This window comes from Osmerus eperlanus, chromosome 14 (genome assembly GCF_963692335.1).
Source record: "Osmerus eperlanus chromosome 14, fOsmEpe2.1, whole genome shotgun sequence".
Taxonomy (NCBI): domain Eukaryota; kingdom Metazoa; phylum Chordata; class Actinopteri; order Osmeriformes; family Osmeridae; genus Osmerus; species Osmerus eperlanus.
The window spans coordinates 4,393,560-4,462,731 of NC_085031.1; the positions used below are offsets into that span (position 1 = coordinate 4,393,560).

Here is a 69,172-nt window from a genome sequence, read left to right on the forward strand (position 1 = left end):
AATTACTGGAAAGGTTTTCATGTCATATTTGTGCTGTGCTCCAATCTGCCTGTCTCCACTCTCTGATGTCTCTGTCTCTGTGGCCCTCTTTCCTCAATGTCTGCAAAGTTCTTTCCTGGTGCCAGTTGCTATATATTGTGTACAAGCTGAAAATCAATGTTATTCTGTTAATGGTTTGGCTTTCATCACCAGTATTATGCAGCGTGTGGAAAAGGGCAAAGCTACCAATGAACCTTGTGCAAACTAATATAGATCTGAAGAGAAACATCGAGATCTTCCAACAATAAAAGTCCTTTTATATTCAGCAGCCGCTGCCTTAGACAGCAATACAGGAACATCACTGGAAGCCGCCCAGCTTAAAAAAACACAGTCTTGTTAATTATGAATGGGGATGTGCAGCTCAGTGACTACACACACAAGCAGAGGTACGACACAGGACAATACTGGTAGCACTGACACCAGCATGGGGAAATGCGGTTGTGTTCTATTATGTAGTAGGGTCAATCACAAGGCATGAGGCCAAGACCCCAAGCTGAGCCAGGCAGGCCAGCCCAGGGACAACAGAGCAGAAAGACCCGAAGGGGGGAGGAAGATTCATCTTCAAACAAACAGAGAGGACAGTTGAGAGCTGGAAATCCCCTATCTTTCTCTTGGGCTCTTTATGTCTCATTCTCTCTCTCTCTCTCTCTCTCTCTCTCTCTCTCTCTCTCTCTCCCTCTCTCTTCTCTCTCTCTCTCTCTCTCTCTCTCTCTCTCTCTCTCCTCTTCCTTCCTCTCTCTGTCTCTCTCTCTCTCTCTCTCTCTCTCTCTCATCTCTCCCTCTCTCCTTATCCTCCCTTCCTCTCTCTCTCTCCCTCTCCTCCTTCTCTCTCTCTCTCTTCTCTCTCTCTCTCTCTCTCTCTCTCTCTCTCTCTCTCTCTCTCTCTCTCTCTCTCTCTCTCTCTCTCTCTCTCCTTCTCTCCCCCTTCCTCTCTCTCTCTCTCTCCCTCTCTCCTTCTCTCCCCCTTCCTCTCTCTCTCTCTCTGCCTCTTTCTCTGTCTCTGACTCCTCTGCTCCTCTATCTCCGCTCCGGGAGCAGGAAGGATAGCGACATCACTCATCTACTTCCTGTCTCCGCAGCTTCATAGGAAAACACGCTGGTTGCTTTCTCCCAGTCTGCCCCTCGATGACCTTTTCTGGTCTCTGGTTCTCCTGGCACAAATGAAGTCGCCTTCTGGTTAGTCTTCCAGTCCACAACCTCCACAACACGTCGTCAAGGAGGGGGGGAGGTGACGGACAGTAAAAGCGACCACATTCGCCCTCTCAGCTTTATTAGCGAACTCTTGCTGCTGCGACGCTGATATCTCTTGCAGCTCTGTGTTGCAGTCAACTCGATTATTTGGAGAGAAGGAAACGGACTAAGAAGTTGAAAATAAAGTCTGGCCACCTTAGCAAGGTGGTTTTATAATTGAGCAATACGCTCTTAAATGGCGGAGTGAGGAGAGAGATAGAGAGAGGGAGAGGTGTAGAAGAAAAGAGAGAGAGAGAAAGAGAGAGAAAGAGAGTCTCATGTCAGCTTGGCGGCTAGGCCCTAGTGGATGGATGGCTGAGTGTATCTATATTTACTCAGCTATGACCTCAGCCCTCAGGGGCCTGCAGAAGAGGACGCGCCAATGGAAAGGGCCTCTCGCTAACTTCCTGTTGGCCAGGCCGGCTGTTCTCCATTCAGAGCCAAGTTGAACTGTCTAAACGACCACACCAACTGCCAAATCAAGCCCTGGCCTGAGAGAGAGACTGACCAGGAAGACAGATGAAAAAGAGATGGGTAGAACATAGAGAAACATATGCATGGGTAAGAATGCTGTATACTGTTTACATGGGTGAAGGATAAAGGCAAAAATATACTCCTCCGTTTTCACGGAGACGGACACAGGAACGCCCTCATCCGATGTGGAACGCCCTCTCCGAGCCCCTCGGAGAGCTCTACGTGCACCTCCTGATTTTGTTGACTATCCGTCCGCTAGTCTGTCATTTTACCGATACCCCTTGGCTGTGATTGGTTCCACCACACAAAGACGTCATGTGGCAGGCTTCAAAAACGTTGCCTCCGCCTACTTTTCTGGCGGTGAATTGTTTTCAGCACCCACAGCCTTCGGAGGACTATAAATTCAACGAATCCGTCCGACTCCGTCCGACCGTCTGTCCGTAACGGAGTCGGAGTAGTATAATTCGGCCTTAAGTCGGGCATTGGTTTGAGGAAACAGAAGTGTAAACAGAAAGTGATGTCATACCGATTTCCTCTCGGTCTTGAGGTCCTGGAGGTAGCGTGAGAGTTCAGCGATGATCTGGGAGGTCAGGTTCTCCCCGATGACCTCGTGCTGACCCGCATAGTCGTTCAGCTCATTCAGGGTCATCATGAAGGCTCGCATGACGTGTATCTGGCCGCAGACAGGAAGTGATGTCAGAGGAATGAAGGCGGACTGACTGGGACGATTTAAGCAGAAACTGCATACGGAGTAATATTATACGAAAATACAGTGTTACATACTGTACAAACAGAGATACAGGAGGTCATTTTGAACTCTCTTGGGTCTCAGGCCCAAACTCACTTGTTCTCCTCATCCTCTCTCGCGTTCTTCTTGGGTTGATATTTCTTTGATAGATTTCTGTGAGGAGAGAAGGTTTGAGGCCCGGTGAGTAGCACATCATTTTAATACAGTCGCCGGTTTAACAAAAAACAGGTGTCTGGGTAAATGGGTTCCTCTACTGCTGATGTTCCCGTCAGAGCCAAAGGACCAATCTATTTCTTCATAATATCCAATCTGCCCGAGTGCTCTCTCTCTCTCTCTTCCTTTCTCTCGTGCTCCCTCGCTCCGCACTCCATGCCTCCCTCCTCCCTCTGCCACAATCCCCCTTTTCCGGTTAAAGTAATAACTATCATGGCCTCAGAGCAGCCATGGAGAGCCAGCCACCATGAAGCACTCGGCTATTCTCTCTGAAAAGTCTGCTCTCTCGGTCTAGCTTGGCATGGGATGAATGCAGGTCTGGTCTGGATGTTTGGTGTGGCGTGTTAATGTTTGTCTGAGGGGGGGGTAATGGGAACATATTTGAAGTGTGTGTGTGTGTGGGGGGGTTGTGGGACATGAGAGATGGGCTATGGCTTCATGGCCACAGGGTGGTCAGTTGTCCAACAGTCTCCGCATTCTTCTTCTTCTCGTATCTCTCTCTCTCTCACACATGTTCGCTGTCTGTCACTCACTGTCTCTCTCTTCCTATCGCCCGTTCACTTGTTTGATAACGTAGGTAAAGATAGACATTCACCTAGTTCCTTACATGGCTGTCAGCACTGTTTGACGATAGAGAGAAAGAAAGAGTGAGACAGACAGAGAGAGAGAGAGAGAGAGAGAGAGAGAGAGAGAGAGAGAGAGAGAGAGAGAGAGAGAGAGAGAGAGAGAGAGAAGAGAGAGAGAGAGAGAGAGAGAGAGAGAGAGATGGTATGGTATGGACATAGTTCTGCTGTCTGCAATACTGCAACAAGGGCAGGCCTTTCAGCCTCAATCATGATGAAAGCTTTAAAAGCAAGTGATTTTAGCCTGCACACACACACACACACACACAAACACACCCACCAACAGACACACACGCACAAATACATAAACCAGTACTGCCAGACAGACTTTTAGTAGAATCCACCTAGAGACGGCAGCAGACCAGACAAGCAATTAGATTTCGGCAGACATATGTAGAGAGCAAATCAGAGGCACTAATGCGTGCACGGTTGCAGTGAGTGGTGAGTCTTCACTCATGCATAATCGTGTTTACGACACTGTATTCACATCCCGTAATGCCTCTCATCAAAAACACAGGTCAGACACTTCAAGCATAATGACACTAATTCCAACCTCAGGTTGACATTGACAAAACATTGTTTTATTCAAGTGAATCTGTGCTGTGGAATTGTTTACAGCATTACCAAACCAGGGGGCAGTAGCCTCAATATAATAACCAGAAAACTATTAATTAAAATTTTAAAATAACAACTTTAGCCTTTTACTTTACAAGGTTTTACTAGTAGCATGTTAGAATGTAGCTTCAAATGTCAGACAGCACAGAAACATGAGGAATGACCTGATTAGAAAGCAGCATCATCGCAGATGAAAAATACATGCGATAAAAACACATGCGTGCCGGCACGCTTTTTTTCATCTCTATACAACACCCCCCCACCTCCTCGCTCCCCCCCACCTCCTCGCTCCCCCCCTCCTCCTCGCTCCCCCCCTCCTCCTCCTCCCACCCGCCCACCCCTTCTTCGGCTGTCTGCTCTGTTGCCAGGCAGATATCTCCCTCAGTTCAGATAGCTAGATGTCACGTCAGCCAACGCGTGGCAGTGTGTGTGTGTGTGTGTGTGTCTACTGTACGCCACTCTGCATGTCCTGTGGGACGATATTGATCACTATTGATGGTCACGTCGAACGCTAAAGTGCAGCAGTACTGGAAAACGCTCCAGTCTTCAGACAGACAGACAGATGGGGGTCCTCTGCTGCTCTCTGGATTATTTCCGTGTGTGTGTGTGTGTGTGTGTGTGTGTGTGTGTGTGTGTGTGTGGAGGGGGGGGAAGTGCCCCACTGATCTACTCTTCTTTACGGCGGTATTGAGAATGAGATTCATTTGCCTGGATACAGGGCAACCGGATTTATCCTGGACTGGATTAGGCCAAATGGTGCGGGGCGGCGCGGAGGAGAGGTGGGAGGGGAGGGGGTCAATGATAATGTGCAATATAGACCTCCGACCCTAATAGCACTGCAATACTGGCCGAGAGAGAAAAAATGCTGATCCGGATGGTTTAATTTCCACCGCCGTGTCTCTTACTTAGAAACAGTATGGTTAATTGGCATGTGTGGCTGACCGTGGTGTGATACTGCAATGTTGTGATGTGCAGTGTTGACTGCACGACACACTGCATACTTGCCTGTCAACACACTTACTGCCTTACATACACACTTACTGTGTACCGTTCCTCACACTTAGATGAATAAAAGCTATAGTCCATTTTAGCTGGCCAGTCTGGGTAAAGACGGCCAATCAGAGTCCATCTTTCCTCTGACCAGGTCAGCCACAGTGTGACTAACACACTGAGAGAGGTCCTCCACAAAGTTGAAAACAGGGGGGGGGGGCGAGCAAAGACGTGAAACAAATTGAGGGTGTGCGATGGGACTTCCGCCCGCACAAAGGAGCGCGTAGCGGAGAAGATCAAGGAGACCTTTCCATTCATGTTTATTAGATCGAGCAGGGAAGAGCCTGGAACGGTCTGAGCGTGCTCAGTAGATTAAACCTGATTCAATGAGCTAAGTTGATTAGACGGGATGATTGGGCCCGGTCGGGCTACGGAAGCGCCAACAAAGATGCACGTTGTTTTCGAAGGACACCCTAAACTGAACGAGCCCCCTGTTAAACAGGTTTGCGTAGCCTCGCTGCTAATATTCTATTTCCTCACGTTAAGAGGCTGGTGGGGGGGGGGGGGGGGGACAGACGGGTCTGAAGGAAGCAGGAGGTCAAGCCTGCTGTGTCGGACAGAGGATACTCTGTGTGGGCAGGGTGAGGAGAAACATCCGCTATGTCTGGGGAGCTTCAAGCCCGCTCAAACGCACTGCAACACCAACGTGTGTGCACTTGAACATGCATGCGTGTGCCTCTGGGCTATCTGTGAGAGCATGAGAGGGCCTCGGTGTTTGTGTAGTGAATGCATGCAAACAGAGCGAGAGTAGCTGGCCACTTGTATTATCTCATTAGCAAAGCGCCCTTGATTAATGGGGGAAGGGAGGGGGGGTGGGGGTAGCGGTTTGAGGGTGCAGAATGGTCCAAATAGGGTCGGACCCCTACAGGAAGACTATTAGCACTGGATAAGGGGGTGGTCTATTTTTAGAGTAGTAGCCATCTTGCAGACCTTCTTTAAGAACCTGGATTGGAGGATTGGAGGATTTCTTTTTTGGGGGGGTGGTGGGGTGGGGGGGGAGGGGGGGAGTGGGGGGGGGGGCAGTATCCTGCTGGTTGTTGTTGGTGTTGTCTGAGGCATTAGAAGGAGGATCCCTAACCCTAACCCCCTCCTGGGGGGACTAGTCACGAACCACCACTCCTCCCAAATTTACCCAAAAAGGGGCGAGGGGGGGCTGACTGTAGGGAAGCAGGGAGGAAGGGAGGAGGTGCGAGAGGCAGGAGGGGTTGGAGGAAGGGAATGTGGGTCAGCGCTAGGGATGATAATACTGATACCTCGTAACTATGGCAACTCCTGCGCCTAACCCCCGCCCCCCCTCCACAGCCAACCCGTACTTCCTCTTGCCCGGAGCAGGAAGCAGAAAGAACAACAGTGCTCCACCACAGAACGAGACTGAGATCGAAAGAGAGAGAGAGAGAGAGAGAGAGAGAGAGAGAGAGAGAGAGAGAGAGAGAGAGAGAGAGAGAGAGAGAGAGAGAGAGAGAGAGAGAGAGAGAGAGAGAGAGAGAGAGAGAGAGAGAGAGAGAGAGAGAGAGAGAGAGAGAGAGAGAGAGAGAGAGAGAGAGAGAGAGAGAGAGAGAGAGAGAGAGAGAGAGAGAGAAAGGAAAGAGAGAGACAGACAGACAGAAAAAGCGACTACCTCTTTAGAAGGCATATACCAACGATCTCTTCAACAACCTGACCTGCTTTCGGTGGTGAATGGTGCACAATGCAGTGTTTGTGCTGGTTGTCCTTGTGAAAACCCGTCTCTAGCTTTTCAACGTGAATGAAATGATCACGGTTAGGATAAGCTCCAAAGGTAGACTCACCTTATCTGCTTTGCATAGTTGATTTCGATCTCCGATCTCTCTTTGACGAATTTGCTGTACCTCTCCACAAACTCTATGCCCCACTGGGTGTGCTTCTCCAAGTTATCAAACTGATCCTGGAACAGAGAGCAGAGACACGTACAGACAGACAGACAGACAGACAGACAGACAGAGAAGAAAACATGTGAATAAACGACAAACACGAAGCAATGTCTTTTTGCAGCAAGTCCAACAAGAAGGTCAACCTGGTGGTTCTGGTTGAGAGGAGACAGCCGTGCTGTGGTTCCCCTCTCTCCAACGTCGACACGATCCACGCCGAAGAATCACAACTCTCATCGAATCCACTGGTACAGATAAATATACACTCCCACAGCAAATTTGATTTCAAATGGGTGGTGGTAGAAAAGTTGGTATATGTGTATCCTATCCAATAAAATGAAGGGTCGCATGGCAATGTCAACAACCTCCACCTGGTCATAATCTCTTTTTTGAGACTTCAGACTTTCAACTATTTCCATAATGGATAAGGAACCTTCTATGCCACGTGTTGCCGATAAAGAGAATATATGGATAGTTTGTCTGTAAAAGTGTTACAGCCCTATTTGGATGGTGTCCTGGTACAAAGTATATTTATTGACCACAAAAAACATAAGTCAGACACAGAGACAGACTTGATAGGTGTCATTAGAGTGTTGGATGCCATTGTAGGATGCAGGATATTTGCAATCCAGAGATTTCTCTCTTTAAGAGAGCTCAAAGGACACAAAACGACGGCCTGTTTATATTGCCTTTACAACATTGGACCACTCAGACAATGGCTTAGTACCGGTCTAAAATAATTCACAACCCAACACGACTGTTCACTCCGTTCAAGATTATTCCTGCACAGTCCCATAGGAAGCTTAGTCCTAATGTTTATCTACTTGGTGTGTGTCAAATTCCCATCTCATCATTACTTGCAGCTGTCTTCTGGTACAGGACTAGGACAGATAGGCCTATAGAGGTTCAACTATACTGCTGAATCTTGTCCACCAGAAGGTTCATTTCAATCAGGTTTGAACAGTGACGCAATTGACAGTAACACGGCCATCAGTAGTAGTTCAAAGCTGCAGAAACCACCAATTCAACAACAACAAAAAAATGCTTGAGAGAAGTAATCCTTCTACCACGCCAACAAACATTTCTCAGCAAAATCGTACAGTTGTGTTCTAGCTCTGTCTTATACAAGACAGTAAACAAAGTGTGGATATTAACCTTAGTGTGGCTCCAGCATTCCCCCATTTTCTCCTCCACCATGACTGTAGTCCTCTATAGAACAATTTGTAGTTGTGTAAACCCAAGCCCAATATTGATGCTCTGCTCTGTCAGTACCAGAACCAGAGCCAGGCTGGAGACGATTCCGACAGGGACTCAAGTCAACACACTATGCTATGTCTTCATTTGTGTGTGTGGGGGAGAGAAATTCTCCCCTCACTGACAGCACATGCTCCGACTAACAGGAAGTCAATGTGGCTGGTAGAACACTCTTGCAGGTTATGAAAATGTAACTTGTGCATCCTGTGAAGCTGAGGCCTGCGGTGGCTTATGTCTACTAGATTTCATACTTCATAAAGCTGACGATATGGCGACCTGGACAGGCTAACATGAACCTTTGCGTGACGACTGGCAATGTGCCACTCTCAGTATGCTAACCCTAACTGTAGTCAACATGCAGTTAAGCTTGCAGGACAACAATGGGAATGTAATGCTGTTTGTGCTACCGGCTATCCTAACGACACATTCATTCATCAACCCGGTTCATCAGAAGGCAACTCAAGAGAACGATTAGAAAACAACAAAAAACGATCTCAAGAAACCTATCCTTCTATCTTCCTTTGTTTCTCTCTCTCGTGTTCAATCACTCTGCTAAAGCAGCCCTACCCACCCACCCACACCATGTCTTTTTACAGTTTCTCTCCTCTCTGTCTGTCTCCCTCTTTCTTTCTCTTCTCTCTCTCTCCTCAGCATGCTCTTTCTTCTCTTTATCCCCGAGATGTTCTCTTTGTGTGCCAATTAAAGTCCTGGAATCTGCCGACAGCATTTCCTTCATTAGAACCCTCAAATGGGGGAAGGAGAGAAGGGCCAACAGAGACTAATCGCACCAAGCAGCTCTCAAGCCTCGTCCTATCCTCAAACGCACCCGTAACCTACGCCCGACATCTGCACCCAAACACGCCCTTCGCCGACACGCAAACCCAACACCGCACTCACCCTCGCACATGCAAATACACGCACTCGTTTCCCTGTAATGGCAGGTCGGTTTACCCTTTTCTGCAGCGGCACCATGGTTTCCGACCAGCCTCAGGGTGGGCTCACCACCCTCCTTCCAAGAGTCCAAATCCTAATTCCGAGCGGGTCCAAGCCTCCCTGTCCCACGCGCAGCAGAGGCGGCAGAGTTCTCTCAGGTCGGGGGTTAGCGAGGCGTTAAATCCAGCAGACCACGCAGAGCAACTTCAACCAAAGTGAGCAAATCAAAGAGGCTGAGAGGATTAGGAAGGAAGACTCCAGCGTCCGTTTGGGTATGAGTTTCGGGTGAGGAACTGGGTTCCGTGACCCTCGCCCTCCCCCAAGCCCTGCACACACTCGCACACACCGCTCACACACACACACCGCTCACACACACACACCGCTCTCACACACGGCGTCCCAGTTCGACTGAGAGTAGCCCTTGTTTGTCGGGAAGCGCAGAGAACACTGGAGAGGGAGAAATAGAGGGAGGCAACTCTGACAAACACACAAACACCCGCACCCTCTCTGTCACAAACGCACACACACACTACATGCATCTGAGGGCATGCCTGCCTCAGAGCGCTGTAGCGAAATGCTCTGTCAGGCGTAAGGTGGAATCAGTGGGATGTGAGAGGGCAACTGATTCAGAGAGGAGGGAAAAACAGAGGGAGGAGGAGGGGAGAGGTGGAGAGAAGTGGAGAGGAAGGGGGGAAGAGGTGGGAGGGGAGAGGAGGGGGGGAGAAGCAGGGGGTAGTTAAAAGGGAGGAGACTCGGTTGAAGGACTAGTTTCTCTGATGCAACTCCTGCTTTGTCTCCAAAAACTCCAACCCAACAAACACACACACACAAATGAAGCATGTTGGTATGGTGTGAACACACTGCTCATCTGTTACAGTAAGGAGGATTCCTCCAAGAGGTAAAAAACACATCAGTCAGGGTATTCAGGGAGGCCGAATGGAGTCCATATATATTATGAATGAAGCAAAAGGCAAAATATCAAGGAAAACAACAGAGGGCCAAAACGAATGTGTGTCACTGATGCTAGCTTCCTCACAGCCATAGCATGTCATCATCTTGACACATCAAAACAGCCAGTTTAGAAAAGCCAGCAGAGAGAAAGAATAGAAGAGTCAGGTACTTTTTGTTATGTTGCTGCTTTATAATAGTCCGTTTGCTTCTTCTCCGGTTCAGATTTCCGGTTCAAAACACCTCTCACCAAAAAAACTGACCCACATACACCCTTCGTGAGCTGCGTCACAGAAAAACAAAACAAAAAACCCCACCGACCTCCCTCACTCGCATAAACACACACACACACACACACCCTGCTCCAGGTCAGGTCCCAGGTCGAGGTCGATCAGCTGTGCCCTCTAAACCACGGCCTCGATGAGGAAGCGGGCGCGCGCGCGCGGGGGGGGGTGGTAGCGGTGGGGGGGGGAGCCGGCCCGGGGGAGTGGGGAGGTGGGGGGGTGGGGGGCTGGGAGGTGCGGCGGGCGGTTTGATCCTCCAGGAGGGAACCCAGCCCGGCTCGGCTTGTTATTTCAGGACACGTCCGAGCAGCTGTGGAGGAAGGGGGCCTGTGTTGTCGTACGTTTAGGAAAACACACACGGCAGAGGCCTCGCCCTGACCACGGAGCCTGAGGGAGACGGTCTGGAAAACGCAGGCTGCCCGATGCGGAGGACTGCAACAAACATGCACTTGTCGGTGGGATCTGATCAGCGGCCGCCCCAACCAACTGGTGAGGGAAAGATTATCCGCTCTACAATGCACTGCATTAGCGGGTAATCTCGACTAATGCACACCACTGAGCCCCGCATTCCAGATGAGATCCTACCTTCTTTTCCTTGACCATTTCGCAGTCTTAACCCACAGCGCTCCCGTAATACAGGCGAGGCGATGCTAGGGTAGGCTAGCTATCGTTATCATACCCCCGTTCAGAAAACACAACCACAGGCTAAGGCAGGTTTGAGGTGTCCGGTGCACCATGGCAGCCATGTTGTTTACCTTCATCGCAGCCTTGGCAGTGACGTGCCTGGTGCAGGCAGGCGGAAGCAGGGAGGCAGGCGGAAGGGGTTAGTGTTAAACCCTAACCCTAACCCGTACAGACCTGCCTCCACTGCTAAAAAAACCCCTAGAGGAAACACTGCTGTCTATCTCTCTTTTTTCACTTTCTCCTCCATCTCCCATGCCCACCCCCCTTCCCTCCATGTCTCTCTCTCGTCCTGTCCCACCACCTCTCTCCGACCTCTCAGCGGCCGCCCCTCTCAACCCGCTTCTGTTATTACCCAGACTCCACTGCTGTGCTGTGCCAGACACACAGTGGACGCGGGCCAGATCCCCATTGTGACACTAGCCTCCACATTGGAAGGCTACCACTGCTTCTGCATTAGAATGGGCAGCCTGGCTCCGTCCCAAACTCTCCCCCGTACCCCCCCCCCCCCCATCCCTCCCCTCCGCCTCTGCCTCTCTCTCTCACTGCTGCTCCTCCCTCCTCCTTATCTCTCATCCTCCGCACCTAGGGACCTTTCCAGATGATGCATATGGGTGATGTCATTACAGAGAGCAGAGAGCGATCTGGTCTGTTGAGGCTGATGGCAAATTAATGCCATCAACCATATCTTTCTCTGTTCTCGGACCAATCTGATACGATAGCCACATCTTAGCGAGTGACTTCTACCGTGTTCCGTTCCGCCAGGGAAGGCAGCAGAGGGAAGCGATTCTGGCTTCCCGGTTGCTTCCCAGAGGTTAAAGGTCGGTAAATCACGGCTCCTGCAAGTTGTTCTGAAGAAAGAGACACTGATGGCGTCGTGCACGTTAACCCTCCCTAAACAAACCGGGGGTGCGTGCTATCCTGAATACACACACACACCGACACTCTCTCTGCCTCCTTCTCTCTACATTACTCTCACGCACACACACACACTCTCTCTCTCACTCTCGCTCCTGGTGTCTATTTTATTTTTACACACATGCAGGCACATACACGCACTCTTCACACATACGTCGAAAGACTTCCCTTTCGTGAGACTGCGGTTGAGTGTTAGTGTTTAGAACAGCAAAGAGCCCTGCTATTCAGCCAACGAGACACACATAACCAAAGACCAGCGCCCCAGGGGACCGCAATTCATCACGACAGGCCTCAGATGAACAGCTTATTCAGGGAAACGTTTGACAGGGCCACCTCATCTTCTGAGGTAGACAGAGCTAATGAAACCGTCAATCCAGCACCTTCCGGAAGAGGGACTGTGTGATCAAGCCAGGAAGAGAGCATAAGAGAATAAGACACTTGAAGTGGACGAGCGCAGGTTTACTGTAAGCCAAGAATTGTCTGTCGGTAGGGCTTTTCCCAATCCCAACAAAAAGAGGGTTTACGGTACATTCATGTATTACAGTCCGCAGCGATAGACTGCAGTCAGAGCGTGCACTCCGCCAGGACGGCAACCAAAACCATACTGGCCCCGTTCAGGTCAGTGCTCTCAGAATCACTGGAAGAAATCAATAAGGAAACTGGAAGAGTCAAACGGAGGGAGAGGTGGATAGAGGAGGAGGAGGAGGAAGAGGAGGAAGAGGGGGATAGAGGAGGAGGAGGAGGATGTGGGCTGTGGATGACGGGGGGGAGAAGTGTATGTGTCAACAACAAAAAATGTTAGCCAAGCTAATTACGCTTGCTACTAATAGCCTAGATGTGGTGAAGGGAGCACCAGTCAACATAGTGTGGGACATCGACCCCGACACACACTGCCTTGTAGACACACTGTAAGTACAAACGTCCCTCAAAACTGTTCCGGAACGAGGAGCAGAATACACTATGACAGTGTCAAATACCATACAAACCCCGCCATCACCAAAACACAAGGGACGGGGTGACGCAATCCGCATACGTCCCGACTCCCGACCCAAACATTTTTCTTGTGAGAACTTTAAGACGACGGTTATTTTGAGGTTCTCTCTCTGTGGCGCGGCAGTAAAAAGAAGCTGGGCCCACGAAGCGGCATATTGAATCCAGAGGCCTCTCGCTGTCCTGCCCAGAACACAGCCTCCACAGGAAACACGTGGGGAGGGAAGGGAGCAGCTGTTCCTCCGGAGGAGAAAGGAGAGACAAAGGCGGAGAGGACGGAAAGGAGAGGGAGACAGAGGAGGGAAGAAGGGGGGGGGGGGGGTGAATGCGGAGAGAGAATGCAAAAGGAGGAAGGGGGAGAAGGAGGGGGGAAGGGAGAGAGAGAGAGAGAAGAGAAGCGGGGGAGGCTGACAGATGTGTCACCGAGAGGGGTGACAATGGGGTTTAGGACTGAGAGGGTCACGGGTCACTCTCACAGGTCCTCCGCGCCACTGGGGAGAGAACAGAAGTGTCGGGGACCACATGCCTGTGGCCACATCAAAGGGAAGATATGCGCATTTAGACAGTCCCATTCGAAGCGTTCGAGTTCGGGTGAACGGGCTGGCGGGAATGACAAGACGGCAGCCGCGTTGAGGAGCTGTATTGTATTCGAACATATGCAATGTGCTTTCGTGGGACAATTTGAAGGAGGATATGTTTGGCAAAAGTCTACCGTCCAGAAATGCGGGAGTGCGTTACGGGATGCCGTTTCATATTGGACTTTCTGCTGCTTTCCGGAGCTGACGTGGGCTGCAAAACAGCCCCTGGGGAAGGGAGCGGTGCAGATGGAACCAGGCGTCTCATTAAGAACGAGCTGGCCTATATTCACACTCACGGCCCTGAGCCCCGTTCCGAGAAACAGCTCTGTTCCCCTGCCGGTCGCTACCCCAGCGAGGACACTGAATCTCCCACTCACAACAGGCCTGTCGATTGTTCCTCCAAGGAAGAGGGGGGGCACCTAGGGCAGGAACCAGGAGGAAGGTCTGTCTTTTTACCGACGTGCCCTGGTGCAGCGTCCAGGGCTGGCTCTCCATCTCCGTGCCTCTGTCAGCAGAACTCAAAGGGCAGAGCAGGCCGAGCAGAGGGGAGGGCCTGTCCTTCATACTTCAAGACAGCCCACTGGCCACACGGTTTCCTCCCCGTGGGAGTCAATGGGGTTTTCTATGTGGCGATGCAAATGTCTGCAGTGTCTCATGCCGTGTGGGCGTCCGACCACATGGACAAATATTTGGGGGGGAGATGCCGACCTTGTCCTCAGCACACAGAGGCTTTGTCAACGGGTGCTGGGGAGGAACAATGGCCTCTCCATAACCCTCTATAACCTCCCAGCAGGGGGGGCTGACACACACACACAGTATACAAGCACACACACACATACAGTATACAAGCACACACACACACACAGTATACAAGCACACACACACATACAGTATACAAGCACACACACACGTACAGTATACAAGCACACACACACACATACAGTATACAAGCACCCACACACGCACGCAAGAACCCCAAATCCAAAAATCGACAGGACCTGTGAGTACAACTAAAAAGCCAGTGAAGGCACTTCAACGACCCCATTAAGCCAACCCCCCCACCCTCAAACACTCCCCCTTAACAATGACTTCACACTGCAATGTAATCATTAACCCAAAGTCCGACTCCCCAGAGGGTCCTGGATCTGACCCTGCTTACCTCTCCTCCTACTGCCTTTATGGGACATTTAGGAAAGACATGGGGTAGCTTTGTTTAGTTATGTGGAAAGAACTTCCTAGCCTCTCGAGAAATGTAGGCTTCAGCTGTATGAATATGGCTTCTTTGTTGTAAACCTGTTGATTTGAAGATATTTAAAACACACAGAGAGAGAGAGAGAGAGAGAGAGAGAGAGAGAGAGAGAGAGAGAGAGAGAGAGAGAGAGATTTTTGCACGGCCATGGCTGTGAGGGAAACAAGTGTGTCAGTTCTTGTTTGCATGCCATGCACATATTTATAGATACATCAACGCGGCTTGTCAGGAATGTGAGAGCGTGTTTGTGTGCGGACACGTGTGTGTGAACAACTATGTCCATAAAACAGTCCCTCTCTTTGTGCATGTGTGGCAGGTGTGTGCGATTTACCCACACTGTGCAGTATGTGTGTGTGTGTGTGTGTGTGTGTGTGTGAGTGAGAGAGAGAGAGAGAGAGAGAGAGAGAGAGAGAGAGAGAGAGAGAGAGAGAGAGAGAGAGAGAGAGAGAGAGAGAGAGAGAGAGAGAGAGAGAGAGAGAGAGAGAGAGACTAACACACACTAGTGTTGGTCAGTATTGAGACCGTCCATCAACTGTGCTGGTCCCTCCCTCTCTTTCTTGGTGGTTGAGAAACAGGAAATTACTCAAATTACTCGGAGATGTGAGTCATAGTGACTGGAAGAGAGGTCGACACCTTTTTAAATAAACTGAAGAAGACAATGCTGTTAATTCCTGTTTTAGCATCATCAACGGGATCAACGTGAAAAAATATATTCAACCATCCACAGAAGGGCCACAGAACAGGACAATGCTATGGGTCTGCACAAAATATTTATTTATATGATCCAACCATTTGCACGGCACCATGAAGACACTATCTAGTGGTCAGTCTACATGTCCGTTCCCTGGGCTAAGCCTGAGGGCAGATCCCTGCGAGGACCATCTGCTTGGTGGACTTACGGCGCTGGTCATCTTCATCTGCAGCAGGGTCTGCAGGTACTCCTCGAAGGGGGTGAGCGGAGGCGGCTCCTCCCTCGCCTCCAGCTCCGGTTTGAGCGTGCACACGCTGTCCAGGAAGACAAAGAACTCACTCCGCCGCCGCAGCATGTTCACGGCAGTCACACGGCACGCGGTCGCCTCGGAAACTGAACGGAGCCTCGCGGAGGATGTTAATCCGTTAGACGCGAAGAACCGACAGTAGAAGGAAAAGAGTACGGTCAAAAAGCGCGCCGCGTCCGCCGAGTTATGAGACCCCAGAGCAGGTTTGACTGGGTCCCAATTGGACAACTGTTAGTAGGATGAAATCAAGTAAACGCAACGACCCCAGACAGAACCTGAGGGTTGAACAGAGAACTGCCGAGGAGGTTTTCAGACGAGTGGACCACTTCATGAGCCCTACCCTGTAGCCCAGAGCTCTGAGATTACCCAGAGTAAATCGAAACACTGTTTGACGTTGTCTTTAATCTGATTAAGACAGCCGCCCCAAACCCTTGACCACCCAATAAACCACCTCAGTGTCGCATAATGATTACTCCACTAGGCCAGCCTTCACAGGTCAGCCATTGTTCCTAAGCGGCTGTTTTTCCCAACTTTGTCCTTTTGGGGAGATTATCGATCTATAGAGTCTTATACCTTATGTAATCAAGAGTCTGGATTAAGGCAAACCGAGAAAATAGCATGTGTACAAGTTCAAACGGTTTACTCAATGAGAGTCAAGGGGAAAACGTGTGAAAGATAGGGCGCAGAGGGGAAAACTAGACTTCTTCGTGGGATCTGTTTCTAGGCAAGGCCGGCATTCTCTGATGTCTCCCTGCTGAAGAAGGAGGGCCTAGAAGAGCTGGAGCATGGCCAGCTCGTCCAATAGGCAGCCCTGTTTACTGTCCCATCTGCCATCGCTTAACAGCATTGAGTGAGTGGGCATTGAGTGAGTGGGTGATACCGATATCTCCACATCTACCCAGCTGCAATACCACCCCCCCCCCCCCCCCCACCCCCAGCCAGCAGTTAGGGGCTTACAGTAAGCGAGCGAGACACAGTCCTCTCATCCAATCTCCATGTCCCATCGAAATGGGGCACATCCATCGACCTTACGAGCCAAGCAGGCCAGCTGGTAGCGACGGCTTCGTGTCTCGCGTTCGGCCCCGCCTCCTAGCAGTCACGCTGGGCACAGTGGTGTTTCACAGGCGAAGGCGATCGGTTAACAACCGAACGTCGCGTCACTGCAGCTTCCCTGCCCCGGAGGCCCCAGCTGTCTGCAGGCGGATCTGAATCCTGTTCAGACACTGCGATGCGCTGGGGGGGGGAGCGTTCCGGCTATGTGCTGCGGTGACGTCTTCCGTGTATACATTTCATCTACCTAACACCCGGCTTGTTCTCCGACAGCTGGTTAAAATGGGACCGGGTGGATGTCAGACACAGGTGAAGCCCTTCTAGTGCTGCTCTGCGTGTGCCAACACTCCGAGGCCGCTCTGTTTCTAAATTGAGAACTATTTGTTGTCGCTCTCCGTGTCGCTTCGGGAAACAAACACACCAGCAAATGGCAGTCACATACAGTATCATTAAGTACACTTCACATAATAACAATCATTGTTTACAGTGGCCCTGAATAGGAATGTTTTGAACAAAACAAGTTCAACACCACTGTGTGTGTAGTCTCAATGCAGGATGTCATTTTGCTCTGGTTTGAACTTTAAAGGGCCTGGGGGCCTTTGCCTTCTCTTAGAGTATAGGGTCATGTCGAGGGGCTTCTAATTTTACAATGGCACCGTCCCAATCTCACAGGAACACGGCCTAGCTGATATCCATCGCCATGTGGTCCGTGGTCAAATCACGCCCCTGCAGGAATTCGTCCCGCGACATGCCTGCAGTGTCCCTCCATGTCCTCCAGGTCTATTTTAGGGCCTCAGATAGCCTGAAGTTTAGCCAGTCTCTCTCTTTTCAAGCAAACATAAGTGTGTGGCAACCTTGTTTACTTGTGACACCTCACCTTTGGCACATCAATTTTCAGGTGAATGTTGTGTCCCTGAACACCACAGCATAGTGAGTGTGTCAAAGGAATGTGTCAAGGGCAAAAGCTTGACATTAGATTCAGGCCCTATGGTGCATACCGAAACTCTGTAGACATAAACACGGATAAAAAAAAATCTTCTCTTCAGCAGTGGAGAAAATAGTTGTAGTGCAAATGGCTCTGACTGTGTGTAGAGAAGCCTCACTTCTCTCATTTGAGGCGCACATAAAACAGATAGCGAAGTGAGTTTCTCACCACAGCTAACGTACGACATCTTGGTAAAGCATTTGTGTGTAGCGTCAGAAATAGGAGCATCCATTTTACAGTTCGAAGCCTCACAGTTGGTCTGATTCTGCTGGCAGTAAATAGGTCTGTAAGCTGATTTACACCGTGACAACGGCAGAAAACAACCCCTCAAGCCTTTTGTGGCTCCATCCATTCATTCTCTCTTCTTTGCTAACAGAGTGGGGTTCATGCCTTCTGGAGCATTTCTGGCCATTCGCTGTTTAGAGGAGCTTCAAAAGAAATGTGGAAGGTCTTCAAGGAAATGGCAAGGCGCAAACAGAGATGTGTTGTATACGGTCGTGTCTTTCCCCGCCAGCCAATCCGGTAAGTTCTGTGGACGCTTTGGTAGTCAACCCAGCCTGTCCTGATGTGGTTTGAGACACAGCACGTGCAGAAATAGGGGGATAATCTTCTCCTATTTGTTGAAATTAGACATTTAGAAAAAAAAACATTAACAGCCATCATAAGCCACTTTTATTGACTCTATTTAGCCTTCATCATCTTAATAAGCAGGTCTAGTCATGTGGATGACTGTGGATGAGTCCAGGAATATGTGCCAGAAGTTCCCCAAGGCGCAGTCAGGTCAGGGCGGCCCTCCAACCTCTTGGGATTTCACAGATCCATCATCCCTGTAGCGCTATGGTGGGGGGTGAAATACCCTTGCAGGGGTTAGCTTGAGGAAAATGGAGGTTGGCATGGACAGACAGGCTCGATCATTAGGATGTATGAAGTTGTGAGATCAAAGACTGATGGCTTTTTCCCTGGCGAGCCTGGAAAAACTGGATTTAGCATGACTTAGCATAACTCGATTTTATTTTTATTTTTTTCAAGCTAATCAATTCGGTTAAATCTTTCGAGTCGAATTTCTAATAAACGCTATTAGCGCCTCCTTGTGAACTCCCTGGAGAGCGGGGGCTGAACCCCCTGTGCTGAACGGAAGCTCTTTAGTTTGTGGGTGGATTAGATCCACTTTGGAAGCAGAACTAGAGATGAGAAGAGAGAGCGCTGAGAGCGCTAAGCTCAAGAGCCAGAGAGGTGCTAAAGAAGGGGTGAGAGAAAGAGAACTGGAACAAATCGTGCGCCGCAGAGTAAGAGGGGAGGGAGGAATGAGGGGCTAAACATTTAGCCACCCAACAGCTCATTTCGGAACGTTTGTCAGTATTTTGTGGACAATTCGTCTACTTGTTGACTCTTTATCACCGGTGAGCAAAGAAGCTGGGTGGGCTGATGGAATATACCAGAAAGTTTCACTGTTTATGCTATCATGCTTCCCAGCACGGTTTCTCAAACACATCTGGAGGGCGAGAGAGTTCTTTGTAAACTGAGCAGAACTATCAGCCATCGCAACAACTTCCTGCCTGTAAGATACATTTCCTCCATAGCTCAACGCCTGTGGCGTCTCTCCACACAACCGGCAGAAGATAAACAACAGAACCTCTCCCAGGAGACCAATCACAGGCCCTCATTCCCCCCCCCCCCCCCCCCCCGAAAAAAGTAAACATTCACACAAACGTCAGCAGCAATTACCTTCTGCGGACAGTGATAGTGGTATCTCTTTTAAGGCAGCAGTTTAAAGCCCAGATATGTGACGACTTGAAAGAAGATGAGGAAGTTGATCGAGATAAGAGCCGACCACAGTTCCTAATGATGAAATATAGGCTATAACTCTTACACAAGGTTGTCTACTTGTCTACTTGTAGTCTACGTCCTCCCCTGCCAACCTGCATTATATGCTGTATTGGTACTGTTAAAAGACAAAGACCTGCAGCCATATGCCATGAAGACATGAAGTAGACGTCATTGGAAGTACTAGGTTGAACCTTGAGGCGTCACTCTACATCTAAGACATGGCTTCCAATGGAGCGGACTGGTGCAATCAAGAGCCAGCCATTCTCTTTGTCTCTGTAGAGGGGGGAGGTAAATCAATAGCATCAAGTCATGGGTGATTATCCATGATGGCTGCACTCAATATACATTGCACCTAGCAACCTTCTCCACTTACAATGGATCCCACCCGAGGCTCCACACCTGAGAGAAAGATTATGCTGAAGGGCACTACGGAATGATCCGGACTCTTTAGGTCTAGTCTTCTCTCTCTTTTCTCCCTGCTGCCTGCTTTCCATCCCTCAAAACACCTTTGCGGAAGATATACGCCACCACCAAGCCTACCTGACTGACTGAGACAGGGAGAGGGACATTTTGTGGTCTGATGAGTCAGAACATGAACTAAACTTCTGTGATTGTACCCAAATAGTTAACTTACCTTGTAGGAACAAGTCAATAGATGTATTCACTTTCAACTGTTTCTGTCTTTGTCTCCAGTTTTGGTCTCCATCAAACCCCCCAAGTGAGCAGATATATTTTTTAGTGTTCTGAGAGGAGTTTAAGTTTGATCACGAATAAATATGTATTCTTCATTACTTGAGGTTGCTAAGCAAACCCGTTTGAATGTAGATAACCGCCAGACAGCAGGGGCACTTCAGAGACACTTTGGTACTGTGGTTTTCTCACTCCCTTGACTTCCATTTGTACACAGTTGTGGGCGGTTTCGGCAAAACTCGACCATGGTTTTATGTCATTTCAATCTGTGGGTGGTTTTCTACATTATTTCAGTAACAAGAACTATTTCGATCCTTCATCGATAGAGACGGCTAGATAGTTCTCTGCTGATGCACTCTTTCGAAACACCCACTTGACTTAAAAGATATGCAGGTTATTAATACACATGTAGGCCCACACCATGGACCATGATGGGTACTTGGATTCTTCAAAAGACCTTGAGCATTCACCAAAGGGACTCACGGTACAGCAATTGTATGTATTTTATTAGTACAGCCTAGGGGACTCCTGGCAGAACTCGATGGCTATACTTTACTGAGGCCCTACACAGGCATGTAGTGTGCGGGGCGCATTCAACACTAAGAACAGAGCAATGCCTGTTTTTTGTCTTATATCAAGGGAATCGGTACCACTTGACAAATGACAGTCATTAAGATGAAGTATATGTTGTAGAGCAGTTCCACAACCCCAATAGGCTGGAGCAACTAGAGATTAGGGGCACTGGTAGAGTCCAGGGGCCTCATGTATAAACGTTGCGCACGCACACTTTGTGATGTATAAAGATTTACTTGACGTGTGGGTCAGTGGCTCGTTCACGTGCGGTCAATCTCACGTTGATTGTGATTTATAAAGGAAAGGTGCGCAGGACCTGGCGTACGACCGGTTTTATACATGTGAATATTTCTGTGCATAGGTACTTTTCGAGTTTTGGCCGTACGCCATCTTCTGGTATGAAAGCTGCGCAATCCTTTATACATGAGGCCCCAGGTGAGGTGGATTCAGTCACGTGACCCGCTAGACTACCAGGTTGAATCACAAGAGTGATGACGAGACACCTGCAGAAACAGGTCGACTGAAAGACCATCTCCTCATGATTAGAGAGACTGGTACAGTTGTTTGTCCCTAAAAGCCCTTCTGTCACCAGGAGCAGGCCGAGGGCAAGAGGTATTTAGGGGCCATGTAGGTGCTGGTCCAGTAGCTCATGGGTAGCCTAATAGCTAAGAGACTATAAACAGATGGGAGAAAGAGCGGTCGGCGTCCGTTGGAATAAGATCCTGTTGTATCATAGATGTCTTGACGTGAGAAGAGCTTTTTCCTCTGCGAGCTGCTTAATGAGTTGTGAAAGTCCAGTTCCCCTCATCCCCTCAGCTCTGGCCGTGTCTTCACTAACGCAGTGACTACGTTCAGTTGACTACTGGGTTTCATAGTGTTATCAATCTGCAGATTGGAGAGAGAGATTAACAAACACCTCAACGTCAAAATGACCCCGTTCAGAGCACCGGTACTAGTCAAGTCTCTCGAAGTCAGAGGACGATGTTTAGAGTGAATAGAGAAAAAGAAAGAGAACATACAACCAATAGGTGTTTTTTATTCTAGTAAAGAGGATACTGTCATCAGAACACAGTTGGAACAGTAGGGAACACATTTATAAGACTGGTTAATAAGACAGAATATATGAACAGAGGATGAGGTAATATCTTATCCATTGACTGTGATTAACAGTAGCACATAGTAAATCATTTCCGACGCACCCCATGGTGAAAGAACAAGACTAACTCAGTGAAAGCCCATATTATTTTAAAAGCAGAAGTCCAGGACTGCAGAGACATGACTTTATAGTCGTATGCAAATACAGGAAACAGGAAAAATGTAGGCTGTGTTAAAACATCTCGTTCAGGCTCCTTGCAATTAAAGGCCATTCTTTTTAATATCCTGCTCTCTCCTTTCTCCCTGCTCCCTGTTGAGCAATGTGGAACGCTCGGATCAGAGGTGAGCCCATTCACGGCTACTCCAAGAGACGTGGGGGGGGGGTGGAGGAGGGGGACATTAACTGCCGCCAGCAGGTGGGTGGCGAAGACTGAGGTCGGGGAGCGACCCCACTCCCAAACAGGGAGCGACCCCACTCCCAAACAGGGAGCGACCCCACTCCCAAACAGGGTGCGAGCCGGCGTCCCCAGCCTCCCAACTCAGGCACGCAGTCACACGCACACACAAGAGGAAATAAGCCCGCTCGCGTTTCAGGCCCTGGAAGTGGCCCTGTGTGTCAAGTGAAGAGCAGGGGACTCCCAGGAGAGGGACCCTGGGGGTCACAAGGGTCTGGAGTGGGAAGGGTGCGGAGCGGGGGAACCGCTCAGGAAACCAGGGGAGGAAAGCTGTCTGAACCCCTGGCCATTTCCAGCTCAGACGGACACACGAGGAGACCCCGACTAGCGACTAGAGTGCCACTGAAACAAACAAACCCACGAGGTTCAGCTTGAACTCGTCTGTGGCCGCCTTGCCTGGAGCCCTACTAAACAGCATGCGAGAAAGCAACTCATGTTACTTTTAAAAGGCCTCCCTACTAACCACTTTCCCCATCTCAATTACATTAGGGGGGCGACGGGGCCAAGAGACAAGCATGTGGATACAATTAAAGGACCAGACCGGTCACAGCATTCCTGGCCTCTGTTGTCCCCCGGTCTGCCTGATAGTCAAGATATTTAGGGCCCTGCCTGCCAAAACAATGTGTGCAAAAACAAAGCATGGCTGAAGTGCCCTATGCAAGCCTTAACAGTTTTCTGGAGGTGCACATACTTTGACATCCTGTATGGCGATAAGACAATAGCCGAGCCGCACCTAATGTGGGTCAAAACGACTGAAACACTGTCCGAACAGAAACGGTTCTCCCATCAGAAGGTTTGTTTGCCTCGAAGCCACTCACCTTCAACTGCTGCTCTTTGAGCAGCGTCTCGCTCTTGCCCAGGTCCATGTGTAGCGCGCGACTGTAAAGCCTTGAAACAGGATACTGCACTACACTATGTGTCTTGCTCTTTTTTTTTTCTATGCGTGTGTGTGAGGGTGAGAAAAAGAATGGCCCATTCTGCTCATGAGACCGTTAACCTCACTCCTGCCCGGAAGGAAATGAAACACAGTGAGGTGTTCTAACAGAGAACAGCCTCTTTCTAGATCTAATTCCTCTTTCAGGTAAGGGATTTGATCAAGTTCATGTTACACACTGAATCGGATTGTGCGACTATTGTTTCCCGGCTTTGTCGAAAGGACGAGTTCATGCTACATTGTTGGGAAGAACATGAGCAAGAACCTTGACTGTTGGGTCATGACCTTGAAAAGCCCACCTTGCAGACACTGGCACCTCATGACCACAGTGGTGTATTTTTAAGCTGCCCGGCTTCTCACTGAACCGCATCGTTCTGACGCTGATGTGTGTTCTGTTTGAAGTGTTTCCATTGTGTTAGTCCAGTGTCCAGTGTCCAGTGTCTCTGTACTTATAAAATGAGTCTTCTGGACGCTGGCCATTCATTTGATACTATATCTGGACAAAATGTCATCCTTCTGGACACTAGTCATTCATTTAATGTTATACCTGGACAAGAAATGTTTTTGGGATTTTGATAGAAATATCGGTTTCAGGTCTTCTGGTCAATCCTCCGGTTGTCAAACGTAGCAATGATTCATCTGTAGTATTTATTTATCTCATGTCACTCTGATTATCTGTTTAGCGACACTGGAAGACCCTCTGCAAAGCAAGACAGGTACACTTAGCTACCTGTGCTGTATAGCTCTAGTCATAACTGTAGCTAATGTTTCACTCTGAGGTAACGACTACACAAAAAGCTCCAGAACTATTGTGTTTCGTAGATTTAGTCAGCATTTTGGATTTCTTGCATTATGTTTTTTTAAAGTTGTATTTTGTTCAATATTGTAAGACTGCATTGGCAGAGTATTCCCATTCACGTTATATTAGTCACTGAGTGCACTCACGCAAACCAACTTTCCAAAAATGAAGGTGCCTGTGGCTCATTTTGCTAGAGCGTAGCATCTGGAATCTAAAGAATAGTGGCAGAGATTTAGAATTCGGATGGGTGTTTTTGTGGGTCCTTTGTAGGCAATTAAGTTTAACCCTCTAATATGTTAGTTAGACTATATTTAGCCATTTTGAGGAGGAATCCGCCATTGTGGCTTGCAGCTTTCGTTTTCTTTTTTTTTCTGACCCCTGTCCCACTGAGAAACAATCACATGTTTTGACACACTTGACTTCGTACTTCAATGGCAGCGTAAACTTGTGCACACAGCTTTAGCATTGGAGAAGGGGGGGGGGGCTTCAAACTTAGAAGAGAAGGAGAGAGGGGCACTGGCTGTGATTAGACTGCACATATTACTTATATATAAAAAAAAAAAGAAAGAACAATTGTTTTGAGGCTGATGAAATTCAGCCAGAGAGACTTTCCACAAGGGGCACAGAGGGAGCCCCTGGCTGGTGCCTGTTTACCCCCCTGCTGGTCTGCAAGAGGAACACAGCTTCCACTGGACAAACGGCCACAACAGGACAGAGAACGATCCCGATTCCGGAACGATTTGGCCTACTGACATTGGCGGTGGACTCATTCACTCAACACATGATCAGAACTCCCCCCCTCCCCCACATTACCAAGAGCAGGAAGAGAGCTGTGATGTGTCGCCGATGTCATTGCTTATCGTCCAGGATGTGTGAATATAGTGTTGAAGTCAAAGATTTGTATAAAATACGGGACAAGGCTATAGGGTAGGTTGAACAGGTTTTCACCACTGATCAATGATACTCTCCACTCGACTGGATCAAATACAAAAGACTGTTTGTGGGTCAACAGATTTCCAATCCTGGTCCTAACAATCAAAAACCCAGGAAAGCACTAGACCTAGGTCCAACAGACACTTCTTGGGTCTACAGTGGATGAGCTAACAGTACTGTCGATGACATCACCATGAAAATAGTTGCAGTAGTTCAGGTAGCCTCGTCTGAGTATGATATTGCACCCATGGAATGCAATAAACTCTTAAGGCATCATTTTCCTCAGCCCATGGGAGGTTACTTCAAACTGTGAGTCATTCACACATGCTCCTCACTAGAGTCGCTCGTCTGCTGGGCAGGGAACCTCGGATCACAGCAATACAAACTCCAAAAATAGTGTGGACCAGAGTAGTGTGAAAAGTCCTTTATCTGGTCTATTCATATCCAGATTTGGTATTTGACAATCCAAGGTGGTCTCTCTCTCTCTCTCTCTCGGCAAAATGAAAACAGCTTCCAGCCCCTTTCATGAAGGACTACTTGTGCATATTGCAAGATTTCTGTTTCTAAGTGAGTGAGCAAAAGAGCATACCATACACCACCTGGAATCCACAGGCAGTCGGTCTCCCATCCAACTACGAACCAGGCCCAACCCTGCTTAGCTTCCGAGACGAGATCTGTCCTTGCCATGCTGGTCTCTATGAATCTAAAATACTTAACAGCATCGGTAGAAGGAACCAGAGAGGGGAGAGAACGAGCACAGCTATGAGGAGAGATTAAGACAAAGAAAGGAGAATAAACTGAAACGATGCTGCAAAAAGGTTTTGGTTAACATCTCTTCCTTTTTGTCGTTTTAGCTTTTCTCCATTTTCTTAAATTATAACCTGCAAAGATGTTCTAAAGTGGCAAAAAACATATTTGGAGTGTGACGTTAACCCCACTTCCTGAAATATCACTTCCTTCCTGCTGCTTAAAAACCCCCACAAACTGAGCTTGATAAATCCTCTTTGACACGTTGTAATGTCGACCTCATATTTGGTTTTCCGGGAGTATTCAAGTCCAATAGTCAAACTCTGATCGCCATCGATACGCTCATTATCTGTACGCAACGACACAATTATCCGCAAGCTTATTTATGCATGTTACGCGTTCGTTCTCCATCAAACAGGAGGAAATATTGCCAGTCATCGTCTCTGGGTAATTAGGCCACATGTGGAACACAGCAGGTGATTTAGGACATTGTCCAGTTGGCCACGCTTACTGTTGTTCTACTGATTAAGCACACAGGTGCCAAACCAAGAGAAATGTATTTTGGATTCCGTTTGATCTCGTCTTAAACTGGGGTTTAGCACGACAACAAGGGACAAGAGGTGCACACAAGCTGCCTTCCTGCACCAATGAGCCAGTCAGTCAGTCAGTCAGCCACATCATACTGACACACTTGTATTCCGTTGAGTTTGGCAATAAGCCTGCACTGTAATGACCAAGATCACAGTAACAAGTGTCTGGTAATCATTCTGTTCTCAGAGAACAGAGCTGGGCATCTGGATGCAATCCACCCCTATTCTTTTTTTGGGGGGGTTGAAAAACCTCACGTCTCTGTTCAAACCCTAGCACATGCTTTTAGAGAGGGGCCGGCCTACATGAAAGCTTTTGAAACAGTCTGGGGAGCAGGCTGTTGGGCCTATGGCCAGTACCTGAACAGCAGTGAGTCTTGGTCAAGTGGTTCACAAGAGAGATCGAATGGGAAAACCTCAGTGAGCCTCGGACGTTCTGACAGAGGTCCTTTTGAACTTTCAACCGGGAAAATGATTGGAGAATTCTGGAGAGGCCAAGCCCCACTCCCTGCCCCTCACGCACTCTGTCTACCCCCCCCTCTCTCTCTCTCCTCTCCCTCCTCAAGAGAAACACGTCCCCAATTTAACCATCTCCAGACCACGAGGGCTGCTGCGCTTCCCGTCTGCTGAAACAGGCCTCAACTGTGGTACACCGAGAGCCCCAGCAGACAGACCCCACAACGCACAGACACACACACAACACACACGCACACACAACACACACGCACGCACACACAACACACATGCACAGACACACACACAACACACGCACAGACACCCACACAACACACACAGACACACAACCCCTCATTTCCCATGGTCATTACAAACATGACGTGCATCTTGACAGGCAGGATGCGACGGGATCACCCTCTGCCTATACCGGGTCATTTGTGTATGGACGACAGATTCAGTATGGTTGTGTGCAGCCGGCCCACATTTTCTAATAACAGTAATAACAACATGACATCAACAACAAGATTAACTGTATGCTAACAAAAGGGAGACAAAAGGAATACCACCCGCTGCGGCTGCTTATCAGCGCACCGTAAAACTAGCCGCACCAGTCCTGTAATCTTCCATTTTCCCATGCCAGAGTTTAGAATGCACAGGGGGGGGGGGGACTGTCCGGAGGTCTTTCTGTGTGCGGGTAAGAGGGGAGGGGGGGGGGGGGTCTAAGGTTAGTAAGAAGACAGGAATCCACGATTCAAGCTTCTCCTGCTTTGATTGCTGGTGACTTCCCCGTTTCACACTGTGGCCCATGAGGACATTCACTGCACTGCTACAGTGTTGACGGCAAGGTTTTCAGAAAAGGGCAGTTCCTGGCATGGCATTAGGAAAGACATTGGCATCGACAAATGAGCTGAGTGGAAACCGAGATAGCCTACCCTGGTGCCCTGGGTTGAGCACGTGTCTGCTGGTTCCACTGCACAGCTCAAAATTTGGTACCAGGGCACTTGAGTGGGAGGATGAGCTGTGGCATCACAGCTCTGGAATGTTCTGTGTTGCATGGCCTCCTCCATCTCCTCCATCTAGTCTAAATGGTCAAGCTAGGCACCATACAGGTTTACTGAAGTATTCATGTCCATCTATATAGCACTTACGCAAGCTATTACTGTAATTGCATCTTACTGGAAGCTGAATGCTAGATATTTCTGTGGGTTGGCTAGCAGAGAGCATGGTCAAGATGGTAATGCTGTGTCAACCTTGTTGCAATCAGTTATTGACAACTGAACTGTCTTTTCTCCGTATCTACACAGGCCTGATGCTGTGCCACTTCCTGCTCAGGAACAACTGTCATCTCACAATCACAAGCGCAATTCCTGTCAAAATCATGCCACAACCGTCGGAATCTGAGAAAATCAAATCATTAAATTCAACACAGCATATCAAATAATCAGTGTGTCTTCGCTTAGCCTGTTTGGGTTATTATCGAAATATTATCGACACTAAACGTAGCCTATATAGGAAACGTGCTTCATCTGCATATCTGTAGCCTATGTATTATTTATTTATTTTTTGTTTTTCTCGCAGTACGTTTTGTTGTGTTGAATCTAGCCTGTTCTTCCTTTTGTTTCAATGAACAGTTTACAGAATGACAAACAAACAGTAAGGACAGCATACGGGGGTGTGCGCTCAGATGAGCATGCTGATGTGAGGTGCAGCCTGTATAGTAAAATGTTGCAGTTTTCTGCCTAAATCAGTTTAGCTAAGATCGTGTAATAACAAAGTAATGTGGAGATAAATGTCCATCAGACTGTCTGCTCCGTGTGAACTGGTCATATTGACCACATGATGACACCAGCAAACATTCGCGTATTGGCCAGCCCCTATCAGGATCTGATACCGAGAGGATATAAATCAGAAATAGGTTTGGGATGGTATATTAGAGATTACGCAAAAAAAACAGTCATTGCAATACCTTAGATTTGTCACTTACCCATAGCTCTGACCCCCAGCTCATGGTTCCAATTCGATCTACTTGTAATAATCCACGATTCAGAGGTGGTGTTTTGATGCCAAACCACTGTATCTTCTGTTTGGATTTTTCTTCCTACGAGGTCCACCTTGTCTTTGTGAGCTCTCTCTGAATATGTCCTTCCCTCCTTGTGCGAAAGTGAGAGTTTTTACCTTCTCATTCTGTGTTCTACAAAATGGCCAGGAGCCGCAGCATAATCTTCAAACGGAGTGTACCCTATGCAGCTCGCGAGCACCCGCTTTTCCGCCAAATGACAGCTGCATACGCGCGCACACCACAACAGGCAACGCACTCAACGATGAGGCTATAATTGGCAGTGACTATAGAATAAGGTTTACTCTGAAAATGTACAAATGCAATTAAATGCTGGTAGACCACTTAACATTGAGGGAAAAAAAATTCTGTCAACTCAATCACACAGCTATTCCAAAGTTGAGCATTTTAATAAATAACTGTGTAATAATCGCTATATTATCATCGACATTATCAACTTTTTCAATCAACCTTCACTGTAATCTGAATCATCAAACAGGTGCTTGTCCTAAGTAATCACCATGATATGTTTATTATGATTGTACTGACTAGGCAGAACAAATGGTATATACATTTGTCTCCACGTGTTCTTTGGTTTGTTATTATGATACTGATACATTTCACAACGTTATCCTTAAAATAGTCTAAAGGTTTAATTATTACGTGTCTTACTTCAAATGGGTTAATCATAGGGAAAACATTGCATTACATTGCATAAATAAGCCAACACTCCCTTCTAGCGTCAGAAGTCGGTATCTGCCATAGTATCTTCCTCAGTCATCTAACCACGTCCACTCTAAAGTCCGTCGATGCAAAAATGTAAATTATACAGTCTCAATGTCTTTGCTTTAATGTAGCTATGCGATCGCCTCTAAGCCTACTCATTGAACTAAGACACGCTGTTTATTGTCTTGATGATGTTTCAAATGATTCAAATGTGTATGCATATGTTTTCATATGTGAACTTTATTTGTACATGTGTCCGCGATTCACTTGTGTCATTTTTGTATTGTGTGTAAAACAAAATCTCAGCAACGTGTGGAGGCGAAAACAAACAGCTCAAGTTGTTCCGTTGTGCCAACGGAACTCCTGAACAGTAGGTGGCGATGATGCACTTCATAAACGTCGGCTGCAATCTGCCAATAAACTCAACAGAAGAAGATGAAGCATGGTTTCTAGAAATGAAACGTGTGAGTGATTCACATTTTATTAGGTAAACATGAATAGGTCGTTTTACGCCTGTTTATGAGTGTAAGTAATATATTTTTAACAGATGTTTATAACTTGTTAAAGTATAGTTTGCTAGCGATCGTAAACACATTTAGCAAGTTAACGCATAGGCACGTACAGTTTACTTGCTGGTTAGCTAGCCGTGTTTCGATATGAAATCTAAGGATAAGACAAATAAGTCGGGCTCAGTCGCCACTGCGAAAACACAGAAGTCTACTTCAGATCAAGTGACAAAGAAACCAGTTAAGAAAAAGATAGCGTGGAAACATGGTCCAAAGGAACCAGTATCAAAGGTGAAGGATCCCAACCCCTGGGTCCCCCCAAAAGATGCCCAACACTTTTCAGCCAATTGGAAAACGTTACTAAAAGTAAGTAACTCACTGACATTTACCTACTATTTAAGAAAAATAATATCTATAGTAATGGGTATCGTTATGACATTTATTCACGTCACATTTATTGGTGATTGTATTTATAGGTTCTAACGACTGACCCACCATCAAAGAAGGGTAAACTACAGCAGGACTCCCCTCAAATAAAGCCTGTCAAAGACATTTCGAAACAGGCGGAAGTCCAAAAAAAGCCATTAAAAGACACGCGCAGTAGTAAACCATCACTGTCTAAAGCAGGGAAGGAGTTGACTGCTCCAGGTAGCTCTAAGGTAAACGGATCAGGGGAAGGCCCTGCTCCGTCAGAGGTGAGGCAGCCCAAAGCCCAGAAGAGGAAACGGGACAGCGCCAAATCAGCAGGCAGCAGTGAACAGGCAGCAAATAAGAAGAAAAAAATTGAAGTCGCCGAGAACACATCAAAAGAGTATGTTGACCATACGTCCTTGTAGATGCCCAGCTGACATCATTGTATCCCTCTCGTGTTATAAACAATTAGCAATATACAAATAGCGCATGACATGTCCCACCTGCTCTCTGCTCCCCTCCAGACCAGACCTCTGGTTTGACGACGTGGACCCCGACGACGTGGAAGCCACGGTGGGGGCGGAGGCAGCCGACATCATAAGGAGGAGGATGGGCACTCTGAAGGCCAACCCCCAGGACACCGAGGATGTCCTGGTGAAGTACAGGGCGTTCGACGGGTGAGATATAGGCTAGAAGATCCAGGACTCAGAAAATATGTACATAGAGTTTAAGACCAAAACAGACGCATGCAATGTTCTTTTCCAATCAGTCAGAGGTTATGAAGCGAAAGTCTTATTTGCGGATAATGGCGCCACCACACATTGTTTTTCCCCACTACTGCCTCCGCCGCATAATGAAACCTGGCAACCTTTCATGAAAGCTAGTAGCTCCCCGTTGAAAGAAGGGGTGTGTGTTGATTGAATGTGATGCATCCCTTCTGTCAGGATGACCAACGTGGTGGCCATGGACTGTGAGATGGTGGGTGTGGGCCCGGATGGGAAGGACAGCATTGTGGCACGCGTCTCCCTTGTCAACAAGCACGGGAAGTGCATCTACGATAAATACGTCAAGCCCACGGAGAGAGTGACAGACTACCGCACCGAATTCAGCGGCATCCGGCCGAACGACATAAAAAACGGTGAGATTTAGCACCCCTCCCCCCCCCCCAAAAAAAGATGTGGGACCTTTTTTTATTTTGTCGTTTTAAGCATGTCATGGTCAGTGGCATGTTCAGTGGCATAATGATGCCAAGAACACTCGCATCCTGTCGTAGTAGCTTGTTCTCTGAAGGCACTGGGAAGAGCGGGGTGCTCATTAGCTCTGATGTCTGTGCCCTCCTGCAGGTGAGAATGTGAAGACTGTGCAGCGAGAGGTGGCTGAGATCCTGGACGGGAGAATACTAGTGGGCCACGCAATACACAACGACCTCAAGGTACGCAGAATAGAACCGTTGAATCATCCGGCAGTGCCACCAAAAATGACATTTTCAGCATGTCAATCACTCACTCTGGTCATTCCTTTACAGATTTTATTCTTGACCCATCCCAAGAAGAGAATCAGAGACACTCAGAAGTATAAACCATTTAAGACGATTGCTAAAGTAAGTCAACCCAAATGTAAAATGTTCACTCGCAGCGCCCACGTGCTGTAAAGACCTGTGACAGGGGCGCTTGTAATGATTCCGTAGGAGCGGTTTTTGACCACCGTGTTTTTGTGTGTTTTCTGAAGAGTAATCGTCCGGCGCTCCGAGTGTTGTGTCGGGAAGTACTGCAGGTGAAGGTCCAACAGGGGGAGCACTCCTCGGTAAGAGACTTTTACACAAAGCCAGGGTCCAAGTTATCGTTCTGGTGGAAATCCCTCCCTCACCCCTCCATCCTCTCTGACCTTTTACAACCTTTTGTCGTCCTCTCTTTTCTCTCTCCCTACCTCCTGTCTTTCCATTGTGTAGGTCCAAGATGCCCAAGCCACCATGAAACTATACAGCATGGTGAAAAAAGAATGGGAAAAGGCAATCAAAGACAAAAAAAAGGATGTGATCGGGAAGATAGTGCGAAAGCCCAAAGCACCAAATAGCAAATCAAAGTGACTGAATTTACACTGAGGTGTTTTGCAATGACCACACCTTCAGCCTCAGACCAGCTATCGAAATCGTAATGAACTTGATGTCTCTGAATATGAATGGAAACAGGCCTCATTGTTTGGTTGAGCATTGACCTGGGGAGTTTACTGAGGGATCCGTGTCCATAGGGTTCAAAGGTCAAACAAACCCTTTTAAAATCCCCACTTGTCAGAGGATCCTGTGTTTCCAGTAAGTATTATAAAGACGGGACCTACCATTTGCCTTAAGCTGTAAATAAAAATGTTACGTATTAAAAAGTGAATATTTGTGCTTAACATGCAATAGTAATTAAAGAAACAGTTTAAGACAGGACACGTTTAAAAAAAACCAGAATACTTTATTTTGTCAGAATGGGGGAGAAAACAATGCCACATAGTAAGCAAAAACAAATATCGGGTTGTTTGTATTGTTTTTGTAAATCACATCATTCAAAAGCAACTGACAGGGTTAAGGTCGTTCTGGTTCATCCGTCTGCATATGCACACATCCTTTACAGCAGAACACAAACTACTGGCATGCTTTAAGGCTGGCTCTGTAACACCGTGGTGCTGCAAGTGCTGTTTTATGCTTTCGACCAGAGTTAACACAACACAGTATCACAAATAGGCTTGTATGGTGTTGTGTATTTCATGTCACGCAGAAAAAGTACCGTGACTAGGGACGTCAAATTCAACTGCCTAAAAAGACTAGCATATTTCGGTTTAACAGGCAATGGTTGACGAGTTTCAGGGGAACTACAAGGTCATCAAAGTTTTACATATTTTTGTACTTGGTGTGTTGCTGGTGTGTGTACCAAAGCTGGTTAGTGTGTGGATTGTGCTTCAATCCTGCAATGCTGTTAGTTGGTGGTTACCCTGTTTACTGCACAGATTAAAATAAATACCTGAGAACAGATCAGTTAGTAGGTGGCTGTATGGTTCTGAACAGTCTTGGAGGATAATGGACAGCAAGACTGCAGGGTAACTTTGCTCCGAGTCAGTGTTTGAGTATTACATACAGTAACTTAGACATTGCTTCACTGTCACTCCAAAGGGAAAAGCAACCAAACTGCACCAGGAGAAAAATAAGAAAAAACATTATAGCCCTGTGATCAGAGCCTGAAATAGAAGTTAGTGTTTAAATATTGTTGGGGAGGGAGTCTTAATCCTATGGGTTAGATACACACAGTCCCTGAATAAAGACAAGAAATATTCCCTCAATATCGTTGTATAAAAGCCTTTACATGCGTTCGTGATTAGAAGACCTAGTGGTCTGGTCACCTCTGTCTCTTCATGATTGGTCAAGACTGACCATGTCAGTAGTGTCAACCACAGGACGATCATAGTCGGCATTAGGTCAAAGTATAAGGAAAGTCCCAACACTGACATAAAGGTAAGAAATACGATTCTAAAGCAGCATAGCAGTTAAGCTCACATTCCTCTTCACAAAAACACACAAAATATTTACCAACAGTTGTGTCAGCGGTCAGGCAAAAAGGATTAGAGAACACGGGACAGTAAGAATATCTGCTTTCCATCTCAACCATGCACAGAAAGCTTTAAGAATTCACGGTTCCATAACAGTCCATACAGAACCAGTTTTGAGCGAAGAACTGGCACTCAATAAAACGTACCGGTGCATCATGGGACGTGGCGGAGCACCACAAAGTAACTGAAGATCTGTTTTAAAAACTGACATCTTTGGGTAACATAATACATTCTTACTAGCCAGAATTTTTGATCCCCACATCTATAGCACACATGAAGGTCATAAGGGGTGACTGAATAAAAAGCATAACTGACATTTCACATGGAATACTAACCAACATTTAAAAAGCTCATTGGCTAAACAGATGCATCCCTTTCTGATCGCCATACTGTGTAAGGGTTATCAAGAGTTATCAAGTAGACAAAGAACAGAAAAACAAACAAATTATTTACCTGACCAACTAAAAAAAAACAACTACTACAGCTATTCGCTGAACATGCCAACACAAATCCCATCTAAAAAGGAAAGTATTTCACACGATAACATTGAAATAACAGATCAAATCCATATGGAATACCAACCATCAGATGAGTTTAAATATACATTACAGATGCAGTCTTTCCAGTAACTAAATACCTTGCTAAACAACATGGCTGGATTTTAGTGAGATATTGATGACATCTTTGTCCTTTTGTAAAGTACAGGGATGCTCTGTGCAAACTCAAGAAGAGGACTCAGAAAAGGGGCAGTGGGCATGGGGGGAGGGGAGGGGGAGGGGACTGGAGGGACGGATGAACTCATCACTGAGGGCCGTCATCTATGGTCCCCGTCATCTTCTCTTCATCCCCCTGTTTCTGGTGCTGCAGCCTGGCGTAGCTCACAGCGTCTCCCCTGGGAAAGACAGGGAGGGGTGGCAGTAAGGGGAGGGGTGGACAGCAAGAGAGCAAGAGAGAGAACGAGGGGCAGACGGAGAGAGTAAAAGGAGAGAGAATGCAAAAAGAAGAGGATGGATTAGGGAGGTATTAACGGATTTAAGTTGGTTTCGAAGGTTACTTTGTTCACAGGTTAATGGCAGAATGAACCAAAGCTGTTATAGGGGTGTTACAATCTTCTGCCACATCTTAGAATAATCTCATTTCACCAATTAATTAAACGTGAAAATCGGTGTTTTAGAGCATTGTCTCTGAATGGGGGAAAAGGGAGAGAGAGGAAAGAGAGAATAAATCCAAATTTAAAATCCGTAATCCACATCAAATGCATCACTCCTTTAGTGGAGTGATGAAACACTGTATCTGAAGCCATGTTCTAGTCGTTCATTTTCTAATCCAATCCTTTAAAGAACAAGGCTGCTGGACGGAGGGGGTTTTCTTACTTTTTCCCCAGAGAAGCAAGGCCATACAGGACTCCTGTGGCGAAGGCGATGGCGTTCCCAAACAAGGTGTTGATGGAGAACTTGAGGCATACGGGAAACAAAGCCATTCTGGATACACAGAGACCAAAGGCCATGAATCATGGACGAAGAACAACACTGACTTAATAATGCTGATAGTCAACATGAATTTGATTAAATGGCGTTACTACATGATACTGGAAATAGTAAACAGACACAACAGGAAACCATATTGTCAGTTATTCAGGGCAAGCTATGATATTCAAGGCAGGCTATGATCAAATAAGGCCATTCAAAGTTTGAAATGATTGACCTCGGTGTGTATTCGTGTTTGACCCGGGTGTGTCCCGGGTGTGTTCTCAGTTGTCACTCACCCGCAGTAGAAGAAGGCTTTCTGCCAGGGCCTGAGTTTATCTGCCCTCGCCGCCACCGCGTTAGCAAACTCTACGAACTGGCAGCAGAACGGAACTTCACACAGGAACAGCACGCAGGCGTTCAACCTGGGAGCGGGAGGACAGGACGTCAGCACTGTTACGTCTGCATACTAGACACACACACACACGGTTACAGAGCGAGCACTGAACAGATGACACACCGACATGTCCACTGTCTTGACATTGTTATTGATGAGCAATGTTAGGTGACAGAGAAAAGTGCGAGGAAACTAACTTACACCATCCACACGCCCGCGGCAATGTTTAAGGGGTTGACGGTGACACAGTTCCATATTCCTGCAATGGCACAGGCTGGGGAGAGAACGAGAACCAGAGAATTATGAAGGGAGTAGAGAGAACGTCCACAAAGTACACCCAGGCATAAATATGTCAACCGCAATTGCGTGGCCATATGGAATCCCAGAAATTCCAACAGACCAATCAAATAGAAAGAAGGCTTTGTTCGGAATCATCACATTATGTTGAAAAGATGACAAATGGCACTGGGAATCTGAATAACCACATTACTGCTAACATCAAACTGCTGAAGTAAATACTATCACTACTACTACTACTACACTGCTTAGAACAAAGAACCTAGTAGTTCTCTAAGGAAGCAACCTGACTGTTTGGTGCCAGGCCAAACAGGGAGCCGCTGACAAGCGTTAATCTGATCTAAGATTCTCTGTGGTGTCCAGCTGGGCACTGGACTGCCTGATGGCTGGCCTCAGTACTGTACTACATGAGCTTGGATGGGAGACAATGGACAGATGGGAGACACACACATTACACACACACACACACATACATTACACAGTTCTGTCTGTTCACACGCAAACAGGCTGCCTGGCAGTGTGGACATAAATGGACCACTGTACAGCTTTGTTTAAATATGGGGATTTTTTTTATCTAGTCATCTATTGTGGTCCATATGAATGTAAATGCATGATTAAGCAAGACCTACACTGCACCGCTGCAGTCATAAAGACTGTCTATTTGCAAAGCTCCCATGTTGGACTTGGGAGCTCATGTTGAGCTCTCATGAGTGTGTGACGATGAAAAAAATTCTGGGGGGGAAAAACACCCACTGGTCCAGACTGCTCAGTCAGCCTAACACACTTCTGCCAAACACAGACACGCTCATTCATCAAACAGCTTAATGTACTGTCCTACTGATTATCCCGCTTCTTGAATAATACAGAGCCTAATGAATATACAGCAGTGCGCGTGAGAACGTGATACAGGCACCTGTGCTCCAGTGTCACCACCAAATGAGGAGGAAAGATGAGGACAAGGGGGATTGTGACAGGTCACGGCTGTTAGAAAATGCATCGTTGGCAGAATTATCTCCACTTACCAGTACCTTCCTCTGAGCATCCTAAAGGTGATATGTCAAAGTCACATTGTTATACTAGTAGGCCTACATTTATTTATTACGCTGCATCCAGAAGTATGCTTTCTGGAGAGTATAGAATTAGGTAACTAATTCGATACGACACGGTAGCTATTATGTTAGCTAAGCAAACTGGCTTCGTTCTTCCACACTCTGCTGAGGAGGGTGTGATGATAAGGTGTGACCGCTGGAGGTAGAACTAGAGTGGTAGGGGCGGTGGGAGATGTGGCTGGCAGTGCTGTCTAAATACAGTGTAAGAAAGTAACATGGAAATTATAAATGCGATATAAATAAGAATACCACAAAAACAGCAACTTCAATACTTGCGTTGGCATTACCAAATACATTTTTAGAAGAATCGTAGACTAATATTCGTAGCCATGTGTTACCAAAGTGTTGTACTGTTGCGTAATCAATGTTGTTATGTCTATTTAGGCTGTAGCTGACAACGTTCATGTTACAAATTACTTACATATTCCTCCCAAAACCCCAGCGATTTTGCAGAGCCATCGGTACCACCATGACATGCCATCGTCGTCGGCGGCAGCGGCGGCTTTAGGTTGAGCGGATGTCTCCTCGGTGTTCATCATTGTTACTCCAATTAATTATTCAGAGATTTGCCACAATGACACACACAGTCCACCTAACAAAAAGAAATTGGCTAACGTTAGCTAGCTAACAAGCCAAATGACAACTGGCACCAACTGGCACACCCGTGAAGCCAACAGCTGAAATAAATACCAAGAACAGGTTTCAACGGCAGGGATATTTCCTTTGACCGTTTTTTTCGCCTTATGGAATTGGTACTGGAATTGTCTCTTTTGAAAGATAGCCTTGCTAGCTCTAACTCACCGCTGCCTTGTGGAGACCCAGCTAAAGCAGGCTAGTTGATGTCCTGATACCAGGTTGATAAGACACTTCGTACTCCAAAGACAAATTTTCGAGCTTGTTATTTACTCTAGGATCATAAATCGCGAGGACCATCTATCACGATGAATTTAAACCAGACGGCTGGGGAGGGTCGCTTTGTTTAGTATCTAGCTAGCACATAATCCCTTGTGTCTCTCTCGATCTGGTTGGAGGCTTCCCTTGGCCAGTACGCGTTGCATTGTAGGAGGGGCTACATATCTGACGTCACCCGTTGTTTATATGTAGGGTGTGTTGAAGCGTTCTGCAGCTCCACTCAGCAAATAACCATGCCTTAAAAGCCTGATCAATATCAAGTGTCTATATGATATAAACGTAGACATTAAACGCTTTTAAATAAGTCAATAGTGTGCATCTTTAATCATACGTAATTCCAAGTTTATATATACGCTATATCTCTATTCTCGCTCAAGGGAGAAAAAAGTTCCCTTGAGCTGCTTATGCTGCTGTTTAAAGATCTTTGCAACTTGCTAGATCTTCACATTCACCATCTGTGTACTAAAACACATTGTTAAATGAAGGGGTAACAAGTAACAGCAGAGAAGCCATGTTATCTTTGTGGTGAGGTAGATAATCATGCCTGGCACAGTTCCAGGTCTACTGTTCAGAGCAAGCATATCTCATTGGCAGGCTGTTTATCAGTCTTGTATGGGGGTTCCGGGGTTCCCTCAGCCTTCCCCGGTGTAGGTCAAGAGCCCCTGTGTCCGCACCCAGCCTCTCCTCCCGTCACTCGGACAGCAGAGAGGACTGCAGGGGCCTCCCGGTCCTGCGGCTGAGCCTGCGCTCCACCGTCAGCCACGCGGGCTTCTTCTTCCCCGTGGGCGTGTGGCACAGCATCTCGTCCAGGCTCCGCTGGACCACCTGTCCGGCCTGCTGCAGCCGGGACACCATCTGCTCCACGCTCGCCAGGTGGGCGCTGTTTTCGCTCCGCGAGAGCAACACCTCCACCTGGTGGGAAGCCAGGGCAGGACGGGCCGAGGAGAAGAGCGAGAGATTAAAAGCGAGTTTAGACGAGTTGGTTTAAGCTTTGTTTACGGTGATTAATGTGAATCTTCCAGGATTCGTTGACCTCGTTTGTGGTGCATTAAAGAGCTTACTTTTCTGTGAGGTGGCTTCTTGCTTACCACTTCCTGGGAAAATTCCATCTTCTTGACAAACGAAGGGCTTGTGGACACCAAGCTGGAGGTCAGGATGAAGAGAGCCTCCCATACACTTCCGGACATGGCTAAAATCAATACCTGAGAAAGCAGCAAAACAGGTGACGTTAAAAAAGGTTTGCACTGTGGGTAACCAGGATCTGTCCGAGGAAAACCAGAGAGAACTTACTTTGAGATTTTGACATAGTCTGTTGTCCGTGGTCATTATGTGGGAGAACATAGACTTTGCCTTTTCAACATCATTCTAGAGAAAGGAGAATACAGATATCAAGCTGAGCTTTTCAATAATCCAGGACACGCATCAAATGGGCAAACAGGGGCACTGGCAGATATACTGGATCCCGACCTGTCTAAGTGCTAATGCCACAGCGAAGCAGTACGCATGTCTGGGAATCAAGTTTCCTTTGGTCTGGCCCTCCTCCATCAAGGCACAGCACATTTGGTACGACTCTGGCGTATTCTGGTCAGAGAAACAGGGATATAAATAAATATCAAATACAGTCTATTAACTGTTTACAAGGAGGCTGACAAACTGCACTGTCAGGGGTCTCCAATTCCTGGACAGCTACCTTTTGGTATGTTTTCACTCAAACCCTAATCTAGCCCACCTGATTCTAATAATTAGCTGGTTAATATGTTGAATCAGCAAAAACTTCCAGGAAAAAGGCTGGAGACCCCTGAACTATGTAATATGAATCAAATGTTATGATATGTTTATATACATTGAAGTTATAGTATGAATTGTGAAAGTCTTACCAGTTTATAACAGGTGCCTGCAGCTAGTGTGAATGTATCCTTGTTGAACCCCACACCCTGGTTCTTCATGTCTATCACCACTTCGAGAGCACCTGATACATGAAGTAAGTACGTCAGTGATAAACAATAACAGTTTCGCAGATAGGGTATGGAGCATTTTAGAAAGAGTTCAGTTCCTGTAAACGTGGTGAAACGCTATACCTACTGCTATAGCAGCCTTTCAAAAACAGCATGTCTATGGCGATGTTGAAGGAGGTTGAGTCACTGAAGAACCCTCTTAAGCTCTGTTGGATGAGAACAGACATACTTCCAATTAAAGGAACAGAAAGACAAAGAAAAAAAACATTCAAAGTATTCAATTGTCCCATGTCTGCTAACCGACAACTGAATATGCCCAATATGTTTCGGCTAGTATTGGGACATTAGAGTTTATGCAGACCCTACTTGGTGGCACCTTATCAGTCAATGTGGCTGCAGCCATCTCCTCGTGACCCAGCTCATAGCACAGCCTCATGAAGAGGGGTCCAAACTTGAACTCTCCAAACGAGACATTGTGGTTCTCCTCATGGTACCTTAACAGAGGAAAACAGTTATCAAATAGTGTGCATTTACTCTGTCAGCCCATCACTCATGTTTGCATACCCATAGGTCCCCCCCACCTGTATATGGCGCCTCTAGCTGTGACCATGTCTTCAGATGATTGGCACATGTGCAGGAGCATCTTCAGCTCATCTTTCAAGATGAGCTCATTCTTCTGCAGCTTTTGATTGAACGCCTCAAAATACTTACCTGCAATTAAATGATGTATAAGTAAACTATCATTTGCAGTAAAAGTTGTTTGCTGGACCTGATTCAGTACCTTTGGATCCAGCGACCTGGTGAGCAACAGCCAGCTTCCTCTGCTGGAAGTCTTGAAGCTTCACAACATCCTCTGACAAGAGATGCCTTTTTGCTAAAATTAATAAAAAGGAGGCCGTAAGATGACTGAGTGCATTCATGATGATGGCTAGCAATGCTTATATAAAATGCAGTAAGTTGTGTCATTGACAACATTAGCTCATCGTGTGGTGCTCTGCAGACAGAAACACGTCCACGCAGGACGACAACATAACACTAACGTCTCTTTACTAGTTGATGTCTTACCTCCTAGATATGACATGCAGTTCGATGGATTTATGCGGCGAAGTAGTCCTTTTGAGGGAACACCGTAAAGCAACGTTTGCCACAAGCTATGAAACATGCCCAGCGCCATGATGCCCCCTGGAAATACCACACAAAACCGGGAGGGAGAAGAGTATCAAATATAAGATTTATGAATCAAAAACACTTGGGATGGTCATCATTGGTATACCTTTATTTAGTTATTTATACAACAAATGACATGTTTAGTGATGCAATCACCTGTACAATACGGAATAATGCTATGAGAAAACGATAGATCTTTCCTGTCCGCTGTATTTTCTATCGAGATGGTACACTCCAAGATGGTTGGCGCATTCCGACAATGTTCATGTTTTGCTTACCAGCGTGTTGTCTATCATTTCATTTATCAATTGAATGAGTATAGTCCTAAACTACATATATTATTTAATATATATATATATATATATATATATATATATACATTACACAGTGTGTAATTTGTTATATATCACACATAATGTGTAATTTACTTTATATCCTGCAGGAGGTACTATATCACAAGTGTCTACAAGTACAATGTCTTGATGCCAAACTTGCCAAACTGGAGGCACACAGAAGTTGCTTTTTTGAACCCAAGCATGGCTTGATATTGGAATCAGTAGTAACGCAGTACTTAAATGACTGGTTAAATGCTGATCTCTATTTTGTCATGATATCAGTAGATGGACCAAACTGTCTCTGACACACTCTAGTCATGTGAATTATTCTAAAAACGCAAACAGAATTTGAGAACAGAACAAGTGGGCACATAGAGTAAGTATTCCACGGAGACTGAGCCTGACCTGTCAAAGCTTAACGGCTATGCTGTCATCGCTCATTTTCACTAGAAGCGAAAATGTATGGTCCTTGCAGATAGGGGCCTACTGGTCTAGGGCTTGCTTTCTCACTGATGCACAGGGATGCCTAATCAATTTACTGTTGGCTAATTGCCCTGTTTTCTTTTTTCTCCTCCATGGCAAAATGTGCATGCCTAATGGATTTGAGAGAGAGAGAGAGAGAGGTGAAGGGACAAAGAGAGAGAGTTTCCTGTCTTCTGGCTAATGGCGGCAGACCTAGACAGACTGGGGGCACCCAAAATTAATTATGGATGATAGGCCTCTCACCTTGACCTCATTCACACACACACATGCACGCACAAACACACACACACAGCTGCATTGTTTAGATTGTAATTATTAAAAAGTTATCATCTTAAAACACACAATCTTGTATGTGCTCTCTCTTTTTTGTCTGTCTTACACAGCACCAAATACACTAACACCAACCCCCAGTGCTTTCATCGGGCCCTTGTTTCAAACTGTAAAAGCAAAGCCCATCATTTATAACGCTGAGGTTTTGGGACTTGATCCATTGGTTACGGTCTAAGGGAAGTTTTGGAAACCAAGCACTGGAACCAAATTATAGCTCATTTTCCCTGTGAGGTTTCCGTGTATGAGATGGAAGGCTCGCTTTTACAGGCTAAAGTTTTTCCTCTAAAATGTGTAGGCTTCTACCATGTGAGTTGTGAATTCTGGTAGAGAATATGGTTCGTGGGGAGGGGAAGAGAGAGGGGGAAGGTACATGGACCTAAACTCTGTATAATGAAGACATCCTGTACTAACCATTTGAACATTAGAGTATATTAGAGGACCTGCTGGTCTCTGTGATGTCATGACAACGTTGATCATGTTTGTAATGATGAGTGTTTCGGAGCCTCACTGCTGTGTCACACTCTGAAGGTTCCTGGGATGGGTTGGGACTGGGAGGCAGGTAGGCGGGCTCACCTCTGTTGCCCTAGCAACAGGATTCGTTCATCTCACCCCATCCAGCTGTGACTTCCTGCCGGCCAATCGGACATAGGGCTTCTCAAAGCCTTGGATAATTTATGACATATGGGAAATGTGTGTGTGCACTGACCTAATATATAACATACTTGGTTGTAACTCACCTATAGTGGTGCTATCTCAGACTCACGTCTACAAAAAGATTTGTGTGGACTTTACTGTATCTTTTGTGCAATTTAAATGATGTTCATTTAGCAAATGCTTTTATCAAAGGAGACAACATAGATATAAATAGTGACAAAGAACAATCTAGGACCAGAAGTGCACACTTCAGTGGTTTTACCAGACCCAGTTCAACAACTACTACACTATTACCATTACATTGTTCTGATAATAGGACAGTGCAACAATATCAATACTGTATGTCAAGTGTACAAAAAGATAGTTTCTGCGGTCTGTGAATAGCAGGATGACAGAATGCACAATAGAATAAAAGCGTTGGAACACGTAAAAGAACCAGAGAACTCCTCACCTTCAGGATAGAATCCCCGGACAAACACGTGGCTCTACTGGCACTGACTCTGCCACTGTGTTCCAGCCTGACGCCCAAGGGTCAGTCAGACAGGGTAGCAGTCCGGCCATGTCATTGCAGACAGCAAGGACAGGGCATCTGAGGTTTCTCCATCTCCTGGGGTAGTCTGCACAGTGTTTCCCCACAAACCCTGTACAGACTACATCTGGAAGCCAAACCTGAGGCACGACTTTTGTCAAAGACACGCTCAAACTTTAAATAAACAAGTCGTTTTTAAGTCTCTAGTACTCCCATCTGTCTGTATGTTTCATTGTGAAGGAAAGGGCACATTTGTCTGTGAAAGAAGGATAGGATTGTGTACGCAGTGCAGACGAACCCAGGATGACCTATATCACTCTTCTTCAAGGGAACATTAGGATGAAGACCACTTTGTTATAGTACACTGACTTGTGGATTCATATTCTTCCCAGCCAGGACATATAGTACAATTATTTTAGTCTTTCTCTGCCACCTTTCTATTTTTCTCTGTCTCTTCATCCACTCTCTACTCACCCTGTCTTGCTCTCCCCACCAATTTGTCTGCTCTCTCTCTCTCTCTCTCTCTCTCTCTCTCTCTCTCTCTCTCTCTCTTTGTTGCCCCATGGTCTGTCTTGTTTGGCTCTCAGACACACTGACAGTCACCCCTGGTCCTCATGTGTCCTTGAATTGAGATTCTCCTGGCACTTTCCTCTTCTGTGGGGAGAGCTCCGTTTTTCACTCCTCTATGCTGCCTGTAGTTGAAACAATTTGCTTATAATAAAGACATTAGATAATTCAAACGTTTGGCCTGTTGTATGTTCGTATCTAGTATCAATGGTTTTTGTTGTTGTTTTAAAAAATGCTGCGTTAACTACCACAGACAGAATTTTACCGCACATGGGTGTGGATGTAATCTCTAGCAGACTTAACCGGACGTGTTTTGGATTCCACAAAGGAAATAAAGGTCCGGTTTGCGACCCAGACGCCAGGCTCCTCTGACAAACTGCCAAGTTCTGCCATCAGCTAGCGGCTGCTGCGTCCACGCTCTTTGATTTATCCCTGTGTGCTCTGTCGAATGTCTGAGTTTTGGAAAGAGCCTGGGGTGCACCATCATCATTAATGTCCCTGCTCAAACTGGTACTGTTAGGCACCGACTCAATTACTCCGCTGCGGTTGCTTGTTCCGATGAGATTCTGGCTGTTTGAAGACCATCAAAATGAGCTTATATAGGCTATAATATAATTGTATTATGAATATATAATTATATCTTATATTATTTAGGCCTATTACATTTTGACTATTAGAAACCACATAATTAATTCTGAGCATTTACAGGTATAGCTAGGCTATAGTATAATATACCCTCTTCACCTAAGACTGAAGTCAAAGATCATTTGTTTTCAGTGATGTGTTATGCACTCATATTTGGTTTAGTGGCGTTGTTCCTACATTTGCATATTTCATGCATTTTAGATGAGCTGCTTTACAAAGTCTGTTAGCCCAACGTAAGTATATATCACAAAGAGGTAGCCTACTGGTAGTCCATATTTGGGAAATAGGCCTACATTTGTTACAGTTCCATGGTCATATTCATAAAAATACATATTTTCACCCTGCAGATCATCTATATAATTAACCAAATAACGAATAAATAAACTGTATGAACTATCCACCTCTGAACGCTGCCACCTAGGCTATTACATAATATGCAGCATCTGATTGGAAAAACGATGACTTTGACTTGCACCCCGTTTCATTTTCCTGTGGTGACATGGTGTGTACAGGGAACTGTCTCAGTGAGCATCGCTCCCTCCAGCCTCAGCCTCTCTCACTGCCTCAGCCAATCTCCCCCCAACCTCGGCTTCTCTCCCAACCACAGCCTCCCCCCAGCCTCAAGCTCTCTCTCTCTCTCTCCCAAACTTGCCAGTTAGTTACAACTGGACTTTGCAATTGACACCAGCTAAAACTATACAACCCCCTGGGAATTTTGATGAAACACCTGAACTACCGTTGTTTTAAGTAATAACACTGTTATTTTAAATGCACAGAAAAACACTTCAAAGAACAATTCATGTTTACACATTAAATGATGAGTTTGCAGTCAATCACAAAGTCAGAGACACAAATCAGTTATTTTCCACAACGGTCTTTATTGTGGCTCCTTTTTTTTAAAGGTGTCCTTTTTAATAGTGGTTCCCTTTACATCAAATATCCCATATGGGGGCATAGGAAATATTGCACACAAACGTCAGAAAAGCACTAATAGTAATACTTTCACTTAAACTAATTGCTATGCTAGATATGAGTCCGGAAAAGGGAGGAGAAGGAGGATGTACAATCACAAGACAGATAAACCACACAGCTGCTTACATACATTTCTAACAATCACCCAAAAAACAGAGAGAGAGAGAGAGAGAGAGAGAGAGAGAGAGAGAGAGAGAGAGAGAGAGAGAGAGAGAGAGAGAGAGAGAGAGAGAGAGAGAGAGAGAGAGAGAGAGAGAGAGAGAGAAAAGACAGAGAGAGAAGTGATAGAAAAGATCATTGAGATGTGGTACAGAGGAAGTAGAGGAGATAATGTGTTTGTGGTTAAGTCATTGAAGTTTGTGTTTTTAAAGTGCAGGATGGTCATGCTTGCGATTACGGTTACACTTGCAGAATGGAACAGGTCTACTGGACTACGGTGTGGTCTGATACTAAATGCCTTGCCTGTCAGACTCACTCAATTATATTGAACATAAACAGCAACTGTTTTAAGTCATGTCTCCATGAATGGTCTGTCACGGTTGTGGTTGGTTTTAGTCATTTGTTGGTGTTTTGTATTGTTTTAGTCATGTTTCAGTAGTAGGTTGTCTATATGGGCTTCATAGGGCCTATTTACTAGGCACAGATTAAGCCATAGTGCAAGACTAAAAAACATCTCAAAGGAGATTCTCCATTTAAAAGGCTTCTTGGTCCAGGACTAAGTATGATCTGTGTCAAGAAAGCTGTTTTGTAGTGTATCTTATGTCTTTCACACCATTGTAAGCAAGTTCTTACAGACAACAGTCACTCTTCTTTCAAGGTTCATGTCAGAGACCAATGTTGTTTGGTCTAAAAGGTACAGCCTGCCCAAATCCAAAGACTAAAACAAAGCTTGAGATAGATTTCCCATTCCCATTTTTTCATTTATAAGCCAAGCCTTGCATTGCAGTTCTTATTGGCAGTTGAAAGAAAGATAACCCCGTAATTTAATAAAAACAATGAAGAGCTTCATGTATTTCATGACTCATGCACAATCATTTTCAACCATTCACTCTGCCACAAAGCTATTTATAATTATAGTACAGTATTTTAGAAAAACAGAAACTTTTAAGAAAGTATCTCGCTTCACAAGCTTGAACATATGTGGCACATTCAAGCAGTCTTCGCGGCTCGACTTCTGAATTCACAGAATACAACTGGGGTGATTGACCACTCTGGTTTCCAGCTATTATATGCTTTAGCATCAATATCAATCCATAAGTTAAACAACAAAACTTAAATGACAAGGACATCATTCAGGTTTAACAATGCTGTAAAAGTTGGACATAAATAATAGTCAATTTTGGGCAACAAAAAAATTACACACGTTGCAAAACCCATGTTATTCTAATGGAGGTTTGACATTGCATTAAACACACCACAAGGAATATTTACTCCTTCTAGGGACACAGGCTATAGAAGCTTCATAATCAATAATAAATAAGTTAAATAAATATCAACGATAATGATCAATCCAGACAAACGGCCTATATCTCCCTCTGTGCAAAACGTGAAAACAGAAAAAAGGGAACCAGATGAGCTTGACAGTTGTACCCCAACACCATATCTGAGTTACAGACACATGTTGAGAAGAATAGTCCTAGATTCCTTGCATGCAGCCTAATCACAAGGAAGAAAATATTTCCACTCGTTTGACATCTAGAAGCCACACCTCAGTATGGGATGAACTTTAAAGTGTGTCATTTTCTTATCTAATTACCTACAGTACCTACTTGCTATTTGTCATCTGTTTAAGTGCATCAATCTTCTTTTACATTCATTTCTTTTCTCTCTAAGGCAGTTACAGATTGAGTGTTATCTATCCTTTGGTGTTTTCATCTATGTCTAATCCATCATATAGGTGAGATATTTTCATGGGAATGGACATTATATTTTCAGTGGCCTGAGGTGTTGCTTAACAACTTGTATTTGTTAGCTCCAATATTAACGGTATTTGCATGCTGTGTTCACATATTCAAAGATAGCCAAGGTAGACAGTACCATAGCAGAAACATCACATCTACTGGATCAGTCCCAGACTGGATCGGGAATGTTTTTATATTTTATATTTACTGTTTAAAAGGAACGGAACAGATAAAGTAGGTTAGTGCTAGATGAATGTTTTGAGAAAATGCATTTACGCGATAAGCACTATTTAATCAAGGGACTATGATGCCTTGTCCAGTCACATTATACTTTGAGGCTATAGGACAATTTATAATATTGAACTTTTTTCAAGAGCCCACAAAGATCATATAGACTGAGCTTTTAAGTCTACATTAAATAATATTAGCCTTTATAGTTTTGTTTATCCATATCATTGAACCACTTCTGAAAAGGCTAAAAAGCCTTTACGGAAATTACACTTTTTTTGTACCAACCCCATATACATCTTTTCCTGCTCCAACCCCTGTCCAATTAAAAGCATGGTCCACTGTCTGCAAATGTATTGGCGTTGAAATGTCCTGACCAGCAGAGTATGGGCTTACAGCTCAATCTTGCAGGCAGGGAAAGACTCATCCTGCATGACCACCGTGCTACTGGAGGCCAGGACCATGATGTTGAGGTCCTGCTGCTGGTCGTGGGTGTCCTGGTACCACTCTCTCATCACCTCCGAGTCATGGGTCGGGATCAAGGTCACCTGACACACAAACAGAGGTGGGTTTTTGACATAAATACTTATTATTATTATTATAACGTTTCTTTGTATATATCCCTGTTTATAACTTTGACAAAAAGGTGCGATTCTGAAGAAGAAAACATTTTAATCTAGGAGTTTAGTGCCAGAACCTGCATGTTGTTCCCCCACTGGGCCTTCCCCTCCAGGAGAGAGTTCAGAACTGCCTTGCTGGGCTCCTGGGTCGCCTGGTCATTGCCACTGACCACATAGTACGATGAGCGGACGCGCTTGAAGAACTCGGCATCGACGTTCTTCGCATTGCAGTGGTTAGGTATGTACACCAGATCCATGTACATGGGTGGGCAGTTCGGGACGGATGGCACACTTGTGGCCTTGCCACTGCCTAACCCTTAAGACACAGATATGCGCTGTGATTAGACACTGCTACAGTGTTTCAAAAACATTTATTTATGTAAACAGACAATGAAATGAATATTTACAGAGGAACAAGGGCTTACCAGATGTGGCACTTTTTACACCCCTGGACGCAGAGGTATTAGTTGCATTTTTGGCGTCTTTGCCCTCGCCTGTGCCCTTCTTAGGAGACGCTGTTTTCATATCCTTGACCTTGGAGAGGCCACTCTTCCTGGCCGGTGAGGAGGACTTTGTCTTAGTCAGCTTCTTCTTTTTGGGTGTCTCCATTCCCTCCATCTTTAGATCCTGGCTCTGGTTGTTCTCAGGGGCCGCTGCAGCCTCAGGGTCCACCATGCAGACATCTGGGCGGGCCGGGGATGGAGCTGAGTCCTTGGCTGCTGCCGGATGAGGGTCCGGGTGTCTGTAGGTTAGGGTCCTGTCCGTGGGGAGGGTCTCGGAGTCATCCTCAGAGTCGATGTTAGCGTCTGCCGTGATGGAGGGGCATTCCTCGGTACCTGGAGGTACGTCTGAGTCAGTTTGAGATGGAGCAGACTCACTTATGGAGGTGGGGGGGGTCTCCTCACACTGCTTGGCACAGAGTTTCCCCCCAGGGGGAGGTGGTCCTCCACCTGCCTTGGCCAGGGAGTCTTCCTTCTCTTTTTCCTCCTCATTCATGAAGTACTCCAGAGGGCTAGGGTTGATGAAGGACGGGGACAACTCTGTCTTCGGGTGGCGGTACTCACAGGAGGAAACCAGACACAGATCCACATCCGTCCTGGACTGAGAGGACGGGCTGTTCTTGGAGGAGTCCGAGCCCTTGGAGCCTCCAGCACATTTCTGATAGTCTGACAGATTGGAGGAGAGGGGAAGGTACGATGGGGAGGGAATTTTGGGGCTCATGGGAGATTTGGACTCGCCACATTTGAAAGGATTTGTCTCGGCTTCGGTTGCTTTCTGCGAGAAGTGGGCGTAGGAAGAAGGCGAAGCTGCTTTTGGAGTTGAAGGGGACTTGTCCATCTCCTTCATCTGGCAGGGTGTGGTGACAGAGGGTGTAGATTGGGAGGCATCAGAGGGGGAGGCGGAGAGGGCACGGGTGGAGTCTGTGTCTCTGAAGAGCATGGGTTTCTCAACTGTGGAATGGCACCGCTCAGCTTGCCTTAGATCGGAGCCCTCTGAGGGACTGTAGTCTACCTCAGTTGGCCCATTCTCCGTTGCCCTCAGGCTGCCTGGTCCAGACGAGGACACATGCTCTGGTGATTGTTTACTGAAGTCCAGAGCCAGTGAATGGTCTGGGGAGTCCTGGCAAAATTCAACTGAAATGGTGGACTGCTCAGGGGACTTGGGCTCCTGGGTCTTGGCTGTCTTTGGTGAGATGTCTGGAGAGATGGACATAGGTCTGGGGCTGTCCTCTTTGGTGGGGGATCCCTCAGTGTCTTGGAAAGTGGTGGGGGTCTGAACCACGGACACAGACAGCGAGTCGTCCACCTCAGTGGAGTGAGGGGACCCCACCTCAGCATGGAGGGAGCGGGAGTCGGTGGCGGGTTCTGGGAGGGAGCTGGTGGCCAGGGAGGCTGTGGAAGCAGAAGCTAAGTGGGAGAACGTGTCCTCGGCCACAGCCTCATCGACAGGCGTGCCTGATTTATCTGATGTGGTCCCTTCCGATATAGACATCTTACTCTCTTCTTTGAAACCCGCAAAGGGGTTGGTGTCTGATTCTTGCCTTGAGTAAGCTGCTGAACTACTATCGCTAACTACATTATTCTTTTTCTCCACAAGACCTGAGTTGATTGACACATGATCCAAGTTGAAATGTGACTTCCCAGACTTGGTTGGAGAGTCAGCCCCTGTAGGCGGCGGGATTTTCTCTGGAGACAGAACCCTCTCTATGGTAGAGGAGTGGTCTGGCACTGGCTCATCCATGTGGCTGATTCTGCAAGGGGAGTCCTCCTTATCACTGGTTACTTCCACAATAATGGGCCCCTGAGGGGCGTTGGTCCTGGATTCAGGAGGTATGGCGCCAGCTTTCTCATCCACAGGGGACTGATAATAAGGTGTATGGCCAGAGGACTGAGGTGAGGTGTTTCCTTCCAGGGTCTTGTCATCTGGACTGTTGGAAGACTCTGCCACACCCGTTGAGGCTCCTGTGAGGGTGGTGCACAGTTCAATTGGTGCAGCAAACCTTGATGGGGTGGAGTCAAACAGCCCATTGTGATCCCCTGAGGGAGAGCGAATGAGAGGCGAAGTGGCAGACACAGAGCCGAGTCTGGTTGAGTCAATGCCGTGTATGTCTGACAGGGACCCTCCATCTCTCTCTTCACGAGGAAACTCCTTACAAGACTTGTCCTCTTCCAGGGAGGATGGAGGAGATATCGTGGAAGCAGAAGCATGGTAGTCCCGACCTTCAGTGAGGCCACTCTTTGAGCTGTTGGACTCATCACCATCCTGGAGAGGGGAGAGCCTCTTCCTGTCTACGTCCACTGACATGCAGCCTCCGAACCTTACAAAGTCCTGGGAAGGGGAATCGGTCTCGTCGTTGGTGGTCTCGTCACTCATGATGTCCCTGGGTGTGGACATCTCATCCATGGGGGTTGGCACACTGGAAATCTCGATTGTTGACAGAGTGTGACCGGACGTGGTGTATTCCTCTGGTGGTTCCTCTCTGTTCTCGTCATCAGAGGGCATCTCGCACTCAGCAGGGAGCGTCTCGTCATGGATGGATGCGGCAGGGGACACTAGATCAGATGTCATCTGGGGGGTGGTGGTGGTCACAAATAAACCCTCCATCTCTATCTGCTTTTCGTTCCTGTTAAGATCGGTATCATACTGTTTGACTTCTGCTCCCTCGTCCTCGGACTCTGTTTCCTCGTACCCAGGTCCGGCTCTCTCTTTGGCAACCGTCTCTCTCCCCCGGGGCTCGTCAACTTCCTCCACCTCTCCCTTCTCCTCGTAGTCCCCGGTCTCGGATGCCTCCTCCAATCCTGTACCCTCGTCTTCAAACTTCTCACTCCCACTGCCGTTGATCTTTCCCTTGTGCTCCTGCTCCTCCGGAGTCTCCCCACTCTCGCCCTCCGCCTCTGTGGTGGTGATCCCTTCGTCCACGGACTCAGCTGCCTCCGGAGACTCCTTGAACAACAGGACCTCCTCGTGCTGGATCAGCACCCCTTCCTCTTCTTCTTCCTGCTTAGCGTGGGGCATCGTGGCGTCATCTTCGACTATATCCTCTGCTTTGAGCTCCTCAAAGTCCTTGGTAAGGTCCTCTGGAGACGACATGAGGGATCGCTCGATCTCCAAAGCCTGTGTAGCGCAAGGGGCAGCAGCCATAGCCTCAGCCGCAGTTCCTGTAACAGACTTGGCATCCACTGACTTGGTGTCCTTCTTAGGAACTTTTAACTTTGCCTTGTCTTTGGATTTGGATGGGCTGCCAATGTCTTTCTTTAAGGCGTCTTCTTTTTTCATAGGTTTGGCTTTTGGCACCAGTTTCTTTCCTTCACCCAGAGCAGATGGCGTTTTCTTTGCATCCTTTGAAGGCTTCTTTGTGTCTTTCTTGAGGTCTTCTTTCTTTTGCTCCTGCTTCAACTCTTTCCTCTCCTTCATGGGGGAATCTCTCCTGAAGTCTCGTTTTATGTCCTTTTTCACATCCTCTTTCTTTACCTTCTCTTCCCTTTTAGGCTTTTCTTCTTTTTTGGGTGCTGACTTCTCGTCTTTCTTCACCACTTCTTTATTTGCTTCTTTGTCAACAATTTTCTTTTCCACCAATTTCTTCGGCTCCCGCTTAACAATCTTCTCCTTTGCAACTTTGGGCTTCATTTCAGCCTTCTTTTTCTCAGGAGTTTCATTTTGAGGTGCTTGCTCTATTTTAGCTTTTGCCTCTTTTTCCGGAACCTTTGCTTTCTCCTTTTTCACCAAAGGTGTCTCTTTCTTCTCTACCTTCTGTGTTTTCTCCTGGGATGACTCTGCATCTGTTTTCACCTTCCCAGTAGCCTCCTCCTTAGACTCCTTCCGGAGGCTTCTGCTTGGTGACGGTCGTGAGGTTGACTGCAGACTCTCCTTGCTGTCTGTTTTGTGTTTTAACTTTGCTTGCTTTAGCGATGGAGCCATATTGGAGGTTAGCTCCTTCTGGGTGACAACCGGCTGCTTCAAGAAATCTAAGTGTTTCAGTTTCTCTAAACCTTCGAGGATGTTATACTGAGTTGCATTACCTGGAAACAAAACGCGAACTATCTTTTCTGAGGGGTTAGATGGATGCCATACAATCAATGAAGAGATGGAAGTCAAATGAGGACACAGGGAGCTCGGATTCCTTTCCATTTGGTAGCAAGATGGACGCCTTGTCTTTCTCACTGCCCGTCCAGTTTTTCATAAAGTTCTGCATCTCTTTGCTGTTCTTGGATGGGTTCAGCACATACATCTCCAACTTGCCCACACCCATCTTCTGAAACAGTATAATTGGTTCAATGGTGTTTCCCACAGGTCTCTGCAGAGACTCAGTCCTTAGTGACAGCTTGTGGACGTACTGCAGGGTGAAAGCCGCCTCTTCCACGTTCTTCGCACCCTGAAGTCGGGCTCCGGGTTCCCAAGGTTCTCCGGAATGTTGAGGAACATAACACCGATGTCTGGAGAGATCATGTTCTTGACCCAGTCACCGGTGGCAGAGGACCCCTGTGACTGCTCCTCCTCCAGTTCGGCCACCTTTCTAAGCAGCATGCTATGATGCCTGGCAGGTTGTCGTCTCCAATGTGGTCAGGAGGATGGAGTCAACCCTGTCCAAGTGTCTCACTAGCTTCCAAAAGCAGGCCTTCCTGTCCGAGCCCCCGTTGATCAGCATGTTGAAGCCGTTTACAGCAAAAAGTGCAGAGTCACCTCGGCCTCCGGGAAGATGTAGCAGCAGGGCTTGGAGAGCTTGAGGAACCCCCCGGAGGTGGGCGGCTCCAGCATGTCGAAAGGAGAAGGGATGTCCACAGACTCAGACAGGTACTCTGTGAACTCGGATAGACCCTCCATCTCAGGGAGGATCAGAGGGGAATTCAATTTAATGTTGATGAAGTCTTGTAAGTTGTGTTTGTCCAAGTTTGAGTTTTTCCAGTCGCCTTGCTCGGGGCAGTACACAGTCAGACTTGCTTTGTTGGCTGGATGTATGGTGCTGAGTAATTCCCCAAGCTAGATAAGAGAGAGCGAGCAAGAAAGAGAAGAGGAAAGAGAGAGAGATAACTTGAATATACTTCATATTGTAGACTGTATAATTATTTGTTTTCGATATGTATTGTGTATTAAGCTATGAAACAAAAAGACTCACAAAGACTAATCAACTCACCTCTTGGTCAGTAAATATGTCTATGAAGTTAAAGAAAGAGAATGAGCCAGACTGTAGAATGAGCTCCCCTGTGTTTTCGAAGCATTGCCCTGAGAGGACCAGTAGTTTCTGTCGGGCTGTGTCTGAGATCATGAGACGAGCCTATGCATGACACAAAGAGATATATGATGGTATTCATCCAATACACTCATTTCAAATGAGACAGATATGAACTCAAATCACATTATTAAATCATAGCTATCTAACAAAGCAGACTTGATGAACACTGTCTATAGGGCAGTATGCCACTGACCAATTAGCTTTCAGTGCTGTTGCCGAATAGAAATGTCACCAAATTCACTTCAGGCGAAACCATTAGATAATTAGCTGCACCCCCCCCCCCTTCCACCCCCCCCTACCCCTCCCCACCCTACCTCACCCCACCCTCTCTCTATTTCTCTACCCATCTCTCTTTCTCTGGCTCTTTGTCTCTCGTGTTCAAAGCAAAAGTGCTTTCTCCACTTCAGCAGAATAGACTGTTCCGGGCCCCTGGCCAGGGTCAAACCTGCGGTACTGAGACGTTATTAATGCACAGTTTGATGCAGACACAAGTTTGATGCAGACACTGCTCAACTGCGGGGGATGGGTGTGGTGTGGCAAAAAGTGAAAAGGAGAGTGGTGCCCCTTTTCTGACTGGCACCCGTCCTCTCTTGCTCTCTGCATGTCAGATATTGATTTTTACAGAATACTTTAAAAGCTGTATTCTAATGTTAAAAAAGTACAAGAAACAGAGGTTTGTGTAAGTTGTCTTTTGTTGTTAGACCTCTGGCTGTAACTAGGGTAGAGGGCTCCTCAGTAGAGCATCTTATTGCTATGACTGTATGTTCTAATACACACGAGAGAGATCGAGAGAGAGAGAGAGAGAGAGAGAGAGAGAGAGAGAGAGAGAGAGAGAGAGAGAGAGAGAGAACAAAGGCTATTTTGCATAACCTGGCAGGATAATTGTCCAATTAAGTGTGTTTGAACAGTGCTTTCAAGATGCAGTTGGTTGAGCCGTGAAATGTGTGAGAATTAAAGTGTCCGTCAAGACTTCTAATGGGTTGTTGGTGTCTATGTTTGTGTGTGGGGGGGGGGAGGGGACTCAGCAATAGAAAGGAATGGTAATAGGAGTGCGTAACAGTGATAAGAGTAGCTGTTTGTAGGTCTCCCTAGTTCTCTTACCTCGGTGCAGACGGCTTCATCAGAAGGGTTTATAAGCACAACTGTCTCCAGGACATTGCTTTTGTGGTGAAGAATTCTTTGTCCTGAAACCCCACACATAAAACAGAAAAAAATCAAATCATTGGCTTTTTGACAATAATCAAAATAGACTACAAAAAGTCCTTCATAACATTTACATTTATTCATTTAGCAGACGCTTTTATCCAAAGCGACTTCCAAGAGAGAGCTTTACAAAGTGCATAGGTCACTGATAATAACAACAAGATAGCCCCAAAAACATTGCGAGTAGCCAAAACATGAAGAACATATTGTGAACAACCAAAATAAGTGCCAAAGGGAAGAACCATAAGAGCATGTAGTTAAACAAGTTACAATTAAACAACATGAACCGCTATAAGTGCAAGTGTACCTGTAGAAAAACAAGCAACAATAATAAAAACAATATATCACAGCGAGTACAAAAATTAAATCAGTTACCACTAACCACAAGAGCAACAAGTCTCTAAGCAAGTGTCATTGTGATCCTTGAGGAAACTAACATCGGGTCAAGCAAACCATAACAATAATGAAACAGCTTCGAAGCCATATTTTCGGGACATACTGAGATCTAGAAGATGATAGATGGTGTTATGGCGATCCATCAACAATATAACTCCACTACAAAACTCACAAGGGCTGAAGCGAGTAGTGTATCTGAAACATGGGGGTCCAATACATTTTACAACTCTAAGTCAAATTGGTCCTATTCTTCAGTTCAGTTGCTAAAGTACGAATTGCACAGGTATAATCAGATTTAGTCCCAGTGTACGGTTCATTCAGATGCTAACTGTGAAGTAACAAAAGGAGATATTGATCAAAAACAATAAAGACGTGTGTGTGTGTGTGTGTGTTGTTGAGCTCTCCAGTGTGGATGAGAGGGTCCAGGTAGTGGCCCCACACAGGGAGGCTAACTACAGCATCATTATTCACCCGCAGACCGTCGATTAGCACCCCCCTCATAGTAAACAAAAGGAGAGAAAATGGTCAAAAGTATTGTACAGCTTGTGCCAGTAATAGTATTATTGTAGCAATATGGATATGCTAGAAAAATAGACGGTTGGTATTTTTGCCTGATAAATTGTAAATCTTTTATTTTGTATTTTTTTTTTTTTTATAGCAGCAGATGCAGCCTTTTGGAATGAAACACCATGTTGTATGATGATCATGTGATACCATGTGACAGTATTAACAGAAAAAGTAAAAGAACAAACACTGTATTGACAGCACCCATCATTAACAAGCACAGCATTGAAAACAGCACCCCCATCACTAACAAGCACAGCATTGAAAAGCACAGTCAACTAAGAGTATAAAAGGGCACTGAGAGAGTTTGGGGTTGTGCGATTTTCACAGATAAACGGAGAGGTGGAGGAGAGAGGTAGACGTGCAGACGGAACGACAGAAAAGAGAAAGATGAAAAGAGAGAGAAAAATAAGGGTGTGAAAGGGGGAAAAGGGGAAGAGAGCGTGTCTGGTCACTGGAGACGTGGTACTGCAGTAGCTATCTGGCTGTAGGGCTGATTCCTCCATACATATTTCATACTGCAGATTTGTGGCACAAATCCCTGTAGTCATTAACCCTGCTGTCTCCTCACTGAGGATGAGCACTTTGCTGGAATGATCCATCGACCCACCCAACCATCCATCCACTCACTATTGTATTTCAACTGGTAATTGTAAATAAAACAATATGTTTTACTAGCAGGTAAGTTGTGTAACTAGAATGTTCTCCCTAACCTCCCAGATGTGGCATTCAGGCCTTTAACTCAAGTTTATGACACAACGTTCTGAACAACAGACCGAGGATGAAGGAGAGTTTGGGGGGGGGGCACCATAGAGGGGGAGGAACACACCATGAGGTTCAGCCGAGGTTCAGTTCCAACTCCCAAACCAATTTTTCCATGGGGCAGTCGGTACTGATGAAAGCCTTGCGTAAGAGCATATCATCAGATATATGGCTGAGAACACCCCCTAGGGAGAGCCTTTCTCTGTGCAGGAGGATCGATCTGCAGACCTGGCAGTCAGCAACATAACTATGGGTCTTTGTGAGAAAGAGACTGACGGAAGCAGCTTTAACCGCCTCGGTAATATACGGTCATAGATAAAGTACTCACAGCGCGTTCCTCCACCTGTTCCTACCGTCTGGCTAGGAGAAGAACACTCAGGGAGGGAAAGTGGATGTTGCTCTCTATGTAGATCACCCTCTCTTGTTACTGGCCTACTTTACTTATCTTTATAGGACAGAGAGACCTCTGTTTGTCACCATGCAGGCATCCACAAGTATAACGCAGTCCCAGGAAAGTTTCCTGCAAAACTGTGTAAATCCAGCACCAGTGGCACACCCTCCTAAGCACAGCCTATGATGATTGTGAACCCAAATCACGGATGTAGCCCTAATGCAGTGGTGGCAGACAGCCGTTCCTCCGAGACTGACGGAAGGAACGACAAAGGGGGTGTCGGGTGTGTGTGCATGCATGTGTGCATGAGTGTCTGCGCGTGTGTATCTGAGAGGGAGAGTGTGTGTGTGTGTGTGGTGGGGTGTGTGTATGTGCGCGCGTGTGTGCACTGGAGCTTGGCTGACCTTTCGACAATTACCTTGGTGGGTAGAAGGACCTTAAGCACAGCACACCTCCCTCTACCCATAATGTGGCATGCATGGCTGCTTATTATCCTTCTGATTGAGCAGAAAGCGACCATCATTTTTCTGTTTTGGAGTTGGGTTTTTCCACGACTAATAAACCAGTGAGACCTCCATTTTATTAACGACTGAAAAGAGATCAAACCAGAGACAGGAAACCCAGACCCTGTTGTTAAAAAGAAACCTGAATGTGTGTTAATTCAGCTCTCAGTTTGCGATCCTTCCATTCTCCTTTTCACTGCATCTGTCTCTTGGCTTCCTGTCATCTTGTCATCTTTGCATTTTGTCATTCCCTCGTTCCGTGTTCTTGTTCTGTGGCTCTCCCTCCCCTGGACGTTCACATCCTGTGAGCTGGCCCTGGGCAACATTTACAATGTCACCTAGTCATGACATTTTTAAAAGACAGCTTAAAACCTACCTTTTTACCGAAGCATTTAAGTAATTTTATCTCAAAAGGGTTTTCCTACTTTTATTAATTATATTATTGTTACTTTTAAGATGCATGTTTAAAGTTGGTTTCTCTCTTGAACAGAGATCTTATTGGATTTTTATTTTTGTTTGAATTGTTTATCACTTGTATTATTGTTTTTATTGATTTTATGTAAAGCACCTTGAGCTGCAATTCTTGTATGAAATGTGCTATATAAATAAAGTCTTACTTACTTACCAAAGTCACCTTGTCTCCCCTCTCTGATGCACACACACCCATACACAAAATCTCTCCCTCACCGACTATAGCACACGCACCAACATTCACTCAACCACACACACTCACTGTCTTTGTCTGACGCATGATCACGCACCAACACTAACATTCCCTAAAATATATGTGCTTCTCTCTCTCTCTCTGACACACACACAAACACAAATGCTCACTCAAACACACACACACTCTCTATCGTTCTCTCTATGACACGCACACCCCCCACCAACCAAAACATTCACTCAAACACACACTCCTTGACTAGTGATGAAGCATAGGTAATTTACAGTACAGACAGCTGCTCATTCAGTCAGCCCTGATGGGTTTCCTGGTGCTGCTTGGCACCACCAGTGAATGAGATTAAGTCACTCACTAGAACATCTCAATGACTCATCTCTAAATCATAATAGTCATCCTACGTTATTGCATGTCAATAAGACCCAGCCGGCAATAAATCACACGTTTCTTCATTAGATTATCTCGACATCTACAGAAAATCATCTCAACTGTTTGGCGACCGACCTGGCTCTCACAAAAATACCCCCCCCCCCCCCCCCCCGCCCATCCATGATAATCCAATCCCTGGGTTTTAATTGCTATTGATCGCAATCTGCTGTGCTCTCCCTCTAAAGACAGTAAGGGAAGAAGACTGAGTGGATTGGTTGTTGAGGGAGAGATGACTTGGATTCTCCAGCTGCTCTTTAACCACCTCTGCCGTCTGCACCAAAGACAGAGCAGGGGGAAATCCATCCTGTATGTACAGTATCCTGTAGCCATCTGCTAACTCCCTGGGTTGCACAGAGGGTCTCCTCTCTCCATCCATCCCACTGTTCTTCCAGTCCCTCCCTCCCTCTCTCATCTCTTTCTTTGTCCGCCCCTGTATCCACTACTGCTCCCTGGCTCTTCCAGCTGTCTCTCCATCCATCCATCCCTCACTCCTCTCTTTTTCACCACCCCCCACCCACCTCTTTAACTGCTCTGTGATTCCCAATGCCCACAGAGGAAGCCTGGCGCAACGTGATGAATAGCATATCATCTATCAAGCAGACGGGCAATTGCGTTCTCCATCTCTCATTCCGTCCCTCCATCCCTCTCTCCCTCGACTCCCCTCTGCTCAGAAAAGGCTGATCTGTGTGTTAAAGGCAACACCAACTGGTGGCTTTGATTTCCTGTAGTAAAGCAGGAACGTCTCTCTAGGGAGTTGGTTTTTACAGTAAAAACAGACTGAGGCCGTCCGTATGTTTTCAAACAACTTTCAGAATTAGGGTTGACATGACCTGTTAAAAGCTGGTGATAATACCTATTTAGAACCCAAAGCTAACCTTAACATAATGTATGGATAACAAAAGAATTACTGAATTTACTTAAGGGGAAACTGTATATTGGATCCAATGTACAACTGGCCCATAGATATCTCCAGTTAATTGTATGTCGTGAAAGCATTTATAATTATTTTGCTAATGGGGAAAGCCCCTGTCTAACAGACAGACAGGTCAAAGAGGGCCAGAATGTACTCAGAGAGAGAGAGAGAGAGGAAGAGAGAGGTGGGGGGGGAGGAAAGAGAGAGAGAAGGATGGATGAATGGAAAGAGAGAACCAGAGAGCAACATAGATTTACAGATAGAGGAAAACAGAGGAAGGCGATGAGAGAGAAATCAAGAAAGAGACAGCGGGGGAGGGAAGGAGGGCACGCCCCACGACTAGAGACCAACAGCATGTCTGCCTTCCTATCAGCTCCCTGTCTCCACCCTCCTGGCGTCATATACTACTAAACCCCCCCCCACACACACACACACACACACACACACAAGTGTGTAGACCAGTCACTGCCTGGAGCTCACATTCAAATCAGTATATTGCATTTCAGGAACATAACAACATGCAGAATACAGTATAAGTGTCGTTAAACCATAAAGATGAAAGGCTAGATACAAACACCTACTGTAAAGTCATACAGACTGAGGTGAAAAGAACTTGATCTCAGACTAGACTTTTGGTTGGTCCTTGATCAACATGGTATGCAGTCAATTCAAGTCAAATTGAATTATACTTACTACACAGTTTTTCATTTTGAGCTTACATAGATAGAAAGAGAGTGACAAGGGTGAGGGAAGGGGAGAGAAAGAAGGTGAAATAATAGATGAGCATCTTATGTAGCGCTGACTCTCACTTTCAGTTTTTTTTTTGCCAGTCATTTCAGCCATATAACACCCTCTTCTTTAGACACAGCCTCCTCTCCTCCCTTCGGTCCACTCCCTCCCTCCCTCCCTCCCCCCCCCCTCCTCTGTCCTCAAAAGCCACCAGGGGGTATGAGCATGCTAATAACCAAGGGCACTCTGCATCTGGGCTGCGTTGCAAGGCAACCACAAGCCAGGGAAGGGAGGAGGCGAAGGGCAGAGAGGGAAAAACAAGGAGGGGTACATAGGGAAGGTACACAGTTGGTGTCGGGGAGTACTCAGTCGAGAGTGTACCAATGTGAGCAAGTGGCATTCAGGTTATTCAGTCGAGAGTGTACCACCATCAGTTTCAATTCCAAACGTTTGGGAGTAAATCAGGTAAAAGCAAAATGGTTCCCCATCGCTGCTGTGGCCAGGTTTAACTCTGAGGAATACTCAGAGGACAACAATGTCAGTAGACATTCGATCTGAGGAGAATCACAGTCTATATGTCAACGTACTGTTTATGGAACAAATCAACTGATCTATTAAGACATCGTTTTTCACAAGGCGACCTTACTGTTCCTCAGCATGAATTACAAAATAATTGTGGATGTGCAGATAAATCAAGGCAGACACATAGACCACACAGACACAGACTGACAAACAATGATGAAGTCACACACACGGTTGAGATTACTAATAGTCTCTAAATGGCTCAGCTGCGTTTATATTCCTGTCAGCAGCACAGACAGCCCTTCGAAAAGGTACCTTAGATGAACACTGGAGGAGACACCAGGACCTGTGTGTTTCAGTCATTTCCATCCCAAAGTCACGGTACCTCTCTAGTGACAGGCAGACAATCATGGACAGAAGCCATCTGTCTGTGATGAACATTGCATACTTGTGGCCTGCACTAAAGCAAAACCCCCCAAGCAGAAGGCACGGTTTATCCTGACATAGCGTGGGTGGGGGCCAGTCTGAAGCCTGTGAGGTAATGGTCAAGGGCAACGCCTCACATCCGGACACTGTCATTATTTCATTAAGTGGGCATCATCGCTGGACTGTTGCTACATTTCCCGTCCCTGTTATAAGGACACAGGAAGATCTGCAGCTTCAGTACACGCTGACACAGCACAGTCAGGCATAGCTTACAAAATAACAGCAACCACTGAACCCTTCAGGGAATTACCTAAGTACAGTTCCAATGAGGAAAACCCACAGATCTGACTTTGTAGAGAACTAAAACAGGACAGCTGGTTTATAACTGTATTCTAAGGGTAGAGCAGAGTCAGTATTGTGGATTGGTTAACGTTTAACTGTCATTTTTATAACTAACCTTTACCCATGGTCTGTAAAACCCATTGTTTGATTTTTGGTTGAGAAAGTTAAGAGCATAGTTGACCATTAAAAACAGGATGGCGTGTCGTTTATAAGAATGCGAAGACAAGAACTCCCTCACAGGAACCGCTCTGGGTGGGTGGGCTGTTTGTGTCCTGTAACCTTACCTCGGACATCAGCAGAGAAACGTGCTGAGTGTCTGGAAACGAATAGCTTCAGCTCCTGGTCCAAGTTACAGTCGATGAGGTTGGTGTCCCAAGAGCGGATTCCTGCAAAGCACACAAAAACAAGATGGAGGCGATCAGAGCAAGATCAAAGAAAGAAAGATGAGCTTGGGGTACTTCATCTGCCACCTGATTGGACAGGCCGACCAGCAGCTGCACAATCACAGTGGACAGTCAATATTCCCCATAGATTTAGGATCTAAGCTGCATTGCAACAGGTCTGGGAACTCATAAGTCTCAGTATCACCAACATCTATTTCCAATTGGTAAAACACATTCATTTCAATGGGCTTGCCTGGAAAAAGCACTTACCATTTGGCTCGAGAGGAAATCTATAATAGGAAATATCTATAAAGTGCTCTCTGCCAAGAGACGGTCATGCTGTCCAGCTGTCGGTGTGTTTGTCTGTCTGTCAGTCTGAGTCACAGTTACCAGAATTATTTTGTCATCCATCTTATGTCTCTTTCTCTCTCTCTCTGTTTTTTCCGTTTCTCTCTGTGCCTCTCTAACTCTCCCCCTCTGTATCTTCCTGTCTTATGCTTTCTGTTTTGTCGGCCTCTCTTTCCTTCCCCACGATGCAGTGTTATCTGAGTCTGATAATATTATTATGAAAGCAAACTGGAGTAGGAGGAAGAGAGATAAAATACAAATCCAAACTGAAGATATATAGTATACACATTATGCTATATTTAAATGCATTAAGAGTTAGCATCAACCTGATAACAAGAGAGGCTTTGTACAGCCGGCACAGGCCTTTGCATTGTTTTGTATCAGTGTAGAAGGTCCAAAGTCTATCTCCATGTGGGATCGCAAGCTGGCCTTGGCTTTCAGAGGAAACCAGAAGAGGCCAGGTGGTAGAGCATCAGGTTTATTACAAGAGAAAAGAGAAGCCGGCCAGGGTCAGAGATGAAGTAATGGGTGTGGCAGAAAAATATATTACATGGGCAAGGCTGGCCACTCTGCAGGTCAGTTCAATATGTCTCTAACCAATCTAACCCTACTGACAACAAAGGAGTATCACTCATCTGAGCGTGGATCTAAAGTGATCACGATTAGCAGTGTCTATATAATTTTAGTTAATACGTACATTTGATTCATATTGGACCACCTCTAAATGTTGTCCATTTAAGACAAAGGATCTTTCTCATAGATGCTGACTGTATGACTTCTGCACATCTGGGTTTGTTGCTACTATAGGTCTGAAGATGTAGAGAAAACTTGAGGCGTTTCCTGTCTCCTCCATCTATCTACATAATCAGCATATGTTTACAGGTTCCCTTTGTTTGCAAGTTGCAACTGAAAGTCAACCCATACACGTATTCCTTTCGCCATTTTCCTGCTTGTCATTCCCACCTGTTTAAAAAATCCAGCCAATGGTGAAACGAGACACGCGCAACGCGACATCTGAAACGCCCTTTTTGTTTGAATAGCTTTCCCTTTGACTTTCCGTAGGGACCGCAGTGCGGACCTGACCACGCCTACTTGCCGGTGTCTGATGAACGAAATCGGGATGCAGGAATGGGATGGTCCCGCTGGGCTGGGCGGATGATTTAAGATGCTGCAGGGCTAATAGTCGGATAGGCAAAGCAATTTTCTACAACATTTTACAAGACACCATTTTTAATTTCCTCTATGTGCGAAACTGACAACCAGAATTTGGATAACATTTTGTGTAAGCAGCAGCTATTCCCCCGAGTTTGGGGGGGGGGGGGGGGAGTTAAGCCTTTACAAGGCAATTCAATACTTTTTTTGGAAAGTATTGTTGGGTTGCTTGTGTTAAATGTATTTATTGTATGGATGTGAAGAAATGTTGCAACGGTGAAACGCGTTGACGCATGAGTTCGATACGGGTCCACATCCCACGAAAAGCAATAACCTATGCGCTATTGACGTAGCTAAGACAAGCTAGCCTAACATGCTGAATCACTCCCGTTATGTTCAATAAGATGACATCCTACCACGTGTGTATGACAACATTGCCAATGCAATGATGATAGGTCAAAAGTAGTAGATTGCTTAACAAAAGGAGAAAACCTCCATCGAAAGAATAGCTTACATGGATTGCAGGGAGAGGAGGACCCTGATGAGTTGGGAGGGTGGTACTGAGGTGTGGACGGATGTCATCTGTTTGATTTGAGATATTCCACAGATTTGCAGGGGCGGGTCCATAAAGGCAATAACATTTACAGTATGTCCACTCTTTTAAATAAACCAATACTTGTCAATATTTAAAACGAGTCCATTTGCCGATGGAGATCTCAGGTGGGCCATAGCGTGCGATGTCTATAGCCTATAAAGTTGATTTTAAGTAACACAATAAATCAATTAAAAGCCAGACGATTCAAACCAACATAGACATACATCTAATATCTGCTTTAAAGGCCTGCATAGGTAGTGAGGCTGAGACTGACACGACAGCACAACCACGTCCAACACCAAAACATCCCCATCTATCGTCTTACCTTTTTCGATTTCCGCAATGGCACACTTCAAATGATCTTCCGAGACGATTTCCCCGATTACCACAAGCAGGTAAAATTTGTTGTCTACAAAGTGTTGCGAAAGACTCGAGGGTGTTGGGGATGCCATAATGTGGCTACTCGCGCTCTTCATACTCTCAGTATCTGCGGATTCCACGAGCGTCGACATCCCCTCGCACTCTTATAGCAGCACAGCACACACCCCTGTCCTGTTGCAACTGAACGGAGTGGTAGTCACTAGACGTACAGTATGCCTCGAAAGGAGTGGCCCCACCTTTTATACCCCCAGACATTGTGTCATGATCGGTAACCGGGGAAGAGGCGAAGGCGCACGAGGAATTGGTCCTTGGACCATGCTCTTACAGCTGATGTCATCCGCAGCGAATAGAAAACTCCGAAAGATGTTAGTAAACTGATGCATTTAAAACAGCAGATTAATTATAATTTAGCTCGTATTAAACTGTGTCTTTTAAGCCTAAACAAAACCTTATTTAGGCTACTCACGGAAGTTAATTAATTCGGAGCACATTATATATTTTGTGTGCTGGTGTGTTTTAGTGATTTACGGGCTATTGCTGCACGTCGTCGGTCCGCCTCCACAGGTTATATGATGTTTTGAAGTGTTAATACGGGGATAACCACGCACACTTCACAGAGAACAGGAGATTCGTGAAACACTTCAGTCGTAACAGAATAAAAACAAAGCGATTTCACACGAAAGAAGGCTCAAAAGGTTGGGGACATACAAAGTAGCCTGGGACTTGAGAAGAAAGAAGATAACAGCACAGAACAAAAAGACGATAGAGATGTTGCCTTTTGAGACACTGTTTTAAAATGGAAATGCTTGTTTCAACAAACAAGCAGTCGTCTCCTGGTGACAATACCGTATAGCACAATCTACATATTAATTATATATTAAATATATTTGCTATGCTATGACCTCAAGCCATGTTACTCACATTCCACATGCTACAGTAGCCAGCATATAAAAGCCAGAAAAGGTACGGTTTATGTCCATCTATTTTAGGTAAGATTGGGCGTTTATGTGAAATGTGTCTTTTCTCTGACTACTCTCATTTTCATTGAGAGGTCCATCCTACCATCAAATAGTCCACAACATTCCCTTCAAGGGACTGGATCTGACCAGAGGTTTTTTAGTCCACTACAGTGGTCCCCTTATGTGAATATTTCTGGGGGGTGGGGTGCTCCATGTACGAGACTTGATCATGTGTCGCCAAGGCCACTGGAGGTCTGTGATGATACAGCGCATCAAAGATTCATCACAACACAGCTGGGAAAGTATGAGGACATTAAATATGCAACAGCTGTCACTGTCAGTCAGTCTCACACACTCAGAATGACAGACTGGGGGAGGTTGAGGAGAAGGGACTGGGTGGGCAGACACTAATAAGTTAAGTACAACCTAATTGGTCTAGAAGTGAATCGCTGCTCGTCGTGAACCATGTCATCATGAACACGTTGGGGGAGATGGAGGATGCTGAAGTTCGGATTGCTTGGGGCTTCCTTTGGAACAGTTTCTGCCTCCTCCAGGCCAGTTACTTTGGAAAGACCCTTGGTTCATCCTCAGCCTGGCACCCAACCCAGTCACACAAAAACATTTATCAGAGGTACAGTGCAAAGGACAGGATGTTCAGTAGGACTACTGAAGTGTCAGCAATGTCCAAGGAATATTTGAACAGACTGAAAATGTTCCATGTGTAAATTAGTAATAATATCCATCTAGATATTTTGTTTGTTGTTTTACTTAAGTAAAATACTGATTGGGGATACAGTTTGTCGATACTGTATAATATTTGGCAATACACCGTAGAAGTATACAGTATACAAAACAATCTCAGAATGTGGTTAAACGTTGAGTTTTTTTTTTCATGTTCAAATATGGATCTATGATTGACAGGACCGTGTGTAATGGGGCTGGAATGACATCTGACATCAGTCGGGTCGTTTCCATGGTTTCTTAGTGAGGAGGTCGCCATCTGTCCTGACCTGGCATGGGGTCGGAGATTAAGTCTTCATTGCCATGGCGCCAGGGAGAGAAGGCTTTAGGGTAATAGTCTTTCCTGTCTGGATCCCTCTCCCAGCTGTGAATGATGGTTGTCCGTGATGGACGTGTGAAAATAGGCAAGTCCTATTGTGTACCAGTCTCTGGAGTGGTGGAGAGAGAGGAAAGGAGCCCACGTGTTTCTATCAGTTCAAGAGCTCATATGACAGCCAGTCAAACAGATTAACCACTTTTCATAGTGGCACTTCCTTAAAACAGGAAACTAATATTGTGCAACAACACAATACAGATTGCGTGGATCCATAGCGATATTATTGAGATTAGATTCGTTGTTGGTTCATTGTTGCAAATCTTTTTGGGAACTAGCTCTGGGTTAGCTCCTAGGGTTTTGTTAGGTTTTAGGGTGTTGTGATTCTTTTCCTCTCTCTTTCCCTCATCCATATTCATTTACTTTGAGGCCAATGTGGCTGCAACAATGTTTGCAAATTATTGTATAAACGATTGTAATGGCATGACTTGATTGTAATGAATAAGTTGTGGGGATATTCCCATGGTGCTGAATGCCAACAGCCTTCTTTCTCCCAGAAGAGCCACACCGCACAATGGATCATTGCTTGTGGTATGACCTACTTTAGGAGGCATGGCAGCAATGTGTGTGTGTGTATGTGTGCGTGTGCGTGTTCATGTGTGTTTCAAACAAGGAGGGGGGCAATTATCCCAAAATAACTCCCTAATACCACTTGAGTTACTGTTCAAATGAACTTATCCGCTAAGATTCTGCACAATGTATATAACAGTTTCTCTTTTTAAAAGTCTAATGTAAATGTTCCGTAGTCAGGGAGACATCACTGAGGTGTTACAAAATGATCCCGTAAAGGGGGAACCGTGTTCAGGCAGCTGGGGTTTCAAAGTGGATCAGGATATCTAGACTCATGCTGGATGAGTAGACATAGGCACCAGTACTGGAGCTTCAATTCTTTAACCCCCCTCTCTCTCCCTCTTTCCTGGCACCTCCCTGGCAATTCCCAGGGCCTGTCTGTGCCCCACTGAGCTGACAACACTGATGTGTCATCCAAGCATCGGGGGTGGAGGGTGTGTGTGTGTGTTCCATCTATGTAGAGTCAGAGTTTCTGTGTGTGGGTGTAGACACTGGGGAGGCTGGCTCCAGGACTGTGCAGTTCACAGCAGTGACTGAGGGCAATAGAGAGCAGCTATTTGAAAGAAATACATGTACAAACACGTTTCTTTAAACCGTCAACTGCATCACCTGACTTACATGGGTGAATAAGTCACATGGGTACATGTGTCCCTCCACCTGTGAGACCTTCACTACCTACATCCAGTCAGACCAACACTGTCAAGCTGGGTCAGTCATTTACATTTACATTTAGTCATTTAGCAGACGCTCTTATCCAGAGCGACTTACAGTAAGTACAGGGACATTCCCCCTGAAGCAAGTAGGGTGAAGTGCCTTGCCCAAGGACACAACGTCATTTGGCACGGCTGGGAATCGAACTGGCAACCTTCAGATTACTAGCCCGACTCCCTCACCGCTAAGCCATCTGACTCCCAGACATACCATGAGTCATGCAGACACCCAGCAATGCCTGCTGTGTAGTGTGTGTAGTTCCCTTTTGTGTGTCTATGTCTCTCTCTGTGTGTGTGTGTGTGTGTGTGTGTGTGTGCGTGTGTGTGTGTGTGTGTGTGTGAACTGTTGCTACCCCTGCTGAACGAACTGTTTTGTCTGCTGGCCTTGTGGCTTTGCCTATAGAGGGGACACAGTTTTAGTGGACTGGGTATGCTGGGTTGGTGGTTGACTGATTGACTGACTGGCTTGTTGACTGGCTGGTCTGGTGTCTGCATGATATCTGAGAAACCTTCCTACAATATTTAGGAAGAACAGAGGCTCTGCTGGAAAGCTTCCTTGCAGTCAATACAACCTACAAAGCACTACAGCCCTCACTTTGCTTAAGTGATATCCAGCAGAGGAAGAGAGAGAAAGGGAGAGAGAGAGATGATGGAGGGGGGTAATGGCTTTTTGGGCA

The 69,172-nt window shown here is 46.2% G+C and overlaps 4 protein-coding genes and 1 long non-coding RNA gene across 6 annotated transcripts; 1 reads left to right on the plus strand and 4 right to left on the minus strand.

The window, feature by feature from the left end:
- Positions 1-2,587: 2,587 nt before the first annotated feature.
- Positions 2,588-29,089, minus strand: LOC134033380 (uncharacterized). The gene is made up of 3 exons (XR_009932116.1): positions 28,827-29,089; positions 6,780-6,895; positions 2,588-2,644 (listed from the first exon to the last, which is right to left on the minus strand). It is a non-coding gene; the product is annotated as an uncharacterized LOC134033380 (long non-coding RNA).
- Positions 29,090-30,030: 941 nt separating this feature from the next.
- Positions 30,031-33,288, plus strand: rexo4 (REX4 homolog, 3'-5' exonuclease). Its single transcript, XM_062477464.1, has 8 exons — positions 30,031-30,496; positions 30,607-30,941; positions 31,066-31,218; positions 31,486-31,679; positions 31,885-31,973; positions 32,067-32,141; positions 32,270-32,344; positions 32,490-33,288. The coding sequence occupies exons 1-8, from the start codon at positions 30,281-30,283 to the stop codon at positions 32,625-32,627; spliced, it is 1,275 nt and encodes a 424-aa protein (XP_062333448.1). The 5' UTR covers positions 30,031-30,280; the 3' UTR covers positions 32,628-33,288.
- Positions 32,977-38,429, minus strand: cacfd1 (calcium channel flower domain containing 1). 2 transcript variants are annotated; one of them, XM_062477496.1, is made up of 6 exons: positions 38,197-38,429; positions 37,817-37,987; positions 36,191-36,263; positions 35,892-36,017; positions 35,500-35,607; positions 32,977-35,018 (listed from the first exon to the last, which is right to left on the minus strand). In XM_062477496.1, the coding sequence occupies exons 2-6, from the start codon at positions 37,932-37,934 to the stop codon at positions 34,928-34,930; spliced, it is 516 nt and encodes a 171-aa protein (XP_062333480.1). In that variant the 5' UTR covers positions 37,935-37,987; positions 38,197-38,429; the 3' UTR covers positions 32,977-34,927. The 2 variants fall into 2 exon arrangements, with proteins under 2 accessions (XP_062333480.1, XP_062333481.1); XM_062477497.1 differs by lacking the exon at positions 32,977-35,018 and adding an exon at positions 35,025-35,310.
- A 136-nt stretch (positions 38,430-38,565) lies between these two features.
- On the minus strand, positions 38,566-41,449 carry ptcd2 (pentatricopeptide repeat domain 2). Its single transcript, XM_062477466.1, has 10 exons — positions 41,328-41,449; positions 41,044-41,136; positions 40,844-40,973; positions 40,639-40,756; positions 40,390-40,468; positions 40,185-40,276; positions 39,775-39,888; positions 39,598-39,672; positions 39,396-39,509; positions 38,566-39,219 (listed from the first exon to the last, which is right to left on the minus strand). Exons 1-10 carry the CDS (start codon positions 41,434-41,436, stop codon positions 38,998-39,000), a joined length of 1,146 nt encoding a protein of 381 aa, XP_062333450.1. The 5' UTR covers positions 41,437-41,449; the 3' UTR covers positions 38,566-38,997.
- Positions 41,450-45,830: 4,381 nt separating this feature from the next.
- Positions 45,831-65,371, minus strand: map1b (microtubule-associated protein 1B). The gene is given in 12 exon segments (XM_062477425.1): positions 45,831-48,621; positions 48,771-49,009; positions 49,119-53,292; positions 53,294-53,559; positions 53,562-53,723; positions 53,726-53,755; positions 53,758-53,889; positions 53,892-54,171; positions 54,326-54,466; positions 55,526-55,608; positions 62,568-62,669; positions 65,087-65,371. Coding segments are annotated over 12 exon segments (5,952 nt in total). The 5' UTR covers positions 65,274-65,371; the 3' UTR covers positions 45,831-48,465.
- Between the last annotated feature and the right edge of the window lie 3,801 nt (positions 65,372-69,172).

Coding starts and splice junctions, on each gene's coding strand:
- rexo4 (XM_062477464.1), top strand. CDS start 30,281: ATGAAATCTAAGGATAAGACAAATAAGTCGGGCTCAGTCGCCACTGCG. Junction 30,942..31,065: donor GCCGAGAACACATCAAAAGA/GTATGTTGACCA, acceptor GCTCCCCTCCAG/ACCAGACCTCTGGTTTGACG. Junction 31,219..31,485: donor AAGTACAGGGCGTTCGACGG/GTGAGATATAGG, acceptor CCCTTCTGTCAG/GATGACCAACGTGGTGGCCA.
- cacfd1 (XM_062477496.1), bottom strand. CDS start 37,934: ATGATGAACACCGAGGAGACATCCGCTCAACCTAAAGCCGCCGCTGCC. Junction 35,608..35,891: donor AAAGCCTTCTTCTACTGCGG/GTGAGTGACAAC, acceptor CTGTGTATCCAG/AATGGCTTTGTTTCCCGTAT. Junction 35,019..35,499: donor CTTGCTTCTCTGGGGAAAAA/GTAAGAAAACCC, acceptor TGTCTTTCCCAG/GGGAGACGCTGTGAGCTACG.
- ptcd2 (XM_062477466.1), bottom strand. CDS start 41,436: ATGGCGCTGGGCATGTTTCATAGCTTGTGGCAAACGTTGCTTTACGGT. Junction 40,277..40,389: donor TTTGAAAGGCTGCTATAGCA/GTAGGTATAGCG, acceptor TTCATGTATCAG/GTGCTCTCGAAGTGGTGATA. Junction 39,510..39,597: donor GACTATGTCAAAATCTCAAA/GTAAGTTCTCTC, acceptor CTGCTTTCTCAG/GTATTGATTTTAGCCATGTC.